Here is a 72,089-nt window from a genome sequence, read left to right on the forward strand (position 1 = left end):
AACCTGTTTGAATCATAGCAGAAGGTGATCTGAATCTGCTAAGATGTCAAACATGATACGATCTCAACAATACAGTGATCCTAATATACAAGACAAAGTTTCATTGGTTCGTGTCAGAGTGATTTCCAAAGGGACCATCCTCACATGATCATCATGAGGACATTGTAGCTACTGGAGATCGGGGAAATGACGTCGCATCTCGAATTCCCTGCAGGTGCGCATGCCTCCGCTGATGACGCAGGTGAAGTAGTTGCCGATGGCGACCAGAGCCTTGACCAGATCGTTGTCGGGGCTACCAGGCAACAGCTCAGGCAGCTCCACCCGTTCACTCCTGCAGGTGGTCAGCACCTCTGTCATGGCTTTCTTCAGCCCCGCTTCAATACGTGCCCCTCGCAGCAGGTCCTCCACCATGGCGAAATCCACCTTGTCGTTATCCTTCAACTGCAGATTGGTTAAAAATGATTAGTTGAACGAATTTCTAGTTGACACACACACACACACACACACACACACACACACACACACACACACACACATGAAAATAGGGCAAAGCGGAAGAAGGCCTCACTGTGATTATCAGCGAGTGAGGAATAGATTACAGGAATCTGCAGACAAAAGAGATTTAGGAATCGACGTTGTGCTTAATTTACCGCCTAAGCTACACATGAAGAGAACTGTGAAAGAGGCAGACTATCGTCTGCTAGCACGTGTAAGTCTAGCATTCATATATATGAACAAAGACATGTTCATTGCATCACTCACTACAACACATCGGACCAAAAATGGATTATACCTCGCAGTTCTGGTCACCACATCTGAAGAAACACAAAGATCTGATTGAGAAGGTACAGAAGAGAGATGTTGTTACCTGATTAAAGAGAGCTGAGCTACAGTGAGGGGTTGAGAGCTACACAGCCGTCCAGGATGGAGGAGAGAAGAGAAATGGTGACCTGATACCAGCCAACAACTTTCTATATCATGTGCATGATACTGACTGGCAACAGGTCTTCAGGAGACGGACCACCACACTAACCATATATCATGTACATGATACTGACTGGCAACAGGTCTTCAGGAGACGGACCACCACACTAACCATATATCATGTACATGATACTGACTGGCAACAGGTCTTCAAGGGACGGACCATCACAGTAACCAGAGACCATGGCACAAAAAGCTGAGTCAAAAGTTTGTTATGTAGAATGTGTGCAAGTGTTGGTTTAGGGCTCGGCTGGTGCACGGCTGGAATATACTTATCAGTGTTCAGGGGACAGGCTCCATAAGTGATGAACTCACTTCCCAACACTTACCAGGCCCAACTTCCGAAGGTTGCAGACGACCAGATTTGGTGGAGGGTCTTGTGGCAGCTTTACCAGGGCCTGTAAATTATCAGATTTCCTTAATGTGTTTACTGACAGACACCAGGAGACAGTGTCTTGACTGCCAGACACCAGGAGACAGTGTCTTGACTGCCAGACACCAGGAGACAGTGTCTTGACTGCCAGACACCAGGAGGAGACACAGTATAACCGACAATACAATATGTTATGTATAACATCTCTCATACATGCTATTGCTTCACGTCATATATAAGACCAGGTATATATAGTACTCCACCATTATAAACTTGTGGCATTACTCCTGCTATATACAACTTATATTCAAACATGACTCTGGTCAACAGCTAGCCAACTTACCCTCTTCTTCCTGTCGCTTGTGAATTCCACAGGGATGCTGTTTCCAGACGTCTGTGGATCAAGAACAGGAAAAAGATTAGTTTTCTCCGTCGATACAAACAGGTTTGGTTTAAGGTCCTGCATTAAATCGCTTTCGTGCGATTAAATTGTCAAGACTACATACAGTTAGAGAGAACCTGGATATAACACACCAGCCGCCACTGGTCGGGGTCGGCAAATGAATTAAGAGACAGATGAAGGGATTAAGGTACAGGTCACCCTTGACGACCTCACCTCTCCCTACTTGCAAACTCAGGTTAACCTACGTTATGGGAAACATAAATTCATATATATTTTTCTTCACTTATGAAGGCATCCAGTTCATATAAACCAACATTTTGATGTTTAATAAGAGACGGATAAACAATATTTCCATTCATTAGTGAGTTATCATATGATAGCCATATTACCGCTTCATCAATTTGATAACCAAAGCTCTAAGGTGAACAAATATTGCATTCGTGTCTTTATCCATACCTAACACTAGTTTTGTGTAGTTTAACCCTAACTCTACAAACATTACCAGTCTGACCAATGTAGAATTGTACACACGCTTTACAGTTACAGAACTTCTGATTAGCCAGTACAAACATTGCTGACGACTACACATCAATATTAAAAGTTTTTAGTTAAAGCAGGAACTTTTGAATCTTTGATACTCTCCTTAAATTTCACTTTCTCAGCACACTGGAATCCCATCCTCTTCTTTGTGATCACCAGGAAAGACGTCACTGGGCTAGTCCTACTAGTGATTTCTTGTGTGTGACTCAACGCTGGTTCTCCTCTCTTGAGGAATTTTGGTGAAACTTTTGTCCAGGCGCTCGACACCTCTAAAGCATCTGACACTGTGTGGCATAAGTCTCTGCTTTTGTACACTCCCTTCCTTTGTCTTCACTGCTTCTCTCTGTTCTATAGTTGGTAGTTTCCTCTCAGGTCGTTCCATCGCAGTCGTCGTCGATGGAGCGACTTCCCCCTCCTAGCCTATCACCAGCGGCGTTCCTCAGGGTGCTGTCCTGTCACCTGTCTTCTTTCTTCCCTCAGGAAATCATCTTCACTCTGCTTCTAATCCCTATTCCTTCTTAGGCTAATGATTCCACTTTAAATACTTCAACTCGTTTTCCTCTTCTCCTCCTCCTCCTTCTAAAACTCGTTCTCTTTCTCGTACTGTACATATTCCCTCTTTTGTTTCGGGCCTTTGCAGCATCTCAGAATGAAGAAGCATTGACCCAATTAAATATGACAGAGCTGAAAAGCAACATCTTCTAACTTGTCGATGTCAAAATCATTATTTTGTCTCTGATCAACCTCAAAACACCGCCATTCAACCTCATGATACCATAAACATGTTCAACATAACCATATCCTCCACTCTCTCCTGGATAACCCCCATGTTATCAACTTCACAAAGTCTGCTTCCCAAAAGCTGGGGCGTTGTACAGCTGCCGTGATTCATGTTTTTGTGGACAGCTGTCTCAAATCTACCACGGGGGTTTTACCTGCCCTCGCATGGCATTCTGCTCACACATTTGGGGTGACACCCTCCGCCTCTCTGATACCTGCAGCAGAACAAGAGAAGCCTTCCGTCTCACTCAGTCTCCTGGCATCATCATCATCATCATATCTCTCTCTCTCTCTCTCTCTCTCTCTCTCTCTCTCTCTCTCTCTCTCTCTCTCTCTCTCTCTCTCTCTCTCCTACAGGAATTACTGAGGTCACTGTTCTATATATCCTTGCCTCCCGAAGGCTCCAACCCTCGACACGTCTAGAGCTACTGCGTCCTTCTGTTTCTCTGTGGAGATCGGCCACTCGAGGTGTGACTGTCATGATACCTCTGTCTTCCCCCGAACAGCTAAACCTTCGAATTCTCTACGTTCTTTCCTTTTTGTCCCAATTCCCATAACCTTTCTACCTTCGAGAGTCAGCTTTACAAACACCTGCAGAACCGCCATTAATTTCTCTATTAATAATTTCTTTTTTTCTTTTCCTCATTCACCCAAGATTGTCTTTGATGGGGCCATCTTTTGCTTGTACCGCGTTGGTCATTATAAAAAAATGAAAAATCAAAAAGTATGTTCACGTGGTAATCATGAGAAATCTGGTAATACATGAAGGAGCCTAGCTAGCATCTCGTCACCAGCCTAGTTCTGGTGGGCGACGAGAACAGGAGACAGCAGCACATCGAGCTAAGTGTGTCAGACCTCTGCAGGAGATGGTCATGAGCAACACCATCTGGACACAGACCACAATAGCCGAGCCACTCACCTCCTTAAGCCCCTCACAGAACTGACCAACACTGTAGGCGAACCTCTCCAACGGAACAGCCACCTCCTCCCCGAAGCAACTCTTCATGATCTGGAAAAATAAAAGATGTATGTAGGAGGTTTGTTGGGAATCATGTCTGACGTTAACACAGAAATAATTTTGACGACACAAAGGATGTATCAGTTGCATGATACAAGAGGGTGAAACTGGACGGTCACTCACCGCAAAGTCCATATAGTCAGTGTCCTTACGCCAGAGTTTTACCCCCTGGGATGGTAGGATGGTAGCCATCAACAAGCACAACACTGCCCGCACCATCATCATCTGTTGGGAAGAACGAAATGATATATACGTATAATATACTCACTATTTCCCGCGTTTGCTAGGTAGCGTTCAAGAACAGGTGACTGAGCCTTAGAGGGAAAACCCCTCACTTGGTCCTTCATCTCTGTTCCTTATTTTGGAAAAGTAAAACTGGAGGGAAGGGTTTCCAGGCCACCACTCCCATCCCTTTTAGTCGCCTTCTACGACACGCAGGGAATACGTTGGCAGGAGTGGCGACAGAATGGATGAAGGCAGCATGTATGAATATGCACATGTGTATATATGTATATGTCTGTGCATGTATATGTAGGTGTGATGAACATCAAGCATAAGGCTTAAATGAATATCAGGTACAAGATGACGAGACTACACCCCGTACCTCTGCTGCTGACAGCAACTTGGACAAGGCTTTTATTGGTTGCTCCGTCAGCGACTGAGTTCGTCCGTACCAGGGAACGTCGCCAGCTGTGTGGATGGCGCTTACCTGGCGGCCTTTTTATTAGTGGCCACCAACCCGGCAGTCACTGCCTGCTCAGTTGCCAGCAAGCATAGACTCAGTTCTGAAGGACACCGAACAATTAAATCATCCTTTACAGACTATTCATCACACACACACACACACACACCTCGTAATCCTCATATTAGTCAGTACAGGATGAATCGCAGCGGACCTCCACCTTGAACACAGCATCATAAAGATGAAAAGATGAATCCTTGGCGTTAAGCTCTCAAGGTCCATGCTCCTCTGCATCATAATGGTTTTTGGTCGTCTTACCCGGGTAGTTCAACGGTGTCCACGGGAACTACCATGGAAAGGACTTAACTATCTTGTGCTCTCAAGTTTCCCCCAGGAGGAACAGATTAATGGTCTTGTGATGGACGCTGATCAAATCAGATAACTCATGGACTAGAAACAGCGGAGCAAAGTAACGAAGCCTAGCTCTACAAAACAAAGGAACGAAGCCTAGTCGTACTACAGGAGGATCCAGCCCGTGACAACATTGTTGTTACTGACAAAAGATTATATTTCCCAATTACTTCCCGGGTCCTCTGTCTTGTAGATCAGTTGATAAAATTGGTGTTTTACGTATCAAATGTCATCAATGCTGTTTTGGATATAGATATCAAAGGTGAGATATAAAAGGTTCTTGATTTGGTACATTGGCAGATCCGAACATAAAATTAGGCTTTAGCTTTTTGGCTTACGAGCAAATAACGTAACATTGGATTTCTTATTGGGGTTGAAAGACAGGAAACGTTAACTAACGTCTGTTGTTCCATTCTTAACCGATGCATTAGCTAACAGGGATAAGAACTTCAGATGTGTACAGTACAGGAGACGGGAGCGAACTTACGTCAGCCTTGAAGATTGTATGGGCTCTCGCCTAGAGCTGGTCTGTGTTGCACAAAACGAATACACAATTACAAGGGGAAACAGAATTCGTTATAGTTCAACTCTGATTTTAAGGGATAAATATGCTACATTATTTGATATGTATTTATCTGTATTTGCTCATGATATTTATCTGTATGAATCTTTTTATATCTTTTTATTTCTGTTTATATCTGTGTTTATTCATAAGAGTTATGATTGTAGGAATAGGTTATAACCGCTTTAACTTTCTACTTCAGGAGCTCTTTCTATCGTCTTTGCCAGTGCTTCATTCACTGATACAGTCAGTTCCCAAGTAGTTCAATTCATTCTATTCGCAAAATCAAAAGAAAAGGGCAATAAAGCATGAGTCATTTTATTTATAAATTCTAACCAACAGAAGTTAAAAATGACCATGTTAACGTCTTCGAAATGAAGAAAAGCACGAATTTCAAGTTTTTTTTCACATTTTTTCTGGAGTTACAAATGAATGTTAAGATATACTTAAAGTCTGATATTGTAAAAAAAGATTCCTATGTGAACCATGCAATGTTCATATGAGAATAGAATCCCGGTTTATGTGTGTGGAACCAAGCAGCCTCACCTACGTAACTCCTCCTGATTCACGGGTCTCGCTGATGCGTCCCATCGTATGAGGTAGATGTAGTGCCGCTCACGTTCACGACAGGTAAGGGAGGCTTTTTGATCAACTAAAAATCCATGACCAAACTACCTACGCCGAGGCTATGCTAAGACATCTCTGGACCTGATGGATTGTCTCGGAGGGTCGACAGGTTTCCCTGACAGGACACATCAGTGATCTTCGATGTGATAAAGTCGTCATGTCTCGGTCATGACTCATGGTCCTGAAATTAATTGATATTAGGTCATTCACATGATACCCTCCTTCACTCCAGTTCGGACTAATTCTGTGCACATTAACCTAAAATTTTCATGAGGAATACAGAGTACAAATCAAACCATATATATATATATACAAAAAAGATGCTTAGTTTCTGGGAACAAGCACGAATTATATCATTTCACCATTATGAACAAGTTATATGCACTGTAATCTTAGATAGTGCTCTTGTCGATGGAAGATATTAGCGTGTTATTTGCACTACGAAATACAGCCGTGCTCCCAGGCAGCCTGGAATACGAGGCAAGAAGCAAAACAATCACAAGACGTTGACCGTGTCTAGTACGCGAGACGTGTGTGAAGCGCGACCCGCAGCCGGACGGAACTAACCTCACTCGGAAACTATTGCCAGTAGGTAAAGTTTGTCAGTTCGAGGCAGTTCTATTGCATGCATTTATCTATTTTTTATAAATCTGAAAACATATCACTTATTGACAGAAAAAAAGTAAGCAAAGTGTTCCTATTCACTTAGGTTATCTGCATCATATAAAATAACCGAAATTCATTAGGTATTATGTTTAAGATAGTCAACATTACAAAGATAACTAGTATAAAGGATTTAAATGTATAAGATAATGCTGTTGGGTCCAGGAAGTCTTGGCCTTGGACGTCAGGAGAGCAACTCCTGACCCATGTAATCTTTACATGGAATTTTTGGAACAAAATTACTAAGGGACACCTTACCCTCTCAGGTAATCTGGTTTAGGTATGTTGATGATGTTCTTTGTGTTTGACCCACGAGCGAAAACATGCAAACATTTGTCCCTTTACTGAGCAATCTAGTACCTTCTATCAAATTTACTGTGGAAAAGGAAAATGATTGTACGTTACCATTTTTAGATTGCATGATCCATAGGGTTGGAAAATGTTCAAGTTTAGCATATACCGAAAACCCACCAATGTTTGTAGTTATATTCATTATTACTCACTTCAACATGACACTTAAGCTATCATCATTCCAGTCGATGTTCCTCAGGGCATTACGTATATGCAGTCCAGAATTTATTGATGAGTTTGGGAAGATATATTTTATCGGATCCAAGTTAAAGTACCCCAGATCTTTCGCTGATAAATCTCAATTTGGCAAAGAAATCATTTTATAGAATTAACCCCAAACCTCCCCTTGATACCAAGAACCTTTTTGATTCTCCCATTTAATGATGATTATATGTTACTCACCAAGTTGCTTAGATTTCTTTAATGCGAATGTAGACTTCAGCAATGACAATACTATTAAGAATATCTCACTCAAAAACTCACCATAAAATTCTGCTGGCTTTGTTTACAGAATACCATTTTAAAGCTGTAATGAGTTTTATACTGGGCAGACTGGTAAGGATCTTTATGTTAGAATGTATAATATAGTATAATAACAGGACAAAAATCAAATGCTTTGTTTAATCATGTTAAGAATTATGACCATTTTACTGCCTGGAGTGAAGCTATTTCATTTATCAACTGTAACTCCTTGACCAAGAGAAAAATCCTTGAATCTTCTCTTATCAAATACACAAAGAATTGTAGCATAAATATTAATGAAGGTCTATAGAATCTGGATAGCTCTGTCGTAGGCAAAATTTGTAAACGGTTCCCTGTCTTTTCCACATGAAGAAATTTTATGACCAGCATTGTGCCAGACCCCGAACACCAACCGGAAACACTTGTGTACCAACGGCGTCTTAGCTCCGCATCCATTTTGTATATAAGCTGACTGTTCTACGTCTATCTCATTCTTGTATCTCCTCTGACGATGTAATCATTACACGAAAGTGCACTTGGGAACTTATTGTGTTTCACTTTCCTCGTGGTTATAGCGGCTCCGATGGTATGACAAATATGTCGATGGATAGACAAGGGTATACACAGGCGCTCTACCCACTGTTCTGATTTGACCATGATACAGTGTTGATGTACCGGCATGATACATTGGTGATCCACCACCACCACTGTCATACAGTGATGACCTATGACCATGATACAGTGATAATCTACCACCATGATAACATGATAACATGATACAGTGTTGATCTACCGTGATACAATGATTGGCTATGACCATGGTATAGCAATGATCTACCACCATGATACAGAGATGGTCTACCACTGTGTCGCATTGATGATCTACCACCATGATACAGTGATGATCTACCACCATGATACAGCGACGAGCTATAACCAAGGTACGGTGATGATATACCACCATGATACAGCGATCTACCACCATGATACAGCGATGATCTACCACCATGATACAGTGATGATCTACCACCATGATACAGTGAAGACTTGCCGTCATGATACAGTGATGAGCTATCAACATGATACATCCATTACAAGGTCGACACAGTCTGTCATTTTCTAAGACCAGGATAAAAAGTAATTACCGACCAAAATCATGCAGCAGACTTCCGTTTTCAAGCCTATTATTTACTCAGTCACCGTTGTAGGAAGTCGTATTTAATCACAGTTGGGCATTGTCAAAATAAATTTCTATTTGCTTTTATGGCACAAGACAGTATTGTTCTGTGTGTTACCTATGATTCATATGTATATGATACTGTTGTCTGTTGCATCTGCTCAAGTATGGGTCAGGCGCCAACATAGCCTAGATCTCGTGTGTGTCGGTGCGGTAAGAAATGCTGCTCGACTCGCAGTTTACTTGGAAGACATTCCCATTTCTACTACCACACATTTCTCTTACCCTTTCATTACTTACTTGATCAAACCACCTCACACCCCATATTGTCCTCAAACATCCCAGTTCCAGCATATCCACCCTCCTCCGCACAACTCTATCTATAGCCCACGCCTAGCAATCATATAACATTGTTGGAACCACTATTCCTTCAAACATACCCATTTTTGCTTTCCGAGATAATGTTCTCGACCTCCACACATTTTTCAACGCTCCCAGAACTTTCGCCCCCGCCCCCACCCTGTGACTCACTTCCGCTTCCATCCGCTGCCAAATCCACTCCCAGATATCTCAAACACTTCACTTCCTCCAGTTTCTCTCCATTCAAACTCACCTCCCAGTTGACGTGTCCCTCAACCCCACTGTACTTAATAACCTTGCTCTTATTCACATTTACTCTCAGGTTTCTTCTTTCACACACTTTACCAAACTCAGTCACCAGCTTCTGCAGTTTCTCACCCGAAACATCCACCAGCGCTGTATTATCAGCGAACAACAACTGACTCACTTCCCAAGCCCTCTCATCCACAACAGACTGCATACTTGCCCCTTTCTCTAAAACTCTTGCATTCACCTCCCTGACAACCCCATCCATAAACAAATTAAACAACCATGGAGACATCACGCACCCCTGATGCAAACCGACATTCACTGAGAACCAATCACTTTCCTCTCTTCCTATTCGTGCACATGCCTTACATCTTTGATAAAAACTTTTCACTGCTTCTAACAACTTGCCTCCCACACCATATATTCTTAATACCTTCCACAGAGCATCTCTATCAACTCTATCATATGCCTTCTCCAGATCCATAAATTTTTTTTTTTTTTTTTTTTTTTATACTTTGTCGCTGTCTCCCGCGTTTGCGAGGTAGCGCAAGGAAACAGACGAAAGAAATGGCCCAACCCCCCCCATACACATGTACATACACACGTCCACACACGCAAATATACATACCTACACAGCTTTCCATGGTTTACCCCAGACGCTTCACATGCCTTGATTCAATCCACTGACAGCACGTCAACCCCTGTATACCACATCGCTCCAATTCACTCTATTCCTTGCCCTCCTTTCACCCTCCTGCATGTTCAGGCCCCGATCACACAAAATCCTTTTCACTCCATCTTTCCACCTCCAATTTGGTCTCCCTCTTCTCCTCGTTCCCTCCACCTCCGACACATATATCCTCTTGGTCAATCTTTCCTCACTCATTCTCTCCATGTGCCCAAACCATTTCAAAACACCCTCTTCTGCTCTCTCAACCACGCTCTTTTTATTTCCACACATCTCTCTTACCCTTACGTTACTTACTCGATCAAACCACCTCACACCACACATTGTCCTCAAACATCTCATTTCCAGCACATCCATCCTCCTGCGCACAACTCTATCCATAGCCCACGCCTCGCAACCATACAACATTGTTGGAACTACTATTCCTTCAAACATACCCATTTTTGCTTTCCGGGATAATGTTCTCGACTTCCACACATTTTTCAAGGCTCCCAAAATTTTCGCCCCCTCCCCCACCCTATGATCCACTTCCGCTTCCATGGTTCCATCCGCTGACAGATCCACTCCCAGATATCTAAAACACTTCACTTCCTCCAGCCTCTCACCATTCATAAATGCTACATACAAATCCATTTGCTTTTCTAAGTATCTCTCACATACATTCTTCAAAGCAAACACCTGATCCATACATTCTCTACCACTTCTGAAGCCACACTGCTCTTCCCCAATCTGATGCTCTGTACATGCCTTCACCCTCTCAGTCAATACCCTCCTATATAATTTCCCAGGAATACTCAGCAAATTTGTACCTCTGTAATTTGAGCACTCACCTTTATTCCCTTTGCCTTTGTACAATGGCACTATGCATGCATTCCGCCAATCCTCAGGCACCTCATCATGAGTTATACATACATTAAATAACCTTACCAACCAGTAAACAACACAGTCACCCCCTTTTTTCATAAATTCCACTGCAATGCCATCCAAACCCGCTGCCTTGCCTGCTTTCATCTTCCGCTAAGCTTTTACTACCTCTTCTCTGTTTACCAAATCATTCTCCCTAACCCTCTCACTTCACACACCACCTCGACCAAAACACCCTATAGCTGCCATTCTGTCATCTAACACATTCCACAAACCTTCAAAATACTCACTCCATCTCCTTCTCACATCACCACTACTTGTTATTACCTCCCAATTAGCCCCCTTCACCGATGTTCCCATTTGTTCTCTTATCTAACGCACTATATTTACCTTCTTCCAAAACATCTTTTTATTCTCCCTAAAGTTTAATGATACTCTCTCACCCCAACTCTCATTTGCCCTCTTTTTCACCTCTTGCACCTTTCTCTTGACCTCCTGCCTCTTTCTTTTATACATCTCCCAGTCATAAGAGATGGGTAAAAACTGTCTTGGAGAAGTTAAACTAAACCAGAATTCGTCTACCCCACTAAGGGATCCAAGTCTGAATTTACTGGAGACGTTGTGTCAAGACGAGATGCAGATCGAGTGAGAGAAGGAGTGGAATTCAAGGATGTGGAGGAATGCGCTGTACATTCAATCATAAGTGGAAGAATGGAAATTGTTGATAGAAAAGAGAAATAATGTAAGAAACAAGACAGATCTTGAGGGACGCCGCTGTTGATGGGGAAAGGGGAAGAGGTTGATCCATCAACAACCACTAAGATATATCGGCCTGCGATGAAGCTAAATATAAGGGAACAAAATGAGGAAGGGAAACCAGAAGAAGGGAGCTTAGAGACAAGACCCCGGTGCCACAACCTGTCTAAAGTTTTGGATATATCAAGGGCAACGACATAGGATTCCCTGAAATCTTTCAGAGACGATGACGAGACGTTATTGAGATAGAAAAGAATATCACCAGTGTACCTCGCCTTACGGAAGCCCATTTTGGTGATCAGAGAGAAGACTGAAATTCAAGATTTCTGAGGATAGGGGAGTTAAGGAAGGATTTAGATACCTATGAAAATGGTAAATGTCAAATTTGGCAACAGGACGATAGTTACAGGGGTCAGAACAGTCACTTTTCTTAGGAATGGGATGTACCAACCCATATTCCCAAGGAGGAAAAGTTTTGGTTTTTAAACAGAAATGGATCAGACGAGCAAGCTTCGGTGCAAGTCCAGAGCCATACTTTTTCAGTACACGGGGATGAATGCCATCAAGACCATAAGCCTTGTTTGTATCCAGAGAAAGAAGCGCTTTTCGGAAAGTCCGAAAAGATATTACGGGGAGGGGCATAGGATTAGTAAGAGGAGCATCAGGGAGTGAAGGAATGCTAGCCATCCAAGGTGGAGCTAGAGGAGAAACGGGAACCAGAGTTGCTTTGTCTACGGGAACGGAAAAGTTAAGGAAAGGTAGAGCGACAGAAATTGTTAGCAATGTAATTTGCTAAAGATTAGAAAGACTTATCAGTGGATGACGAGGAGAGGTTATCGCACTTCCTTTGAATAAAGGAACGCTTCGCCTCACGGATAACGTGCTTGCAGCGATTACGGGACGTGATAAATGCTGAATGGGAGTCGGAGGAAGGAGAATTTTTCCAAGCCCGATATGCATGATCTCTTCTTGCATGAATGGACTCAGAGCAGGACCAGTTGAACCATGGGTTGGATGAAGAGGTCATCTTGGAGAAAGAGGGCATAAACGCTTCCATTCCCGCAACAATAACCTCTGCTATGCGTTTGGCGGAAGCAAAAGCATCACTACGTAAAAGAAAGTAATTTAGCCAAGGGAAGTCAGAAGGAATTTTCGTCATTCTTTCCTATCAGCTTTATTGAGGTGCCAGTATCTATAGGAAAGAAATTGTTGCTCATTTCAAAGAAAATAAACTTGTGTCTAATTGCAAAACATGCCTATGATTTATGGATCTCCTTCATCCAGATATGTACAAATAGATCCCACGTGTTTCGTTTGTTCGAACTGATGATAACTTATTGTGGCAAGAACGTATGGTGTATTGTCTGCCTACTGCACAAGCATGATGCACAAGACTGAGAGACAGATATGTCATTCCTTTAGTGATACAACTTGTACAACTGTGAGGCATTAGAATGATAAAGGCATGAAGCACACATATCTCATTTTGTTGTTGTCTCGTTCCCTCTCTGCGACGAGGCCAAAAAAAAAAAAAAAAACTCATCGGGACGAACACGCACTCAAGTTGGTGCTAAGCTGCCACCGACCAGCTACCAGGTATCGGTACTACCCCGCCTGGGTAACACGACTGTTAGCGACGACTAACACAGTGACTGTCAGGTTTCATTCCTCTGGCACAGGTTGCTGTTATTCATTTCTGCCTCGCCTTCACGTGAGCTGTTGGCACTCAGCCCTTTCAGTCCACAAACATACGCTCTCTCTCTCCGTCTCACAAGAACTACTCGACAGCACACAACTCGCTCTTCATAACTACGTTTCCTGAGGTGAGCGCTTCCTGCTAGCCTTAACCTTGCCGTTATGGCGGCTCTAATTCTACTCTCTCGTAAGTAGGTACAACTCTACATCTACCTTTCTGTCCATCATCTGTCTGTCTATCTATTTATCTATCTATCTTTCTATCTGTCTTTTTATCTATCTATCTCTCTATCTGTCTGTCTATATCTATTTATATACGTATAGATATACATTTCTTTCAGTCTATCATATTTGTTCACCAGTTCCTGCGTTAGCGAGACAGCGCCAGGAATAGACGAATAAAAAAGGCCTCATTCGCTCACATCCATTCTCTAGCTGTCATGTGTAATGCACCGAAACCATGGCTCTCTGTCCACAACCAAGTCCCAAAGACCTTATGTCCTGGTACACCTCATTGACAGCATGTCTCCCCCTGTATACCACATCGCTACAGTCCACTTCATCCCGTACACACCTTGCACCATCCTGCACATTCAGGCCCCGGTGACACAAAGTATTTTTCACTCCATCCTTCTACACAGAATAACACTGTCTTATGCCATAAACGTAATAGGAAATTTGAGATATTTTGAGAATTGACCAACTGTGATCACACATGACTTCCTACAACACTGACTGAGTAAATGATAAGCTTAAAAACGGAAGTCTGCTGCATGATTTTGGTCGGAAATTACATTTTATCCTGGTCTCAGAAAAAGACAAACTGTGTCGACCTTGTAATGGATGTATCATGTTGATAGCTCCTCACTGTATCATGACGGTAGATCATCACTGGATCATGGTAGTAGATCATCACTGTATCATGGCGATAGATCTTCACTGTATCATGGTGGTAGATCATCACTGTATCATGGCGATAGATCTTCACTGTATCATGGTAGTAGATTATACCTGTATCACGAAGGTAGATCTTCACTGTATCATGCTGGTAGATCATCACTGTATCATGGCGGTAGATCATCGCTGTATCATCGTGGTAGATCATCACTATATCATTGTGTCATACATATGCACAAGGTTAAGAGACAGGGCAACACGAATGTAAAACTCTTTCCCCATAACACACACACACACACACACACGCACACACACACACACACACACACACACACACACACACACATACACACACACACACAATCGACTTGTTCCCATCAGAGCTCGTACAGATAAGAACTGTAATTACCATTGTGAGCCATACACAATCTATGAACAAGTTCATAGCTCAGCAAATACACATCTCAGTTTTCTATCAATTAGGGTTCGAATCCTGGTTGTGGCAGTCAATCCACGGTCAACCCAGCTGTTCATCCACCCCTAGGAGTTAGTCGATAAAATGGGTACCTGGCGTTAATGGGATTGCCTTGATTAAGGCCTCAGCTGCCCGTATCGTCTCAACTAACATAAAAAAAAAAAAGATATGTGGTATGTCAGTCACTGTATTACCATTCATCGCTTAATGTTCATCCAAGTGCATTATGTGTAAGCCACAGTAATCACTCTGTAAACATTCCTGCATATCTGCCACCATGACGATCTAGATGTACCTCACTCTCGTGCTTCTCCAGTGTGTGGAGATGTCCCAGCCTCAGCTTGGTCTTATTATATTGCTATTCTATAATTAGTGAACTAGGAACCATCATGATGACCTGCCAATTCTGTATTATCTGTAGTTCCTCAGTTGAGTCTCTTCTGTTTAATATGCTGTGTTTCTGTAATGGAAGATAAACCAGTTAGGCGCAGTTCTGTTTGCTCAGTGTAGCAATGTTAATGATTCTGGTCCTGTAGCGCTGTTTTCTGTCAACATGGACCAAGGTCTGTGGGGTTTCTTGTTGTCCGAGACTACGTATCTGTCAGTGTTGCCATTTACCATGACATCTAGGAATGGTATCTTTTTTTTCTGAAGCTCAGTTCATTGGGTGAATTGCAAAACTGAGTTCTCTCTCACTGCTGAGGGAGTCTCTGGGTCAGTCCTGGAATGACATCGGGGCACATAGTAGCGTTTTCCCGTCATAAGGACCTGAAATATTTGCCTTGCCCAGAAAATACGGAGAAGAGACATCCAGAATCATCCCGGTGAGTCCTGCACTGTGTCGTCAAGCGAAGAACCTGCCTGGTGAAGTAAGACTCATTCCTCTGTACGGGTAGCGAGTGGGTAGTGTGTCAACAGGAATACTGATGGCCTGTATCTTAACAGGGTTTTAGATATGGTATAACGTAGAAGGTGATGGCGTTCAAGAATGTGAGTCGTATCAATAACGTCCTTAGGGCGCGCCTGACCTTGCAGACCGCACGTGCGCAGCTGTGAGCAGAGGCGGTGCGGGGCGCCCTGTGGATCGGCGTGACCTGGCGAGCGTAGTCCGTTGCCAGGGAAAGACACGCGCTACATGAATGACATGGACACACCTGGCCCATCCTGCATATCTGTTGTCGGCTAAGGATCTGCATGTTTAATGACATGGTTGTATTGGGCGATGGTGACGCCACCAGATGAACACTGGGACACGGGGGCACACAATCCAGGCACGGTTGTAGATGAGTTAATGGCGTGCAACGAAGCTATACGCCGGAAAGTGACCTCTAACTCCAGAAGACTGTAGTTGATCCACCAACATCCATAGAGATAATTCAGCCAGAGAGGAAGCTAAGTATGAGGGAGCAAAGTGAGGGAGGAAAGCCAAAAGAATGTTGCTTAAGAGATATGACCCCAATGTCAAACTTAGACAAAAGCTTTGGATATGTCAGGGGCAGCTACATAAGATTCTCCAGAATCTTTCAGAGAAAGAATATTACCAATGGATCTCGCCTCACGGAAGCCATACTGATGATTAGTACGAAGACTGCGAGATTCAAAGATATCCTAGGATGAGGAAGTTGAGGAGGAATTCAAAGACTTAGAACAACAGGACAATATTTCGAGAGCTAGAACGGTCACCCTTCTTAGGGATGGGACGTACCAACACATGCTTCCAAGAGGGAAAAAGTGTGGATTTTAAACAGAAACGGAACAGACGAGCAAGCACGAGTGCAAGTTCAGAGTCACACTCAGTATACGGGGATGGATGCCATCAGGACCAAAAACGGCCTGTGTCCAGACAAAGAAGCTCTTTTTAGAGCCAGAGAAGATTACTGGGAGGAGCATAGGATTAATGGGAGGAGCTTTAGGAGTTAAGGAATGTTAAGAGTCCTTCAAGGCGGAGTTAGAGGATAAACGGGAACCATAGACAGTTGCTTTGTTTACGGGAGAGACAGCCATAGTACCGTCAGAACAGAAAAGTGAAGGAAAGGTAGAGTAACAGAGGTTGTTAGCAATCTCCTTTGCCAAAGACCAGAAAGACTTATCATTGGACGACTAGGTGACTATCACACTTCCATTGAATAAAGGTACGCTTCGCCTCACGGAGGATGTGCTTGCAGCGATTTTGTTATACCTCTTGGTTATGTCCTACTGTTTCTCTGCTCTAATACAGTAAAAAAAAAAAATCTCCCTATAGAAAGAAGGTATAACTTTCAATTCTTTCCAGTCTTTCATTTTAGCGGAATGTTTCAGTTGGGCATTGTCCCTTTTCAAAATGTCAGCTGACAGGGTAGGAGCTTGACAGGATGTAACTTGGTCTAGTGCCTCCTACAAACTTATTTCTTCATTGAACAGCTTTTTTACGATAAAATTATACTGGAATTACTCGATCATGTAACTGCAAGACAGATGGGAAGGAGCAGTTCGATTCGCACCCATGAATGCTGATGTAGAGGTTAGGCTAGACTGCAAGTGGAGAACGTTTCCGTTCAGGTCCTTAGGTGTTTACCAAATTTCTGCACCTATAATGAAAAGAAGGTAAAGAAAAAAAATCATCGACGCATCATTACAAATTGGAAGCTTCGCATGAAACAGTAAGACAAACTCACTATCCAGTGTTTAGTTTCGATTTCTAGTAACCTTTAAAAGGTTAAGGCTCACTCGGTTATCCTGCTCAGTGTTTGTTGTGCAAGAGAAACAGTCTATTACCAATGACTAGTGTGCACATAAAAAAAATCTAGCTAAAGTTGCCGTGTTTCTATTCTTAATCTTACCCTAAAAAAAAAAAACCATTTCATTATGTGACATTCACCAGGAGAGGGATGCCAGGTTCCTTGTCGAGGTAGAGGCCTCTATCGATTATAACTTAATAATCTGGAGATTAAATAGGCTTGAAACAACTCAAAATCGTGAAATAAATTGGTGTTAATCACCAACTTCGATTAGACACCTCAAAATTATCCGTGGCCGTCAACTCCATCCTCAACAGAACAGCTGTTACCAGACCGAGGCACCGAGGTTCATTCAACCACACGAACTCGAGACCCGTGAGCTCGCCAACGAACCCTCAAGACTCGTCAGCGACACTGACTGTATAAGTAACGTTGTGACTAAAGTGGTTACAGTTCTTTTGACAAAACAGCCTGCGATTGAAAGCTTACCAATAATTTTACTATAGTGTTATTGAAACATTGCCAATTTGAGTTATTATTTCAGAACTGTGCTTATGGAAAACAACAGGCCCGTAGTGGTTGAGGAAACATTGTTCCTATAATGGAAGCAGTGATCATTGGCAGGTAGCAAGGGTGGCAAACACCAATCCATGGACAGCCAGTATGTGTGATGACTGTAGTGTGTATCGACGTGTCATGTGCTATTAATGTGGTGAGTGAAGTGGTCAGTGTTGACAAAAAGTAGCTTACGTTCAAAAACTTAACCATAATTGTATTGTAATGCTATCGAAACATTACCAATTCGAGTTAGAGAAATGTATTTCCGGAAAACAAGAAGCCTGTAGCCACTGAGGAAACAGTGCTCCTTTGGGAAAGTGAGGCTGATGTGCACCACTTCACAGAAAGTTCCGCTAAAGTACGACTGTATTTTAGCTTCAGTACAAGACCTATATTAACTTTGTGTTCTCCCTTCAGCCACACCGTGATAAAAATGGCATCTTAAAAGTGTTTGTAACAAGTGTTGAGGTTTTGGTTAATGACCTTGAACCAGTGGGACCACTAGCAGATGTAATCTTTGGTTGACTGTCCACGTTTACCCATGCAGTTGAGGAAAGTCTTGCATTTTCAACATAATACAGGTAAGATATGGTTTGTTTCATTCATATAGTCATTAAAATGTGTATTTAATTTACAACTGTATTAAGCAACGTTTCTGTTGAATGACACGCACTAACCTCAATGAACTGGAGATGAGGGATAATGTATTATATGTGAACGTTTCAAGTAACATAATTTACAAACTGTTGTAAGTGGTTTAATCTCGTGTCTGAGTTTTAACAGCAAGCATCTCCCTTAGTAACTTCAGCTTTCTGGGTCCTCTAGAAAACTAAAGTCAACTGTTATATGAGATACATGATAAATGTAGAATATTTTGGCCAAAAATCTTGGGTCACCAGTTACTTCAGATTGCTGGTTGCTCAAGAATATATGATTTATAAGTATACATGGGTAGGTAAGAAGGATGGTACTCGGGCATTATTGAATTACATACTAATTGTTAGGTGTCCAAGAAAGAGACTCTTGGAGGTGAATGCACTGATAAGGCAGCTGTTGAGATGTCTGATCACTACCAGGTGGATGCAGTGGTGTAGATTTAGACAGATTGCTGGAAACTAGGAAATTGTATAGGTGATAAGAGTGTGGTGAAAGTAAATAAGCTAGGAAAAGAGACAAGTACCAAGATAGATTGAATGATAAATGGCAATAGGTGGGAGTAAACAAAGCCATGGGAGTGGGTGAAGAATGGGAAGTATTTAGAGAAGCAGTGTCCAAGAGAAGTGTATGGCATGCAGAAATAAGGTGGGTAGATAAGGATTGGTAGTGAGTGCTGGGATGACATTGCAAAGTTGCTAGTGAAAGAGAAAATAGGTGAATGGGCGGTACTTACAGCAAAGGAGTACAAATGATTAGGACCTGTACAAAAATGGTGGGAGGTCAAGAAGATGATTAAGGGGTTGAAAAAGGTTAATGAGAGTTGGGTTAGTGTGGGCCAACAGACATTAGGGAGGATAAAATGTTTCGGAAATTGGTCGATAGTGTGAGAAAAACAGGAAAACGTGTGGGAACATCGGTGAAAGGGAATATGGGAAGTGATAGGCTGTGATGAGTACAGGAGATAAAATGAGTACTTTAAAGGACTGTTTAATGTGTACAGTGATAGGGTGGAAGAAGTACGGTGATTGGGTTGGGAAGGTATGCATAAAGAGTCATGGCAAGTGGTTTGGCTGAGAGAGAAAAGGTGATGAAAGCCTTACGTAAGATAAAATGTTGCAAGGCAACTGGGTTGGATGTTATTAGTTTAATTTTTTTTAGAAAGTGGTGACTGCTGTTGACTGGTTAGTTAGGATTTTTAACATATGTATGGATCAAGGTAAGGTGTCTGAGGATTGATGGAATGCATGTGCAGAACCACTACACAAAAGCAAGGGGTATAAAAGTGAGTGTTCAGAGTACAGAGGTACAAATCTGTTTACCTGGAAAACTGTATGGAAGGGTGTTGATTAAGAAGCTGTTGTCATGTATAGAGCATCAGAATGGGGAGGAACAGTGTGGTTTTAGGAGTGATACAGGATGTGTGGTGAGAAAGGAAAGCTATTAGAAGCTGTGAGGATTTTTATGAAAAGGGTGAGGCGTGTGTGTGAGTAGGTAGAGAGAAGGGTGAGTGGTTCCAGGTAAAGGTGGGTCTGCAGCAAGGGTGTGTGATGTCACCATGGCAATTTAAATTGTGGATGGATGGGGCAGTAAAGGAGGTAAAGAGAAGGGTCTTGGGAGAGAGTGGTAGGTATGCAGTCTATAATGAGTGAGAAGTGAATAATTTGTTTTTTTTGCTAATGGCACAACAGTGGTGGCAGATTCAAATGAGAGACTGCAAAAGTTGGTGTCTGAGTTTGGGAGCATGTATGAAAGGAGAAAATTGGGAGTCATGTGAATAAAGGCAAGGTTAATAGGTTTAGTAGTGCAAAGAATTGGGGGTGTGAGTGTGAATGGAGAAAAGTGAAGTGTTTTGGATACCTGGGAGTGGACATGGCAGTGAATGGAACCATGGAAGCAGAAAGCGAGTCACAGGGTGGTGAAGGAGCAAAGGTTGTGGGTGCATTGAAGAGTGTGGGGAAAGAGAGGTCACTATTTAGGAGGGCAAGAATGGGTGTGTTTGAAGGCGCAGTTGCTCCAACAATGTTGGATGGTTTTGAAACATGGACTTGACAGTGTGTGGTGGAGGGTGCACATGTTAGAAACTAAATGTTTTAGAACAGTAAGTGGTGTGAAGGGGATTGACTGAGTATGTAATGATAGGATAAGAGAGAGGTGTGATAATAAGAAGAGTATGTTGAGCTGAAGAGGTTATGATAAAATGGTTTGTTTATTTGGAGAAAATAAATGAAGACAGGTTAATAAAGAGGATTTATGTATCAGAAGTGGAGGGAACAATGAGACCAAATTGGAGATGAAATGATGGAATAAAAAAGATTTTGAGTCCTCAGGGCGAGAAATTGCACGAAGGTGAAGGGTGTATGGAACAGAGAGAATTAGGGCAATGTAGTTTACAGGGGGGGTGACATACAATCAGTGGATTGAACAGCACATATGAAGCATTCAGGGAACCCATAGAAAAGTCTGTGGGGCCTGGTCGTTGATAGAGAGCTGTGGTTTCAGTGCATTAGACATGATGGCTAAAGTGTGAATGTGAATGCATAAGGCCTTGTTCTCCTGTTTCTAGCACTATTTTGTTCATGTGGAAAGTGGTGAACAAGTATGGAAGAAAACAAGAACTTTTTTTTACACTTCCTCATCATAAGTATTTTGCAATATTGTATACAACAAACAGTAGCTACGTATTATGAAAACTCCATTATTGCACAATAATTACACTGAAGTAACTGCTGTCACCACAGCATAAATCTATATAATATTCATCAATTTTTCACTGTTTTTGGTCTCACTTTTTTATTTACATGCATATGTTCATCCAAGATTGCTCTGAAATATTGTATACACCAAATAAGTCATATTACAACATAACACTTACAAAACAATTACAAAGAGGTATTTGCTCCTACCATTGTGTAAATGTTTAGGATATCTATCAAGCTATGATGTTTTTGTCCTTATACTGTTTTTCAATAAGATTCTGTTCATAAAGGATGGCTCTATGATATTGTGCACACTAAATTGTAAACATTATAACAACTTCACTATTGGGATAAATACTACTGCCAAAGCATAAGTGTTTACTATATTTATCAATTTGTGATGCTACTCTGAAGCAGTTTTTTTTACAAGCATTTGTTCATATGTATTTGCAGTATATTACTGTATACATTAATAATATAAAACGTATATCAGCAATATGAATCAGTACAGTGTATAAATAATATGCATTACAATATATTATACATCTTGCAATATGAAAATTTATTTTTTATACATGATCACCGCTTCCTGGATCAGCGAGGTAGCACCAGGAACAGAAAAAGAAAGACCGCATCTGGTTACATCCATTCTCTAGCTCATGTAAGTATTGCACTAAATCCACAGCTCCCTATCCACAACCAGGCCTCACAGACCTTTCCATAGTTTATCATGGATGCTTCACATTCCCTGTTTCAGTCCATTACATGGTTTATCATGGATGCTTCACATTCCCTGTTTCAGTCGATTACAACAAACTGACACCAGTGTACCACATTGTTCTTATTCACTTTATCCTGTGCTACCTTTCACCCTCCTTTACATTCAGGCTCTGATCACTCAAAATCTTTTTCACTTCATCCTCCCACATCCCACCATCTTTTTAACTCCACCCTTCCATCTCCAGTCTAGTTTCCCCATTTTCCTTGTTTACTCCATTACTGACATATATTTTCTTTGTCAACCCTTCCTCGCTTATTTTCTCATGTCCAAACCATTTCAGCACACCCTCTTCAGCTCTCTCAACCACACTTTTTATTATCACACCTCTCTTTTACCTTTTGAGTACTTACTTTATCAATCCACTTCACACCACTTATTGTCCTCAAACATTTTATTTCCAACATATCCACCTTCCTCTGCAGAGCCTTATTTATAGCCCATCCCTCGCATCCTAATATTATTGTAGGAACTGCTGTACCTTCAATCAGATAATATTCTGTCTTTCCACACATTCTTCAGCACTACCACAACTTTTGCCACCTCATCCATCCTATGAGTACTTCCTCTTCCATGGTTCCATTCACTGCCATGTTTATTCCCAGGTTCCTAAAAACTTCATTCATTCCAAGATTTTTCCATTCAGACTCTACCTTGACTGACCTGTCCCTCAACCCTTTTAACCTTGCTTTTATTCACATTTACTCTCAGCTTCTTTCACACACTCTTCCAAAACTCAGTTACCAATTTCTGCAGTTTCTCACTCAAATCTGCCACCAGTTCTGTATTATCAGCAAAAACAACTGACTCACTTCCCAGGTCATCCCATCCTCCACTGACTGCATACTTATCCCATTTTCCAAGACTCACATTTACCTTCCCTACCATCCCATCCATAATCAAATTAAACATCATCCCATCCTCCGCTGACTGCATACTTAACCCGTTTTCCAAGACTCACATTTACCTTCCTTACCATCCCACCTATAATCAAATTAAACAAGTATGGCAACATCACACACCCATCACAGAACAACCTTCACTAGAAACCATTCAGTCTCCTCTCTTCTTAATCATACACAAGCCTTACACCCTTGATAAAACCTTTTCACTGCTTCTAGCAACTACTTTTCCACATTGTATATTCTTAACACCTTCCACAAGACATGCATTCTCCAGATCCATAAATGCCCCATACAAATCCTTCTGTTTCTCTAAGTATTTCTCTCTCACAATCTTTAAAGCAAACACCTAATCCACACATCCTCTGCTACTTCAAAAAACACACTGCTCCTTCCCAGTCTGATGCTCTCTGCAAGCCTTCACCCTCTCAGTCAGTAACCTTCAATACAACTCACCAGGTACACTCAACAAACACATAGCTCTGTAGTCTGGACACTTACCTTTAACCCCCTTGCCTTTATACAATGGCACTATACAAGCCTTCCCCCAGACTACAGGCCCTTCACCATGATCCATATATACAGTCCTTACTAACCAGTCAACAAGTCACCCCCTTTCCAAATAAACTGAACTCCAGTATCATCTACACCACATGTCAGCTTACATACTTTCACCATCTCTTCTCTCTTCAACAAGCCACTCTCCATAATTCTCTAACTTTGCATACCACTCAAACCAAAACACCCTACAACTGCCACCCTGTCATCAAACACATTTAATGGTCCTTCAAAACACTCACTCCATCACCTCACTTCACCACTACCTGTTATCACTTCCACTCTTGCCCCCTTCACTGATGCTCCCATTTGTTCCCTTGTCTTTTTGCATATTATTAACTTACTTCCAAATTATCTTTTTATTCTCCCAAAAGTTTACTGATACTCCCACACTCCAACTCTCATTTGTCCTCTTTTTCAAACCCTGCTCCTTCTTCATGACCTCCTGTTACTTTCTCTCATATATCCCAGTCATTTGCACTCCTTCCCTGTAAGCACTGCCCAAATGCCTCTCTTTTTTTTTTTTTCATATGCAACTTCCGTGATCCTACTACTCACTACCTTTTCCAATCTGCCCATCTCCCGCCTTTCACTTGCCAAATGCTTCTCTTGCACATGCCAGCACTGCTTCCCAAAATACATCCCATTCCTAACCCACCTCTTTCACTTCATTTACTCTCACCTTCTGCCATTCTACATTCAATCTCTCCTTGTATTTCTTCACACAAGTATCTTTTCCAAGCTCATTTACTCCCACCACTCTCTTTTCACCAACATTGTTTCCTCTTCTGAAAACCTCTATAAATCTTAACCTTCATGTCCACAAGATAGTGATTAGACATCCCACCAGCTGCCCATCTCAGCACAACTACATCCAGAAGTCTCTGTTTCATGCCTATCAATGAATATGTATACCAATAATGTCCACTGACCATCTTTCCTACTCACTATGTATATTTGAGAATGTCCCTCTCTTTAAACCAGATATTCCTCATCATCAGTCCTTTTCAGTACACAACTCCACAGACTTTTCACCATTTCCATTTATAACATTCCCAAATAATGCATCCAAATTATACACTCAAATGCCACATTGCTCACCTTCCATCAAAACTGCTGACACACTCAGCTGTACCCACTTTCATTTTTACCCCCATCAATCTACGTCTCACACCACCCACTTTCATTTTTACCCACATCAATCTAGTATTTACTTCAGAAATTTGCTTCCTAACATTCTTTCACAGACTCACACAACTCCCACTTCAGAAGTAGCACTACTCCTTCCTTGACTTTACTTCTAAGGCATTTTCAAACCATTCTTCATGTTTATCCTTGACCTTTGTTTCATTCAGAGCTATCCTTGACCTTTGTTTCATTCAGAGCCAGAAAATCCAAGATTCCTTCCTCAAACATACTACCTATCTCTCCTTTCCTCGCACCCTCATTAAATCTAAACGCATTTAGACATCCCACCCTAAGCCTTCGAGGAGGATGAACACTCCCTGCCTAGCTCCTTCTTCTGTTCCTTCTCTTAGAAACTGAAATACAAGGGAGTTTCCAGCCCCATGCTGTTGCCCCCTTTAGTTTCCTTCCAAGGCATGTAGGAATATGGAGCTTTGGTTGAGAATGTGTTTTCCTGGACAACAAAAATCTAAGCAAGGAATGATAGTCAAAAAAAAAAAAGATAGGTGGAAATACATTATAAATGCCATCATCCAGGAATAATAGCATGGGTTAACTAAGAGGAAGTGATCATATGTAATGCAAACACCCCTAATAGAAAGTGTTTATTATAGTAAATAAAAAGTAAAATACAGGAAATAAGTGATGCAAGAAAAACTATAAAAATAAGTACTATAATGATCAAAGTATAAAAAGTTAACAGTGTAGACTGAAAGTAATAGACCACAAACATTTCCTCTCACAGGTATCGGTGAATTAAAGTGAAACTTTGTATTCATTTGTTACACATTGAAATATGTTCATATGAAATTATGGTGGCCATTATTTGATACACATTGAAAAATGTTCATATGACATTATGTTGGCCATAAATAAGTTTTCCCAAAATTTATTTCATGTTGAACTTGTCATTTTTGTAGTTGTATAATATAGGACAGTATCTGCTTTGTATATAAATAACATATGCCTCTGATATTATGTGGCCATAAATTCAATTCTACATACACTGTCATGTGTTGAACTTTCTGAATTCATTTCTTTTAGCTGTATCACTAATTACAGTACCATATATAATTTGTGTAACCAGCTCTGTTATATATAGATCGATTAAACTGAAACTGTACATATTTGTTGCACACTGTATTAATAATGAATACTTTCATGTAGTAAGCTTACCTGTCACTGTTATGTTGGAAAGGTTTAATCTAAAATATTTGATAATTAGAATTATAAATTAAGCTAATTTGTAATTAGGCACTTTATTCTTATATAGTCTATTCTGCTGTATATGGCAATTCATTATCATATTTAACTAGTTTGAATTCATAAAATTATAGCTGTTTAGAACTAATATTGTTTATTATGTTTATGTTCTGTATATCTTTGCCTCTAGGAAACACTGCAATGGAGTTGCCCTCTGAGTGGCCTGTCAAAGGTGAGGCACTAAAGACTAAGTGGCTCTGGAGTTCACCAGTTATGCCAGTGAGTAGATAGATGAGCAATTGAGGGAGATGATTCTGAATGTTAATGGGATGACTGGTGAGAGTAAATAGAGGAAACTTTTAGAGAATATTAAAATTTTTAGTTTGGATAAGCTGGGAATTGGGGAAACTCATATAACAAGGTAGGGTGTATGGAGCGAAATGGAAATGATGAATGGAAGTTGTGGGAGGGCATGGAAAGAGAAATGGTACGGAAAATGGTAATGGGCGATATGAATGCAAATAAGGGATATGATGAAATTGTTGAGATAGTTGGTAAGTGGGGAGTACCTGGAGTAAATGAGAATGGACTTAATCTTGTGGATGTCTGTCCTGGGAGGGGTTTATTCCTTGCAAATACCTTTTATTAACACAAGATGATTCGCAGATGTACATAGATGAGAAATGATGGAAGAAAAGAACAAATGGCTTGACTGCCTGTGTGGTGTGTGCAGTGGATGAAAGGTTGTGCTGGAACTGGATGCTAGAGTTGTAAAGGATTCTTTGAAGATTCTGAGTTTTGCAGCCCTTCTGAATCTTAAAATCAGGGAGAAGTGGAGGTATGGTATAAGGAAGAATGGAAAGGTAAAAGTGTTGGCAAGGGAGAAGATGAATCAATAAGAATGCACAGAGAAACATGAAAGTGGAGTGGCAAAAAGTTTAGATGAAAGTGTAGTGAATGTTGGGATGTAGTCGTGTGTGAATGAGGTGTTTGAAGTGAATGGAGAAAGATTATTAATCACTGTAGAATTAGCATTTGGACACAAGATCGTGAAATAAAAGAATAACAGTGGAAGTGCATGGTGGGTGAATGAGATTAGAAATGCTGTTGAGGAGAAGAAAAAGGCATATTGTAGATTGCTTAAAATGAATGTCTATCTATGTATCTATCTATATCTCTGATGTCCATTCCTTTTGGGAACTCCCTCAAGGGGGTGGTCACCTTAGTCTCCATAACTGGTAAACTCATGTGTTGCTTCTTAGCCTTTAATGCCTCACCCTTGATAGGTAACTGGCAGAGGGCAACTCTAAGTCAAAGTTTCCTTCCTTATGTTCCTGCTGGATATTTCTACAGTATCATTAGTGTTTTTATCAAAATTTCCTTTACTTTATTTTTTTTTAGCTACACCTTGAATTAATTGTGGTAAATGATGCATTTTTGGTATACTCGTGGATATGCAAGTAATCCCTAACCAGTGACACCAACACCTACAAGAATAATAAGTAGCAGACTAGCAGAAAAAAAAAGAATAGTGTTGTGCATGGCCAACACTAATGTGAGGATCAAAAACAGTGAATGGATTAATAACATGAAATGTCTTTCCTCCAGAGATATATGAGTATGAGCAATCTCAGATGTTTGGAAAATACATCTCCAAAGAGTATATCAGGCTGAGAGATGAAATCATCACAAGACTCCAAACGTTCATAGGCTTTCAGGGGCCATCCCACATGATTACTAAAGCTCTGCATCTGATAGCTATAAATATGAGCTTCCTGGTCCCCAAAATTTCTTAAAAGAACCAAGTTTACTAAATCTGATGTTGAAGTTTTTTACATCCAAAGATGAATTGTGTTGCTTTACATCTGTTCCACAGTCACAATAAGGTGATTTGCTATCCAGTAACCTGTTGGTTTATACCTGTTCCATCATTACAAGGTGATCTATACAAACATCTCTAATTTACATTTCACAACCCACTTGTTGTACTCCTCTTCAGTTATTGCCCATCACCTAAAATATGAGTCACTTATGTCTCTTCAGCTCGTTAATGCCTTAAGAGCTGACAGTTACACAGAGAAATGCAAGGAATTTTTTGAAATAGCTCTATAGATACTCGTTACCACATAAATTTGGTCCCTCTTTCACACATTACTTCCCTAATGCTATTACCACAAGTTCTTTATCCAAACATCACATATCTTGACATGAAGAATCTTTAAAGACATAAGTCTCGCATCAAATGTAGGCTGCCACTACGATATCCTCCCCCAAAGTGATTCCTGTGGATGTAAACATGGGATATTATATTCTTTTTTTACTGTCTCTATAAATCATGTTATAGTAGTACTTAATAAAACATGGAAACAATTGGGTAAAGAGTTACATAAATATTCACTGTCTGAATGCTGTGCATTTTGCCAAGTCATCATTTATACTCCAGGCCTTAGCCTGTTTCACAAGCATGCTGACGGAAACATTTTCATAAATTTGGTCTTCGATCCATGTGCTCAACATTCATTACATTCTGTTTTGGAACATGAGTTTTTAGATGCAATAATTGATGTTCCACTCTTGGCATTCTCCTTGACCTTCTCTCCACTATCATGAATAGTTTGGAAAGTAGATTTACTGAGTCCAAGGGCATGCTTAATATAAGCTGTTTATTCACCTCTCTCTCATAACATTTGAACACATCCATTTTAACCTTGGCCTTGTCCTTCTTTGCACCACTCATACCAGGAGATCTTAAAAGATGCTTTAGTGGCATGATGTAGAGAGCAAAACATGTGCAATATACAAAATAATACAGTACAGAATACTCTGTGACTACAGACTGCATTCACATCATGCATACATGTGCTTCTTTATGGCACTTGCAACACCACATTGTGCTTCTTGCATGGCACCGGTATCACCACACCAACGTGCTTCTTACATGTCACTAGTAAAGCTTCATCACCACTTTGCTAGCCCAATGATGATTGCATTATTCCAAATTTAAGCCAACATAAATTATCCCTGGGGATAGGGGATTAAGAATACTTCCCACGTATTCCCTGCATGTCGTAGAAGGCGACTAAAAGGGGAGGGAGCAGGGGGCTGGAAATCCTCCCCTCTCGTTTTTTTTTTTAATTTTCCAAAAGAAGGAACAGAGTGGGGCCAGGTGAGGATATTCCAAAAAAGGCCCAGTCCTCTGTTCTTAACGCTACCTCGCTAATGCGGGAAATGGCGAATAGTTAAAAAAAAAAAAAAAAAATTAAGTAGGAGTAAATGGACCATGCACTTTATTCTTAAAATGGCATAAATCAACTTCACATAAGTTGAGAGATCCCTGTACTGAAATAACCTAGCCTATCCAATTAAAACTTCTAAAATTTGAATATAAAGCAGAGACTACCTTTAAGAAACAAAAATGCCAGAGTAAAACTACTACAGAGTCATAAAGACTGCCACACCAGTACAATCAATTGATCTACCTATGTCTCTGACATGTGTTCCTTTTGGGAACTTCAAAGTGATAGCCACAGCAAAATTGTCTCCATAACTGGTGAACCCCAGTGCAGCTTCTTAACTTTTAATACTTTACCCTCACCAGGCCACTGGCAGAGGGCAACTCTAGCACAGTGCTTTCAGAAGCTCCTACCTAATGTTCCTACCAATTATAATTACCTAATGTTCTAACCTACTACTTCTACCTACTGCTCTTAGCTAATGTTCCTACATACTACTACTACCTAATGCTCCTGTCTAATGTTCCAACTACTACTTCTATCTACTGCTACCACCATTTTGCTAAGAGAAGGGCTCACACATAGTGGTCACTGCAGAAAAATCTAGTATTAGGAAAAATGAGTTGAGTGAGTAAAGTGTTGTCAAGTGTTATGTGTGAAAAGGAGAGATTGTATGTTTATGAACAGAATGCCAACAGTCCACATGTAGGTGAGGCAGAAGGAAAAGTCAGCTACCTGGGTCAAAGGAATGCAACTTGACCATCTCTGTAGTGCAGGCTCACTACACAGCCATCACTGACCCTCCTGATAACCTGGCAGGTAGTACTGGTAATATAACTCCCTCATTGGTGGCTGCCTACCAGCTACTACTATCTATCTTTATCACTGACGCCTGTTCTAACTGGAACTCCTTCAAAGGGGTCGCTACAGCAACAGTCTCCATAACCAAATAACTCCAGCGCTGCTTCTCGGCCTTTCGTGCCAAACCCTTAACAGGCCTCTAGCAGAGGGCAAGTCTAGAGCAGTGTTTGCAGAGACTCTTACCTAATTTTCCTAATGACTACTTCTATATAATACTTCTACCAACTACTTCTGTCTAATACTCCTACCAACTACTTCTATCTGATACTCCTACCAACTACTACTACCTAATTTTTCTATCTAATGCTCCTAACTAAATGTTCCTATTTAATAATTCTATCTACCGCTTGTAACATTGTGCGAAAAGGCAAGGCTAGCGCATAGTGCTCACCACAGGAAAATCTAGAGCTGCACGAGTTAAGTGTTATCAAGTGTTACATATGACAAGGAGAGATTGTATGTCTGGACAGAATGCCAGTAATCTACATGTTATAAAGGCAGAAAGAAAAAAAAGCTACCTCCTACCAGTATGATGAACTCACAAATACATGACTAGCCAGGTATACCAACTGCATCAAGCACTGCAGGGTCCAAAAGATGACCTCTTCCCCCCAAAAAAGTAACGTTTTTTCAGTTCATATTTTTAAACAAAGACATCAGAAAATTATATAAAACTGACATCCCTGATGGTTAAGAATGATGGTCATGAGGTAAAAACATAATAGGGTAATGAAAGCAGACACCGTGGTCAACAAATCCAGGGTGCTGAAGTGTAAACAAGTCAGTGACGTGGGTTGGTGTTACTTGTACCATCATGCCAATGTCATAACAAGACTGGGCAGAGAGCAACATGGAACATAATGCCAATGACATTACAAGACTGGGCAGAAATCTACATGGTTGTCTAATCTCCAAGAATGAGCAGCAACTGACCTCATAAACACATATAGGTGAAATCAAGGGAGCAGTGGCTCAATCAGAGGTTGAAATACAATAAACAATTATGGTGACAGTACACAACCTTGACCAACTACTTCATTTCAAACCACTATATACTTTCACATAAGCATTACTTTCATTACAGAAGCTCTTAACAAATTAATCACTTTTATGTAAGCTATGTAAAGTCAAAGTTTCCCCAATAATTTCATCATATGCCTTTTTTAAGTCATAAATGATGCATGAATGTTCTTTTACTCCCTAAATTTCTCCATTACCCATCTAAGTGCATACAGATGTTCTATACACATCACTTCCCTACTCAGTTCACCTTTTTCTTCACCTATTAGGTGTTTAACAATTCTCTTTACCATGATCAATCACAAAAACCTACTATACACTTTTTCTCCATTCAAACTTACATCCCAATTAACTTGTCCCTCAACCCTACTAAACCTAAAAAGTTTCCCCAATAATTTCATCATATGCCTTTTTTAAGTCATAAATGATGCATGAATGTTCTTTTACTCCCTAAATTTCTCCATTACCCATCTAAGTGCATACAGATGTTCTATACACATCACTTCCCTACTCAGTTCACCTTTTTCTTCACCTATTAGGTGTTTAACAATTCTCTTTACCATGATCAATCACAAAAACCTACTATACACTTTTTCTCCATTCAAACTTACATCCCAATTAACTTGTCCCTCAACCCTACTAAACCTAAAAACCTTGCTATCATTCACATTTACTCTCAACTTTCTCCTACATACTTTCCAAACTCAGTCACTACCATCTGCAGTTTCTCACTAGAATCAGCCACCAGAGCTGTATCATTAGCGAACAACTGACTCACTTCCCAGGCCTTCTCATCCCAAACAGACTGCTTACTCACCCCTCTCTCTAAACTCTTGCATTTACCTCCCTAACCATCCCATCCATAAACAAATATTCATATATATTATACTTACTGGCTGTTTCCCGTGTCAACGAGGTAGTACCAGGAAACAGAAGAATGGCCCCATCCACTCATATAAACATATACATATATAAATGCCCATGCATACACATATACATATCAACATACACAGACGTATACATATATAAACATGTACATATTCGTACTTGCTTGCCTTCATCCATTCCTGTTGCTACCCCACCACACAGGAAATAGCATTGCTATTATTATTATTATAAAGGTGAGTGTTCAAACTACAGAGGTATAAATCTGTTGAGCAATCCTGGAAAACTGTATGGGAGGGTGTTGACTGAGAGGGTGAAGGCATGTACGGAGTATCAGATTGGGGAGGAGCAGTGTGCATTTTAGAGGTGGTGGAGGATGTGTAGATCAAGTGTTTACTTCGAAAGATATATGTGAGAAATACTTAGAAAAACACATGGATTTGTGTGAAGCCTTTGTGGATATGGAGAAGGCTTATGATAAGGGTGACAGAGATGCTTTGTGGGAGTCTTGAGAATATATGGTGTGGGAGGTAAGCTGCTAGAAGCAGAGAGTTTTTATCAAGGGTGTAAGGCATATGTATGAGTAGGAAGAGTGACTGGTTCCCAGTATAGGTTGGTCTGTGGCAGGGGTGTGTGATATCCCCATGGTCGCTTAATTTGTTTATGGATGGGGTGGTTAAGAAGGTAAATGCAAGAGTTTTGGAGAAAGGGGCAAGTATGCAGTCTGCTGGGGATGAAAGGGCCTGGGAAGTGAGTCAATTGTTGTTCACCAATGATACAGCACTGGTGGCTGATTCAAGTGAGAAACTGCAGAAGTTGGTGACTGAGTTTGGAAAAGTGTGTGAAAGGAGAAAGTTGTGAGTAAATGTGAATAAGGGCAAGGTTATTAGGTTCAGCAGGGTTGAGGGACAAGTGTGTTTTAGATATCTGGGAGTGGACTTGGCAGCGAATGGAACCATGGAAGCAGAAGTGAGTCATAGGGTGGAGGAGGGGGGGAAGGTTCTGGGAGCGATGAAGAATGTGTGGAAAGAGAGCAAATTATCTTGGAGCAAAAATGGGTATGTTTGAAGGAATAGTATTTCCAACAATACTATATGGTTGTAAGGCATGAGTATGGAGGAGGGTGGATGTGTGGGAAATTAAATGTTTGAGGACAATATGTGGTGTGAGGTGGTTTAATCTAGTAAGTAATGAAAGGGTAAGAGGGACATGGTAATAAAATGAGTGTGGTTGAGACAGCTGAATGTGTGCTGAAATGGTTTGGACACATGGAAAGAATTAGTAAGGAAAGGTTAACGAAGAGGATATATGTGTCAAAAGTGGAGAGAACAAGGAGAATGTTGAGACCAAATTGGAGATGGAAGGATGAAGTGAAAAAGATTTTGAGCCATCTGAGTCTGAGCGTGTAGGAGGGTGAAAGGTGTCCATGGGAAAGAGTGAATTGGAATGATGTGGTATACAGGGGTCAGCATGCTGTCAGTGGCCTGAACCAGGGTATATGTGAAGCATTTGGGATAAAACATGGAAAGATCTGTGAGGCCTATTTATGGATAGGGAGCTGTGGTTTCAGCTGCAGCTCAATGCCAGTTTTCCTACCATTTTACTAGAGGATTTTTGAGTGACAGCTATACTAGAGAGGGGCAGTTACTTTGTTTTGGAATTATGATATGTGTGCATTGGTATCTAGCTGCAAGAACTTCTGAGAAATCTTCAGGAAAAGGTAATCATAACTTGTGTTGAATACAGAATAGAACCATTAATATACTAGTTTATCACCCTGTTAACTCAAAATGTCAAGGGTAAATGTGCTTAGTTTTCTCTTACCAGTGATTGATATTGTGGAAGAGTTTATACAGTTTATGCCTATTGTTCCAACCAGGAGCCTTGGGAATGATGCTGTGATATTCATCCCAAAACCGTCGACTGAAGCCCCCAAACATTGCAGCAATTGCTAGGTCAAATTCATGGTGACCATAGAAAGATGCTGGATCAAAAATCACTGTAAATAAAGCCATGGAAAAGTTTCAGGTTAATCAAGAAAAGTTTAAGTAATACTTTACCCGTCAACATTATTTCATTGCTTCACTAAGCATTAACTACAGTAAGTAATATTTCTGGAAAATGGAGAAAAATGTAGGTTTTAAAAACTGAAAAACCATTTCTCTCTAAGGCCGTCACTTGCAGCTTGCAAAGATGAGACATACACTGGGAATAAATAGATCAAGATCCTACTCCATCTCAATAATGTCTGTAACCCCTTAGTGGACAAAAAGCTCAGTGTTTCTTCCAACTCATTATGTCATGTTCCAGTGTTGCATGAGGGAAACACAGGTATGACAGGTGCATTTACTTGGAGGGTATGTACAGTAGTGCTGCACGATACATTCCAACCCATCATAGGGTAATACTCCAACAGGAAACTTCATGCCACATCATTCATACACAATCATTCACACAAGCTACTGATATTGTAGAGTTGCAATACTTACTCACTCCAGTAGAGACCAGCACTCACATACACTCTGATTCACACCACAAGAGGGCTGCACTATCAGGTTTGCATTTCACATCTGTAAACATTACACCAATTTACACCAACTTGTTACTTTACTTGTCCAGTCTGTGACCAGATGGTCTGTGCCTCTTGTTTAAAATAAATTTCATTCAAGGCAGCAGCACACAATTCATAATCATGAATTGTAATCATTGGAATTAATTCCACAGTTTTGAGGAATTATAAAAAAAAAGTTTATTACATTGTCTTTAGAGACCAAAGAATCCTCATCATAACGAATTCCAAGGCAATCACACTCAGGATTACATTTCATGATCACTACAAATGAAATTAACATTATGGAAATCAGAGGTGGGTGGGGCAAGACACAGAGAACTGGGAAACAGTGATGAAACTTCTATTCATGAGCTGGATTTGTCAAGTTACAGGCACTAGAGGCTCAGTGGTCGTGTCACCAATGTGTTATTTTACTTTTCCAGTAAGTGGTCTGATGGTATGTGTCATTGTCCAACGTGTACTCAGATGGTCTGTATTGCTTGTCCAATGTGTATTTATATGGTCTGTGCCACTTGTCTAGTATGTGGTCAGATGGTCTATATCACTTGTCCAGTCTATATCAGATGGTCTATGTCGCTTGTCCAGTATGTGGTCAGTTGGTCTAAGGAAAATGTTATGTATGTGTTCAGGTCTGTCACCTATCCTTTATGTGGTCAGATCATCGTATCACTTCAGTTCTGGGGGAATTCAGTTCAAGATGGCAGCAGACATGTAATCGTAATCAGAATTCATAATCATATGAATTCCACATTTTTTGAGGAATCGTATGTGATTCCACTGTCTTGGGAAGCAAAGGAATTGTAAAAGAAATCATACTCTTAATTACATTTTATGATTACTACATGTCAAATTGACAGGGTGGTGATGAAGAGAGGCATGGGAGAAGCTGAGATAGCATGTTAGCAGTCTTGATGAAAGTGACTGAGTACAGTATTATTGAAGGATGATTCAAATGCAAAAGGAGTAATGTAGGAGCTGATGGTATAAATGGGGGCTTAGAGTACTCGCTTAGGTACACAGAAATGGTGAACAGCTTGTGGAACTGTGTACTGAGAAGATGACTAATGATGGGGATACCTGGTTTAAAGAGAGGGGCATACATAAATGTGTGTTGAGTAGGAAAGATGGTCACCAATTATTACTGGATTATGCACTAACTGACAGGAATGTAAAAGAGACTTGGATGTGAATCTGCCAAGAGAGGAAGATGGTGGGATGTCTTATATTACCTAGTAGAGGCAATGGTGAAGACTGCAGAGGTTATTGGAAAAAGAGGAAATGATTCAGGTGAGAAAAGAGTGGTGAAGGAAACTAAGAAAGAAAAGTAAGTGGACAAGAGCCTTGTGAAAAGAAATATCGGGAGAAAATAATTGGAGACTGGCAAAAGGTGAGAGTAAAGGAAGGTAGAAGAATGGGAGGTATTAAGGGAAGCAATGCTGGCATATGTAAGAGAAGTGAGTGGAATGCTGACGTTGGAAGATGGGCAGGTGAGAAAGGGTAGTAAACAGTGGGATGACCAAGAAATGTTGCCAGTGAAAGACAATAAAGAGGTGTATGGTAAGGAATGCATGTGATTGGAAGATGTACAAGAGAAAGCAGTAGAAGGTCAAGAGGAGGACACAGGGGCTGAAAAAGAGGGAAAATGAGAGTTGGAGTGAGCAAGAATCAGTAAACTTCAGGGAGAATAGGATGTCTTGGAAGGAGTTTGACTATGAGAAAAAACAAGAGAACAAATAGAAACATCTGAAAGGATCAAATGAGGTGGTAGTAACTGGCAATAATGACGTGAAGAAGAGAAAGGAAAAATATTTTGAAAATCTGATGAATGTGTTCGATGTCAGAGTGGCAGATGTAAGGTACTTAGGTGTGGGATGTATACAATGTGAGAGAGTTATGGAAAGTGGTTTGGTGAAGAGCAAAGAAATGGTGAAAGCCTTGGATAAGATGACATGTGGCAAGGTGGCTAAAGTGGATGGTATTGCAGTTGAATTTCTTAACCCATTAAAGGAGGGCGGAGTTTTACATACATCCGTGTAAGGCAGCATATATTAAGAATAATTAAGTATCAAGGAATAAGCCAATACATACATAAATATATAAAATTGGATGAAAAACAAAGGTACGAGGAGTTACTTATGAGATACTGCATCATAGCTGACTGTGGGAGGAGGGGAGGAGTGCTAAGCAGTGAAGAGCATGACCTATCCTCACCTTCCATTGTCTCAGCTAATACTGACGTTGACCCCAGCTGGGCAAGCATGGGTGGCTGTTTACAGGCATGTCCAAACAGAGGGCATGATAGTACATGTTAAGAGATGCAACATCACCCAATTTCACCGTGCAGTCATGATGCAAAAGTTCCCAACGTTATATAACATTGCCCACCTACTACTGTACGAACATTACATAACAGCTAATACTGGTGCTGACTGTGGATGGGCGAGAGAGAGAGTAGCTGTTTACATGAATGGGCAAAACAAAGGTCATGACAGTGATGCCACAATGCCAAAATTCAAACATTAGGTAACAACTTTTAATAGGGTAAAATTGGGGGTGACTACATTGTTTATTAGTAAATAAGGAATTTCACTGTATGTATGGATCATGGTGAGGTGCCTGAGGATTGGCAGAATGCACGTATACAAAATGTGATTGCATATAGGCAAAAGGGACAAAGGAGAGTATTTGAATTACAGATGTATAAGCTTACGAAGTGTACATGGTAAGTTGTATGAAAGAATGATGATGGAGAGGGTGGTGGCATGCACAGAGCATTTGACAAGGGAGGAACATGGTGATGGAGAGGGTGGTGGCATGCACAGAGCATCTGACAAGGGAGGAACTATGTGGTTTCAGGAATGTTAAAAGATGTGTATATTAGGTTTTGCTCTGGAGGAAATGTGAGAAATACTTAGAAAACAGAAGGATTTTCATATGGCACTTACGGATCTGAAGAAAGCATATGATAGGGTTAATAGAGATGCTTTGTAGAAGGTGTTATGAATATATGGAGTGGAAGGAGTTTTCATTAAGAGAGTAAAGCATGTGAGCAAGTAAGTAGAGAGGAGGATGAATGGTTCCAGATGAAGGTGGGTGTGCAGCAGGAATGTGTGTGTGTTGCCATCATGGCTGTTTAATTTGGTTATGGATGGGTTGTGAGGAAGATAAATGCAAGGGTCTTGGTAGGAAGGGCAGGTATGCAATCAGTAGTGGGTGTTGGGGCCTGGGAAATGAGTCAGTTGTTGTTTGCTAATGACAGGATACAGATAACAGATTCAAGTGAGGAACTGCAAGATGATGTCTGAATTTGGTAGAGTGTGTGAAAGGAGGTTGAAAGTAAATGTGAATAAAATCAAAGTTATTAGATTTAGTAGTATAAAGAGACAAGTTAGCTGGGGTATGAATCTGAATGGAGAAAACTCGGAGGAAGTGGGGTGCTTTAGATACCTAGAAGCAAACATAGCTGCAAATGGAATCACGTAAGAGCAGTTGAGTCATAGGGCTGGTGAGGGGGTGAGGGTTCCTGGAACACTGAGAAATGTGTGGAAAGAGAGGACAGCATCTGGAAAGGCAAAAATGGGTATGTTTAGAAGTAAAGTAGTCCCAGCGATGTTGTATGGATATGAGGAATAGAGTATAGATGAGGATGTGTGGAAGTGGGTGGGTGTGTTGGAGATTAAATGTTGTCTTATAGATGTTGCATCCTAAATGATATAATTTTCATCATACACCAAATTGTGTATCTGTATGTGGTTTGAGGTGGCTTGATCGAGCAAGGGTAAAGACAGGTGTGGTAATAAAAAGAGTGTGGTTGAGAGAGCTGAAGAGGGTGTGCTGAAATGGTTTGCACATAATGGAGAGAATGAGTGAGTAGAGGATGACAAAGAGGATATATGTGTAAGAAGTGGAGGGGAAAAAGAAAAAAGAGGGAGACCAATTTGGAGATGGAAGGATAGAGTGAATAAGATGTCAGTGCACAGGACCTGAACATATAAGAAGGTGAAAGGTATATATGGGATAGAATGACCTGGAGTACTGTGGTATACAGAAGGCAACGTGCTGTCAATGGAAAACAGTTGAAGGAAGCCATGGAAATGTATGTGGGGCCTGGTTGTGGTGCTGTTGTGTTGGTGCATTACACATGACAGCTAGAAGGTGGATGGAAGTGAATGAGATTATATTTTTCTGGTGCAACAGGGAAACAGGAAGCAAGTATAAAAGAAAATGAAAGATGAAAGCATTCATTCTGAAGGGGGTTAACCATATCTTCTGCCCTTGGGGTGGCCCTTATCTCCCATTACAGTACAGCAATGGTGTGGGTCTGCTAGACTACAAGTCAAATTATTCCAAATTACCCAAGGTAACAAGGGGTGATCATTATCGAAAAGTTGCTTCCAATGCTCCTAACCCTGTGAAAAATCGTTTCTACCAAAAAGAACTTTCCCTTGCCTCCAGAATTGAGACATGAGTGCCCCTTGTGTACTGAAACATCATTCAAGGTCAACAGGCCAAAACATGTAAAAGAAAAGCTTGAATGACTGATGTCTGACCCTGGTCAGCACAATCCAGAGCAGAGGTTTGAACCAGTTCTGTCACACTAGAATAATACCTCTCTAGTCCTCTATATAGAACTCATACACTGAAAGCTTCCAAATAAGAAGAAAACATCCCTCATCCAAGTGAGAAGTAAATGGGGGAATGTATGAAAGAGACATCAGCCACTCAGAAACAGTTAAAAACATAACTCTTAAGCTTTGGGTAACATCCTCTGTTTCCATCTTGAAATGGGAAAAAAATAGTGTCTGCATTTTTTTGTTTTCCTTTATAAAATGAGTACAATGCATGTAAGAGCAGTGAGATGGAAATGGAGAAAACGAGGGGAGGTATGATAGAGGATAAGCCTTATAATGCGAATTCACTAAACGATATATTACTATCTATGGTTACTGTTTAATGTTATCTACTTAATTTTTCTTTTATCTATTTATAATTACTCAAGAACAACTTCTATGTAAAAGTCCTTGTGTATCCCAGGTCCAAGGCTGTGCAACTTCCAGTGGAAGCGAAATGTAGACTTCCTTGAAATGAGAAGTTCTTTGACCAAACTGTACTGCCAGTGATAAAGCCTTCCTAATGATAACGTTTCATTCATGATGTAACCTCTTGCAGGCAGAAACCAGCAATGCCAATACTAGTGATTTTAAACAAATATGTTCACACTTGTGCATATATTCATACGTATTTACATTTACTTATATAGGAAAAATTTTTTTCCAGAGACTGATATTCTCTCAAATGTCAGAATATTGGCAAGGATATTAAACAAAACTGCAAAACATAGTGCTTAATGTGGAGACTATTGGTGTTGCATAAGAAGTCTTCATATGAAGACTCTTAACATTTAAGGATTTATATGTAATAAGATCAATACATATATATAATAATTCAACTTCATAAATAACCACACTCTCAATTAGAAAAAGATACTTGTCCATGGTAGGGCAGAAGAAGCCAGAAGAAAAATGAAAGCTAAAGAACAATGTCTATACACATCCAGGATCCTGAAAAATGTGCAGAAGGTTGGTACTAACATGACATATGCAGAACAATGACGTCACTGACAATTGGAAGTTGCTGACTGATCAATGGGCAGATCTGGGCTGAGCCAGAAAGTTCCAAGCAGCCTGTGATCAGTAAGGGGTGAGAAGCATTTACCTCATTAGAAGACAGGAGTTTAGAGGTTTCTAAATTCTGAGGAGCCAAAAGATTATCTCAAAGCTTCCAAGACAATGCAACCATGGAGCAAATAAAATAAAAAATATTCTTATACATACCAGGGCAGTCTGTTGTTTCTGCAACATTACCACTCCACAGATCACCATGGAGAAGAGATGGCTTAACTTCTATATCTTTAAAATACTGAGGAATCTTCAACTGCAGATGAGACCACAGTTCTCGAGCTTCACGATCTCCATACTGCAATACATATGAAGAAACAAGAATGTTATTATTATTATTATCATTATAGTTATCATTTTGCTTTGTCGCTGTCTCCCACGTTAGCGAGGTAGCGCAAAACGAAACAGACGAAAGAATGGCCCAACCCACCCACATACACATGTATATACATACACGTCCACACATGCATATATACATACCTATACATCTCAATGTATACATATATATACACACCCAGACATATACATATATACACATGTACATAATTCATACTGTCTCCCTTTATTCATTCCCATCGCCACCTCGCCACACATGGAATAACAACCCCCTTCCCCCTCACGTGTGCGAGGTAGCGCTAGGAAAAGACAACAAAGGCCCCATTCGTTCACACTCAGTCTCTAGCTGTCATGTAATAATGCACCGAAACCACAGCTCCCTTTCTACATCCAGGCCCCGCACAACTTTCCATGGTTTACCCCAGACGCTTCACATGCCCTGGTTCAATCCATTGACAGCACATTGACCCCGGTATCCCACATCGTTCCAATTCACTCTATTCCTTACACGCCTTTCACCCTCCTGCATGTTCAGGCCCTGATCACTCAAAATCTTTTTCACTCCATCTTTCCACCTCCAATTTGGTCTCCCACTTCTCCTCGTTCCCTCCACCTCCGACACATATATCCTCTTGGTCAATCTTTCCTCACTCATTCTCTCCATGTGACCAAACCATTTCAAAACACCCTCTTCTGCTCTCTCAACCACACTCTTTTTATTACCAAACATCTCTCTTACTGTATTATTACTTACTCGATCAAACCACCTCACACCACATATTGTCCTCAAACATCTCATTTCCAGCACATCCACCCTCCTCCGCACAACTCTATCCATAGCCCACGCCTCGCAACCATACAACATTGTTGGAACCACTATTCCTTCAAACATACCCATTTTCGCTTTCAGAGATAATGCTCTCGACTTCCACACATTCTTCAAGGCTCCCAGAATTTTCGCCCCCTCCCCCACCCTATGATTCACTTCCGCTTCCATGGTTCCATCCGCTGCCAAATCCACTCCCAGATATCTAAAACACTTCACTTCCTCCAGTTTTTCTCCATTCAAACTTACCTCCCAATATATTATATTTAATTATACTTGATCACTGTTTCCCATGCCAGCAAGGTAGTGCCAGGAAACAAATGAAGGATGGCCCATCCACTCATATACACATATATATATACTTAAATGCCCATACAAGCACATATACATATATATACATATCAACATATACACATATACATACATGTACACAAACATATCCATATATACACAAGTACATATTCATACTTGCTTGCCTTCATCCATTCCTGGTGCTTCCCAGCCCAACACAAGAAATAGTATCACTACCCCCTGTTTCAGCAAGGTAGCACCAGGAAAACAGACAAAAAAGTCCACATTCATTCACCCTCAGTCTCTAGCTGTCATGTGTAATGCACTGAAACCAAGCATCCTATCCACATCCAGGCCCCACAGACCTTTTCATGTTTACCCTGGACATTTCACATGCCATGGTTCAGTCCACTGACAGTACGTTGACCCCAGTATTCCAATTCACTCTATTCCTTGTACACCTCTCACCCTCCTGTATGTTCAGGCCTCATTTGCTCAAAATCTTTTTCACTCCATCCTTCCACCTCCAATTTGGTCTCCTGCTTCTCCTTCTTTCCTCCATATCTGACATATATCCTCTATGTCAATCTTTCCTCACTCATTCTCTCCATGTGTCCAAACCATTTCAACACACCCTCTTCTGCTCTCAACCACACCCTTTTTATTACCACACATCTCTCTTACCCTTTCATCACATAAATCAAACCACCTCACACCACATCTTGTCCTCAAAGGATCAGATACAGCACTATTTGATATTTCAAATACTGAGCAAAAAATAATAAAATACAATTAAGAGGAATTTACTGAGGGCCTGCTTCTACCACTCCTTCTCTTTGTTCATAGTATCAATTTATGTTACGTACCTCTTTCTCAATTAATGTCAACTGTTGCTGTAGTTTTCTTGTGTATAATACCTGAAAAAGAAGATAAGTACAGATGTTATACTTGTCTTCGGGTAAATTGTGGTTTGAATAAGTGGTTTACAATAAATGTGGAAAAGTGTTATCAATGTAAAACACTCTTGCAGGTGGATGCCTCAAATACTTGTCCTAAAAACATATGCTGGCATCTAAGTGATAATATCCACTAAAAAGTTTAAAAATCATCAAAAATACAATTTTGGGATTATGAGTAGGTTTTATGGTCTGAAATGCACTTTGAACTTTCCTAAAAATCATCTGACTATATCATTCAAAAACAAATATTCTATATTACCAGAAAGTGAATATAAAAATGTTTAAATCTATACCAGTGACTGACAAACCAGTTTCATTATGGTGACATTGGTATACTATTTGGTGACTATCATATTACCATACAATTGCATGTAAAAAAGACATTAAACAGTGCAACAAATCCATAATCACTGATACAGGTACACCATTAAATTTCCAGCAAGTGATGGATCAGTACCTCCTTTAGTCCAGACAAAATTACGTGAGGGAACCGAACCAACAAAAAGGTTTCACATGCTCAACTCTGATAATCTCATGGTATTCTCTGGGATATTCGCTAGACATAAGAAGTTCTTCAAAAGTAGTCTTCTGAGTACCAAACATCTGAAGCTTACTATGTTAACCTAAGCCTTAACCCCAGTGGGAAAATTCTTAACCTAAGACACTGTCATCAAAATTACAGGAGATTCTTACAACTAGATATTCAAAAAAAACCTTGATTGTAACAACACCAAGACCTTTGCCAACCCCAACTTAGGTTGCATGTTGGTGAGACTATACGTCTCTTCAAGAAAAGCAACCTGAGAAGCTATCCCACGTAGATCTAAACCAGATTAATCCCAAAGCTACTGACAGTGGGACCCAAAAGTGCTGTTGCAAGAGTTATCAGTATTACCTGAAAAAGCTGTTTTTTAGGGGTAAAATTCTAATGAGATCCAGGGATCTTACAGGAATCTGAAACTTAAAGGGCAATTCAAAAGGTTCCACAACTGACTGTTACTGCCAGAGGTATACACGAATAATAAGAAGCAAGTTGGTGTCACACATCCCCAAATTTTAGGCTGCAAAAGGGTTTGAGAAAATACATGCATGTAAGTTCCAAAACCCATTGTTTTGATGCTGCGCTCCTGACCCCAGCCAGATTGAAGCAGTCTAGGAATACTTGCAGAATTAGCCAAGGGGAACTGCACAACTGAAAAAGTACTAACACCAATAATGTCTTTCCCATTTGAGGCTACCAGTTGCAAAACCCTGAAAAAAAAGCCAATTATTCAACAACTTTAGTGGAGAGGTGCAGTACATCTGGTTCCAACAGTTCCATAATGCAATCAGGGCACCCATTGTCCCTTGTCAATCATTTAAGAGACATGAGCTGGTAAAAGGGCATTCACTTATTTTGTTGATTACTAACCTAGTAAGTTTAAAAAATATGAACAAAGGATGTGAATACACTGAGTAGCCTGTAAAATTTTTCTTCATTCACTACTCTGCCATTTGATGCACCAAGAATTTTTAAATGACACACTCTGTATACAGCACACTTGCAGTCAAATACCAGAGGCATCCTATACCATATATGACACATCCCTACTAACTTTTCCTCTTCCCTTTTAATTACATTATGAGCATACAGCAAACTAAGTCATTTCATATATCGGTAATTTCACTTCTTATCTGGCATGCCAAAAGCCATTACTTATGTTAGTCAAACATTAGATACCCTTGGTAAGCACTACAAGGAGCAGAGATATACTGAGCAAAGCACTTGGGAAATCTCTTGTCCGAAATACCTGATGCTAAGTAGGGAAAGGTTAACTTTGTAGATATAAACTATTGGCTGGGTGACTTTAGCAGGATGGATACTCTGCCATGTTTACTCTATCAGTACTTATAAATATAGTAATGAACATCAACTCTATTCAATTAATATACCCTTTACGACATTTTACCACATATTTGAATATCAACATCCATTTTTTTCTGATGCCAAAAATTCAGATTAAAAACAACTGCATTGCCTAAATGTATCAGGCCAATCTTTTTCACAAATACATTATATCTAACCAGCCAGTCATCACACCAGGTGTTGTCTTGAGGTATGAAGCCACAGCAAGTAGCAACAGGGAAACCAAACTGGGACACATATACTGGGCTGTCCCCTCCTTGTTGACCCACTCGACTCTCATCACTTTGGAACTTCTCTGCTTCAATGTTGTGTAGGTGCAGTCTAAAAAGAAATGATATTAGCTGTTATAAAAAGATGGCTTAGATGAGAATGACTGAAAAATAATACTTAAAGAATTCATTCTGTTGTTGAGTAAATATCACACTGCCTCAGTAACCCTCCACCCATCATATGAACTGAGATTACCTGAAGACAATATTCTGGATAGGAATGTGGACAACTAGACATGAGGGTACTGAAATCCTTCACAGGACATATCATGTTCAGTTGCCCTCCACACGAGTGAGGAAAGTGTTACAGAATTTGTAAAAATGTTTAAAGCCATATCCAGAATTCCCCTACTCCTGCATATACGTAAATATGATATCTTTACAAATATTACTCATAATGATATGTTTGCATCATGGTAACAGTGACAGAATAAAAGAAAAATGATAATCATTCCATCGATATATAAGATAGTAAAAGTAATCCTAAAATCCTTTTGTTTGCATTGGCAACACTGTCATTTGTTATCTATTACATTCATGGCAATGCAACTTATTGTGAACTTTACAAGGCAGATTTACTTTCAATACAATCTGGGAAAAAGTCATAAAGGAATAGACAAAACTATCGTGCGGTTAAAGGGTTAACAAATGTCCTTTTATTTTTATTCAGTTCTTACAATGCAGAATAATGTAATTAACTCTTGAATCATATGTCAATGATTCCTTTAATAAATCATATAAAAACTCTGGAACACAATGGGTATTGTACATACACAATCAGGGATCTGAAACAGTTTGTTAACAAAGAACATGCCTTTGTCCAAAAGTATATCCGTCATTTACAACAGCATGTGTATTTTGTCCTCATTACGCAAATTATAGGTTGTACCTCTCAAATCCAGTACTCTGTGGTCTGTGAAATCCCATGGTCCGGCACGTTTTGATTCTGCTACCATCAGTGTGCGAATCTGCCACCAGGGCCACGGTTAGCACTGCTAAGGAGCCAAAATCTGTTTACACTGCAGCTGAGCTAATTAACAGTCCTGTTAATTTCAATATTCAATTTTTTTCTCAAAATGAAAAAAATGGGTGTGAGGCATAGACTATAGGTAGGGTTGTGCAGAGAAGAGTGGATGTGTTGGAAATGAAATGTATGAGGACAATAAGTGGTGCCTCACAACCATATAATATTGTTGGAACTACTATTCCTTCAAACATACCCATTTTTGCTCTCTGAGATAAGGTTCTCTTCTTCCACACATTCTTCATTGCTCCCAGAACCTTTACCCCTACCCTACCCAGCGACTCACTTTCGCTTCCATGGTTTCATTTACTGCCGAATCCACTCCCAGATATCTAAAACACTTCACTTCCTCCAACCTTTTTCCATTCAAATCTACATCCCAATCAACTTATCCCTCAACCCTGCTGAGCCTAATAACCTTGCTCCTATTCACAAATACTCTCACCTTTCTTCAGTGAAGGTTGGTCTGGGCAGGGGTGCATGATGTCCCCATGGTTGTTAAATTTGTTTATGGATTGTATGGTTAGGGAGGTAAATGCAAGAGTTTTGGAGAGAGGGGTGAGTATGCAGTCTGTTGGGGATGAGAGGGCCTATGAAGTGACTCAGTTGTTGTTCACTGATGATACAGCACCAGTGGCTGATTCAAGTGAGAAACTGCAGAGACCTAAGTGGAAGGATGGAGTGATAAAGATTTTGAGCAATCAGGGCCTAAACATACAGGAGGGTGAGAGGCATGCAAGGAATAGAGTGAAATAGAACAATGTGGTATACCACAGTCGATGTTCTGTCAATGGATTGAACCAGGGCATGTGAAGCATATGGGGCATGGATGTGGTTAGGGAGCTGTGGTTTCAGTGCATTATACATGACAGCTATAGACTGAGTGTGAATGAATGTCGTCTTTTTGTCTGTTTTCTTGGCACTACCTCACTGAAGTGGGGGTAGCAATGCTATATCCTGTGGGCAGGGTAGCAACAGAAATGGATGAAGGCAAGCAAGTATATGTACGTGTGTATATATGTATATGTCTGTGTATGAGTATGTATATGTTGAAATGTATATGTGCGTGTATGGGCATTTATGAATATACTGTACATGAGCGGAGGGGCTATACTTCGTCTGTTTCCTGGCACTACCTTGCTGACGCGGGAAACAGTGATTATGTATAATGAATAATGAATATATAAATATATTTCGTCTGTTTCCTTGCCCTACCTCGCTAATGCGGGAGACAGTGACAAAGTATAATAAAATGAATAATATATAGATGAATATCATTTTATTATTATACTTAATCGCCATCTTCCGCGTTAGCGAGGTAGCGCAAGGAAACAGACAAAAGAATGGCCCAACCCACCCACATACACATGTACATACATAAATGCCTACACACGCACATATTCATATCTATACATTTCAGCGTATACTTACATATGCATATGCAGATATATAAATATGTACACATGTACATATTCATACTTGCTACCTTCATCTATTCCCATTGCCACCATGCCACACATGAAATAGCACACACACACACACAAACCCTGCATGAGGTAACGCTAGGAAAAGACAAAAAAGGCCACATTTGTTCATGCTTGGTCTCTAGCTGTCATGTGTAATGCATCCAAACCACAGCTCCCTTTCCACATCCAGGCCACACAAAACTTTCAATGGTTTACCCCAGACACTTCACATGCCCTGGTTCAATCCATTGACAGCAAATCCACCCTGGTATACCACATTGTTCCAATTCACTCTATTCCTTGCATGCCTTTCTTCCTTCTGTATGTTCAGGCCCCAGTTGCTCAAATCTTTTTCACTCCATCCTTCCACCTCCAATTTGGACTCCCCCTTCTCCTTCTTCCCTCCACCTCTGACACATATATCCTCTTTGTCAATCTTTCCTCACTCATTCTCTCAGTGTCCAAACCATTTCAACACACCCTTTTCTGCTCTCTCAACCACACTCTTTTTCTTAGCACACATCTCTCTTACCCTTTCATTACTTACTCGATCAAACCACCTCACACCACATATTGTCCTCAAACATTTCATTTCCAACACATCCACCCTCCTCTGCACAACCCTATCTATAGCCCATGCCTTGCAACCATATAACATTCTTGGAACCACTATTCCTTCAAACATACCCATTTTTGCTCTACAAGATAACGTTCTTGCTTTCCGCACATTCTTCAACGCTCCCAGAACCTTCGCCCCCTCCCCCACCCTGTGACTCACTTCCACTTCCATGGTTCCATCCACTGCTAAGTCCACTACCAGATACCTAATAAACTTCACTTCCTAAATCTTCCCTTTATGTAATCTGTGAAGGATGGAGGACTAGTAGCAGAATACATGTATATGTAAAGATAACTTCTGAGCGTGAAATGAAGGTAAAATATGAAACTTCAAAATAATGATAGAAACATATCTTTCAATATACTTTCCACCCAATATCCCTGTTACTGATTTTCAGCATGAAGAGTGTTGTTTACCAACAATGTTGGGCCTGTTTATAAGAGTATAGTCTGAAAAGTAGCAAAACATAAATAAATAAAAACACCATCTTCACATTTCTTATTAGCAGCTGTCAGCCACATTATCCACATTTTTTAGAGCAGCAGCAAACTATCCCAACAAAAAGAAAAAAATTTGACTTTTTGTGTACTTTATGTTGCTACTGAACTACTGAATGTTATTCTATAGTTTCAAGGAAGATTTCTTTTTTTTACAAATCCTGATGGACTCTCCAGACCAAGTATATTGTACAAGGGTTAGATAAGCACTTGGCATGCATGTTAAGATCATGCAGAAATACAATTTTCCAGTTCAAGTATCTATTTTGTCTCTCCATCATCAGTTATGGTGAGTTATATATCATAGTTGTAGCAAATTTTGGAATGAGCATACTTAAATTCTTTTCCATTGCTTCACTGTGATCCAGTGTTGAATTAAATTATTTATTTTTATTCATTTTGCTTTGTCGCTGTCTCCCGCGTTGAATTAAATGTGACAACAAAAACATTTTGAGATTATTTTTTTCTTACATTCATGAAAGTATCTGCATTGTGGTCTTTGACATTTGCATGTAATAATGTACAGTAAACTCGTGTATCCATCTTTTTTTATTTGTTATTCTTGTTTGCTCTTCACTTATTTCCTGTGCATTTTCTTCAAAAATTTCTTGCTTATTTCCATCGTGATGTCAAGAGAGAGTCCCTACCTACCTATGAGTACCTACAACATCTTGCCAACAGACAGCACTACCACATAGCACACATTGTTTCTCTCAACTGCTATGTGCATTACATATTATCAGTCCTAAGGGAGAGAGAGCGAGAGAGAGAGAGAGAGGGGGGCGGGGGATATCTCATCATGTTTAGGGTGAATGTTACTTATGGTAAGACTGTAAATTATATTAGGAAAAAAAAAAAGCTTGATTTTGAAAAAATTACTTATCTAGTATTCAAGTAAGAAGAAATTATTTTTTACCTCTAGGACTGTAAGATCACTGAAATGTGGGTATGATAACCTTACTTTGCTAACTGCTTTCCAAGAGTCCCTGCATGGCGATTCAATCCGTGCATTTCCAAGCATTCCATAACAAGTACAGCACCACCAGCTGGATTATCTACTACCACATAAGGCTTGGGGACTTTAATTACTCCTGTAGCTAATATTGCTTTCAGGCTCTCATATTCTCCTTCAAACATCTCTCGGGCCTGGAAGCAAAACCAAGATATGTGATTTTGCTTGATACTCCTGAAAACATAACCAAGATAAACTCCAAAGATTTCTATGTACTGCACACTTAGTCACACTTTAACAATGGAATTTCTTCCTGTCTAGCACCTTCCATAATGAAATTCCTATCATATATCCATACTGAAGCAATAATTTTTAGATAATAATGAGATACAATTATCTCACCAACAAGTTAAAAGGAAATTTTTTACCAAATGGAGACCCTCCTATTGAAACTTCAGCATTACAAAAGAAACCTTATGGGCTTCTTCCACTGTCTACTGGGATAAAGTATAATAATGAAACATAAAAAAACCTAAAGTATTAACTGGATGACAGTGATATAAGGATATGAACAATGCACACTTACAATGAATTGCTTAAAATAACTTTAAAAATGTGCTATAGGTAAGTTATGGATATTTCTTTTCTTGTATATAAGTATGACTAAATGGTAACATTTAAACAGTTGCAGCAACAGTATTCACTGTATTTAAAAATGATGTCATAATCTAATCAATACATCCAATTCATTGCCTATGTAACCTTGAAATTAAGATTGTTAACCCTAATCTTTAAAATTCCCTGTACACGAACTCATGTTTTATATCCTGACCTTGTTTTTTGAGTTTCTCTTTATGAAGACTTTCCCCGTATCAGTCTTGTATATTTCACCTTCACTGATGCAACCACCACCTCCCTGACCTGTGCTTTCAAGGCGGGAAGTGCCAAGAGCCTCTTTAATTGCAGAATACATCGTTGAATGCCAACCTTTAAAGGAAGAGAATATATCACACAGTCGATCCAAAATTCTTCAATATTTTTTCCAAAAAATTTCAAAATATAGAATGAGGCACTAAAGATGAGTTCTGAATATCTGAGAGGCTATTTCTTTCTAAGAAGAAGGATAATGTAATGTGGTAAAATTTTTATTACAAGCTGTAGGCTAAAACCATAATCTACCCATAAGGAAAGGACCTCTTTACACAACCACTGCTCAATGCTATTCCCTCTATAAAGAGGAAACAGAAGTTGCAGTCTCAAACCTGGATGTACAAGAACATACCTAATTCAATCCCCCAAAATTTTAAACTACATTACAAGGTACATGAATACACAGTAGAAGATAAGGTGGGTTGAGAAGTAAATGAAAGCTATCTCACTAGCTTCCTCTTGAGGATGGAATAGCTTTCCATAAGCACAAAGCTCATATTCTTTTTAACTGGAGTCAGCCAGTGGGCAGAGGAAATAAACACATAACCAAAGCTGGGTTGTGAGAAACAAACTTTCCAGTGAAGCTAAGTGGTGAACAGGGGCTTCGGGAGAAACGACCAGGAGACCTGGCTTAGCCTTGGTGTGTGTGTGTGTGTGTGTGTGTGCATACATAGGAGAAAAGACAAGTTACATATATACAAGGTAAAGAGACAAAGCATCACAAGCATCAAACTCTCTCCCCATGACACACAAATAGTAAAGCAGCAGATCAAGACTCAGGGTAGTGGTGAAAAAAGGTTGCTGGTAAAGTTCCAGAGCCCTCTTTAACCGATGTCATCCAGCAAAAGTTTCCTCAGATAGGCTAAAGAGGAAGCCACTTCCCAGATTACGGAGTATGGGTGTTTGGGAAAGACTAAAACTTCAGATTGAGATGTTAGATAAGGGTGCAAGTGTTTTGCTGACAGAGGATGCTTTGGGGGTAGGACATGAAATCCACAAAAAGGTAATGGTAATGTATGTCATGTTTCCAGTTGGAAAACACAAATAAAAAAAGAATGCCCTTAGTAGTCAGGGCCCTAATCTCTGAGCATAAAGGAAGGTCCAGCCCTGATTCTGTGATATAATGTAATACCATGCTAGTAATTTATGCTTTATTATTAATATCTTTGTCATCATTCCTTTTCCAGGAAATTTGCAAGTATTTTCTACAAAGAATTTTGCTGTGAAGTTATGTATTTTGCATTTTTTTTTACCAATTATGATCAGGTAATTCTACAAATATCTTTGGAGCATAGTAAAGGGTCATACCTTAGCAAGCTTTTACTTGTTAAAATGAAGCCACATTGCAAGTCAATATCAATTTATATAAAAACAATATTCCTCTTGAAATTGCTTCTCCCAGCAATGCAACCATAGATCAAAGATTGCCATTTGGTGTTGATGGTATCCTTTAAGTAGGACACTTGTATTTTATATTGAATCTGATTCAACACCATTTTTCCCTTGCTATAAGCAGCAGTCTAAAGGAGAGCAGGAGCAAAGGAATCATTTTCCTTTTTTTGTAATATTTTTATTTTGGTGTCCTAACTGATGGTTCAAAGGCTGCATCCATATGATTTGTAACTCCAACCCCAGGATGTGCTTCTTTAGGATACTCGGTTTGACAATAATTCTGGCAAACCTTCCATTTGGAATGATGGGCCAGCTTCTAGTTGTGATGATGGACCAACTATGGGAAGTGTTGCGAGGTTAGAGATGCTCTTAGTGACTGTGCCAGTCTGAACCTGTAAAGAAATATTTTTTAAAATCATACCAAAATAAATCTCACAAAATATCAATTATCAAATAAAACTGACTGAAAGATAGACTGGTAAACAGGTAGACATAGTGATAAATAAATATATAGATGCAGAAATGAACAGATAGACAGATACCTCTAAAGATATATACAGATACTACAATTTTTTCCCAAACACGGAACTTCAACTAAAGTTGAACAAGATTGTCTAGTATCTGACTTACATAGTAGTATCTGAATTACAAAGAAGTTACAGAATTAAAAAATTTTCTTATCAATGAATTGCAGGCTCACCATTCTCGGTGATAACATTACCAGTTAGGAGTCCAGCATCACAGTCCCAGGGATTGTCTAATGGCTCTAATTCTCTTTCAGGCATTGGGATTACTTGCTTAATTTAATCCACTGGTTCTAGTAGGGGCCTATGCTCCATTTTCTTCTGAAGTTTATAAGCAGGGGTAACTGTTCTCTACACTGTGGTTGTATACAAAGATGCACATTTTACCATTAAAGATCACTTTATTTGTTCACATAATATTTGCTTCCCAAAGGTACATCACAGAATTAGTCACATAATTCAACTATATCATTTCAGAAAGGCATTTACCCTAATATTCAATTCTTTTCTATATTCAAAACAGTAAATATTATGGGATACTTACAATTACGATTTTCCCGAAGCTCATGTACTTGCATGTATCTCCATTATCCGTAAGTCGAGACAAAGAAATGTTCAAACCGACGAATGTTATTTCGTTTCGGTAGGAAACTTTCCAATATCCGAAACATTTTTAAAATTTAAAAACCATTTCAAATCGTTCGCGTACACAGCGATTAGTGTACTCAGCATAGGTGTTTTGTGGCACTGGTGATTTTTGTATCATTTCCCATGTGCTTTCTGGTGGTGTGCCGGTCTCGCATAATTGTGTTTTGAGCACCATGACTAACATTGTGGGCAATGGCTCCTTTGAAGCACTGTCGCCAATTGCTTAGCAGCTCCTTGAAGCCGTGTACCGTCACATACGAAGCGCAAGGGGATCGTCTTAAGCCTAAAAAATGAAAAAAAAAAAAAAATGGAGTGTACAAGAGGCTGACAAGGGACGAGTCCAAGGCAGCACTTATGAAGTACTTCACTGTCGAAATGACAACTACATAACTGAGCAGCAGAAGACCGGGGCATTTAGTATTGATCATCTACTTACATATACATTTGTATATCCTGTATATAAAGTATTTATAAACAGGCAAAACAGTTCAAATTGTGTTTGGTAGAAAGTGCGCCAAAACGTCTGTGAAGGTTGGTGGGTGAAGCGAACATTTGTCTCGCAGTTGTAAGTGCTGATCTGTGCTACTTTTGCGATCTGGGTATCCCTGCTAATGTCATTGTCAAACAACCCACTGTGTTTGATAATATGGCTACCCGAGAAAGAACAATTAGATACAGGAAAACCTCTATGACCTTAGAAAAGAAGCTAGAATTCTTGCATGCTGATGCTGGTGGAAGCGTTACCGCGGTAGAGAGAGAGCTTCAGTGAGGGGGTAATAAGCACAGATTGTGTGTGGGTGGTGCATGCCATGTTCCCGCCAGCGGGTTAGTTTAGTAGCTCCCACCTCTGAGTGTACATCTGTGCGATTTGGGTATAACTACTAATGTGATTTTCCTGCAGCCTGCCGTGTTTGCGTTTGTTTCTGAAATCTCGCAACGCGTTGATGCTGTTGAGGGAACGTTAGAGCTTGGGCATCTTACGTCGTGGAAGAATCTATAATCTGCAACAAAAAAAAAAAAAATGCAGAGGAAATTTAAGTATAGTCCCTCGTACTCCACTGCCTCCAAGGATGGATAGATCATTTTTGCGATATCCGAAGCTATATAATGCGAAGAATGTCAGTGCTGACCACAGAGCTTGCTGCACACATCACATTTGTCTGTGTATATCTCTAATGGTTCGCTATATCCTAGCTTTCCACGTGCCAGGTTTTCATAATACAACTCCCGCATAAATCGATGAATGGGCAATGTCTGAATTATTTAATATTTTAAAAAATCGAATAACAGATTTTTATCCGAAACGGCTGATTCCCCTAAGCATTTCGGATGACATTAGATTTACTGTAGTATTTTTTCACATCCTGTTTTGGCATTAAATTTCTTGGCTATCTCCTGCCATTACTGTGGTTACCTTGGCTATCTCCTGCCATCACTGCGGTTACCTTCGAATTTTGTCCAATCCCGTTGTCCTGTCATTCACTACATTCATGAATTCTTAATTAAATCAAACAAATTTTCTCTTTCAGACTCCCCGACTGGTGACCGCATCGACAAGGCTGACACTTCCAAGATAAATTCAAGAAATGTCAAACTTTCGCATCAATGTAATCGCGAATTCACTTAATCTAGTGATTCTGGACCTACCTGTTTGTACTCGCGCATGGATGACGCCACTGTGGGCGATCGCTAAGGTTGGTGCACCAGCGTCTATAAGAGTAAGAATTTGCGATAATCTTTACCGACAATATATATAGTAGAATTTATGATAATCTTTACCGACGGTATAGAGAAAGAATTTATTAACATCTCATCGACAGTTGCACGTTCGCCCACATTCAACTGTCAAGCTTGGAGGTTTAGTAAGGACATCTCTCAACATAGGAAGCTACAGCCATTGTATGACTGTAATCACCAAGCTGTTAAGTTTAGCGCTTACCGCTATCTTTTTAATACACACTCTCCTATTCTTTTTAGTGTCTCCCTGAATATACAAAGACTATCTGTAGTCTTTGTTGAATATATGAGGGCCGATTTCACTTGTTTCTTATATTGCTTATCATTTTTAAATGTTATTTCATTTTTTTTCTTTTTCTGCAATTTCGGTATGTTTGGAAAACCGACCTGATGTGGCGTAAAAAATAAATTTTGCAGGGACAGCAAGTCTCTTCTTTTGTGTATATTGTTCTTCTAGCTCATGTGAACACGTAAGCATCTCGATGACAAGCACTGTTGTTCCGCTATATTCCATTATCCAACGTTTTCTCATACCGCAGAAATAACCACTTGCCTTCCCCAAGAGGACTCTACACATGTAAATGTGCTCAGTTGTTAACACATGAGAAATTAAGTATTTGGTGGAGCCAGCAGATGGATCCTCCTTTATGGATATTCTGCTTGGTTTAATAGGCTTTGCAGAGACCTATTTTATACCAGTTCGAGACACTAAATAAGCTACGGGAAGTTCAAAAGTGGTTCGATACCCCAATCGCCTTTCCTTAAAATTCTTTAAAATGATAAGCAAGTATATATCATCGCAATAGTTATCTTCTGAAATTGATCTGGTTATTCTCAGAGAGAAACTAGCTTCATATATTAAACATGATTTCATTCTGCATTGCAGTGTTTCGAGAATACAACAGGTAAAGTTGAAGTTTAAGGGCACCACCAAAATAAGGCAAGGATTTGAGGAAAAAGCATATTAAGCTCGTTATAGGTCGTAAATGTAATTTAGACCAGTGAAGCATAATTTTTTTTATTCATTTCCCCTTGAAAAAAAAATGCTGTAAGTGTTATACATGAGACTGGTATAAATCAATAGAACTTAGGGGAACCTTTCCTAATAGCCGATACTAGCCTATATTATATGGTTTCATACTTGATTATACACCAAATGCTTTATCATCAACTGACTTCAGTCATGCTAATTGTATACGAATATAGGAAATAATCGCGCACAACGAAGCCTAAATATATACCCAACCCATCAATGCAAGTAACATCATAACATTCACATTTAATATAAAAAATATCGTACATTTAGGCTGCTTGGGGAAGTAAAGCAACGTATTTATTCCAAGGGTCTGCAAATGTTTTTCTCGGAATTGTTCCTCTTACTTTTACTCCAGATTTTCCAAGATCATCATAGCACCACTTACCCCACTATCATTATTATCATAGCATAAAATGACATACCCCATATCACGTTCACCCATTCTAAATCACTCCTAACGTCTATTAAATATATGTTCACTGTCTTGCAGGTCTAAAATTCATGTCTTTTCTGTGGTGTCCATAAACTGCATCTTTACCTAAAAAACAGTTGCGCAGCTTAATTTGGAGTCTTTTTCAGCAGTACCAAATAAGATAGTTTAGAGGTTTATGTGTTTTAGGGAAAATCTAATGATACTGTATAAGTTCATAAAACACGAAAAAATTTAATGATTTTAGGAAATCTTAGGCCAAGGTATAATTGTTCAAATTACGCTCCGCAACTCTTTACTGTATCATATGTACCCTACAATAATAATGCAGTATAAAATCAGTCAGTATCCGTAGCCACTTGATAAATTATTTACATGAAAAACAGTAGCAAACTGTTTCTAGCAAGACACAGTAAAGATACACAGTCATGCTGCACTCACGTCGACACATTTTATATGACAATCCCGAGTTCTCTACACATGTCATGTAACCACTCATTCATAATATTATACACATTAAAAATAAGATTATGTGTATCTAATAGGAAAAGAGCTCATTCACTTACAGATAGGAAGAAAGTAAAATATACAAGACAAGACCACTGCAGTGACGCTGCTTTGCTGAGCACATCAAAACAGAAACTAGTTCTGTGCATTGCATTTTGCTTTGTGCAAGAAACATCTGTATATTATAGATATCCTGCTTTGTTTGGTATCCACTGTGTTATACTTTTGTTGCACAGATATTCACCAGATTGGTGAGTGTACCTTAACATTCATTCTAAATTGTTATATACTTTCTTGATTAATAGTATATAATGAATGTCAACTTCGCCATGAGCACCGTTGATAATTTTGTGTATTAGTATATGTGTCTTGACTTGTGACACTTGTATTGCTGACTGATATTGTTGCTGCTACAATTTACCGCGAAATTCTTCATGGACAATGAATATGTGGTCTTTAAATCAATACTATTCTGCGTTGACGTTTAGTGCACTTTATTTGTGGTAAACAATTTCCTGGTAGCAGGTTCAGCTGCAAGAATACAACCCTTTCATATATCATACCTTTGAAACACTTTAATCGCACTTTAGATCTACCAAAGACTTTGAAAGATGAATTGATCGAAGCAGTTTTCGAAAGAATGCGGTGTTCAGGGAGGGAGGAATTAAAAAAAAAAAAAATGGCATTCACCTTGTTACTCAAATATAGCCCAACGTTATTGAATTATAATTGAAGATTTCCCAGCTCCGCTTTATAGTTGTAGAATGCAAGGATATTTCCAAAAGAATATATGGAAGAGACTTTATCTATCTATCTATGTATATGTTTTTACTTTGTCGCTGTCTCCCGCGTCAGCGAGGTAGAGCAAGGAAACAGACGAAAGAATGGCCCAACCCACCCACATACTCATGTATATACATATACGTCCACACACGTACCTATACATATACCTATACATATATACACATGTACATGATTCATACTTGCTGCCTTTATTAATTCCCTTCGCCACCCCGCCACATATGAAACAACCCCCCCCCCTCCCTCGCACGCGCGCGAGGTAGCGCTAGGAAAATGACAACAAAGGCCACATTCGTTCACACTCAGTCGTTAGCTGTCATGTATAATGCACCGAAACCACAGCTCCCTTTCCACATCCAGGCCCCACAAAACCTTCCATGGTTTACCCCAGACGCTTCACATGCCCTGGTTCAATCCATTGACAGAACGTCGACCCCGGTATACCACATCGTTCCAATTCACTCTGTTCCTTGCACGCCTTTCACCCTCCTGCATTTTCAGGCCCCGATCGCTCAAAATCTTTTTCACTCCATCTTTCCACTTCCAATTTGGTCTCCCACTTCTCGTTCCCTCCACCTCTGACACATATATCCTCTTTGTCAATCTTTCCTCACTCATTCTCTCCATGTGACCAAATCATTTCTAAACACCCTCTTCTGCTCTCTCAACCACACTCTTTTTATTACTACACATCTCTCTTACCCTTTCATTGCTTACTCGATCAAACCACCTCACACCACATATTGTCCTCAAACATCTCATTTCCAACACATCCACCCTCCTCCGCATAACTCTATCTATAGCCCACGCCTCGCAACCATACAACATTGTTGGAACCACTATTCCTTTAAACATACCCATTTTTGCTCTCCGAGATAATGTTCTCGCCTACCACACATTTTTGAACGCTCCCAGAACTTTCGCGCCCTCCCCCACCCTGTGACTCACTTCCGCTTCCAAATCCACTCCCAGATATATAAAACACTTCACTTCCTCCAGTTTTTCTTCATTCAAACTTACCTCCCAATTGACTTGTCCCTCAACCCTACTGTACCTAATCACCTTGCTCTTATTCACATTTACTCTTAGATTTCTTCTTTCACACAGTTTACCAAACTCGGTCACCAGCTTCTGCAGTTTCTCACCCGAATCAGCCACCAGCGCTGTGTCATCAGCGAACAACAACTGACTCACTTCCCAGGCCCTCTCATCCACAACAGACTGCATACTTGCCCCTCTCTCCAAAACTCTTGCATTCACCTCCCTAAAAAGAACTTCCATAAAGCTGCCGTAAACCAACATTCACTGAGAGCCAATCACTCTCCTCTCTTCCTGCTCGCACACATGCCTTAAATCCTCGATAAAAACTTTTCACTGCTTCTACCAACTTTACTCCCACACCATATATTCTTAATAACTTCCGCAGAGCATTTCTATTAGCTCTGTCATATGCCTTCTCCAGATCCATAAATGCTACATCCTCTACCACTTCTGAAACCACACTGCTCTTCCCCAATCTGATACTCTGTACATGATTTCACGCTCTCAATCAATACCATTCCATATAATTTCCCAGGAATACTCAACAAGCTTATACCTCTGTAATTTGAGCACTCACCTTTATCCCCTTTGCCTTTGCACAATGGCACTATGCATGCATTCCGCCAATCCTCAGGCACCTCACCATGAGTCAACAACACAGTCACCCTATTTTATAATAAATTCCACTGCAATACCATCTAAACCCGCTGCCTTGCCGGCTTTCATCTTCCGCAAAGCTTTTACTACCTCTTCTCTGTTTACCAAATCATTCTCCCTAACCCTCTCACATCGCACACCACCTCGACCAAAACACCCTTTATCTGCCACTCTATCATCTAGCACATTTAACAAACCTTCAAAATACTCATTCCATCTCCTTCTCACATTACTACTACTTGTTATACGTCCCCATTAGCCCCCTTCACCGATATTCCCATTTGTTCTCTTGTCTTACGCACTTTATTTACCTCCTTCCAAAACATCTTTTTATTCTCCCTAAAATTTAATGATACTCTCTCACCCCAACTCCCATTTGACCTCTTTTTCTCAAACTCTTGCACCTTTCTGTTGACCTCTTGCCTCTTTCTTTTATACATCTCCCAGTCATCTGCACTATTTCCCTGCAAAACTCGTCAACCTTCAAAATACTCACTCTATCTCCTTCTCACATTACCACTACTTGTTATTACCTCCCCATTAGCCACCTTCACAGATGTTCCCATTTGTTCTCTTGTCTTAAGCACTTCATTTACCTCCTTTCAAAACATCTTTTTATTCTCCCTAAAATCTAATGATACTCTCTCACCCCAACTCTCATTTGCCCTCTTTTTCACCTCTTGCACCTTTCTCTTGACCTCCTGCCTCTTTCTTTTATACATCTCCCACTCATTTGCACTATTTCCCTGCAAAACTCGTCCACATGCATCTCTTCTCTTTCACTAATAATCTTACTTCTTCATCCCACCACTCACTACTCTTTCTAATCTGTCCACCTCCCACGCTTCTCATGCCACAAGCATCTTTTGCGCAAGCCATCATTGCTTCCCTAAATGCATCCCATTCCTCCCCCACTCCCCTTACGTCCTTTGCTCTCACCTTTTTCCTTTTTGTACTCAGTCTCTCCTGTTACTTCCTCACACAAGTCTCCTTACTAAGCTCACTTACTCTCACCACTCTCTTCGCCCCAGCATTCCCTCTTCTTTTCTGAAAACCTCTACAAATCTTCACCTTCGCCTCCACAAGATAATGATCAGACATCCCTTCAGTTGCGCCTCTCAGCAATTTAACATCCAGAAGTCTCACATACGTATACTTATGTATCTCTCTTTTTAAACCAGTTATTCCCAATCACCAGTCCTTTTCCAGCACACAAATCTACAAGCTCTTCTCCATTTCCATTTACAACACTGAACACCCCATGTACACCACTTATTCCCTCAACTGCCACATTGCTCACCTTTACATTCAAATCACCCATCACTATAACCTGGTCTCGTGCATCAAAACTACTAACACACTCACTCAGCTGCTCCCAAAACACTTGCCTCTCATGATCTTTCTTCTCATGCCCAGGTGCGTAAGCGCCAATAATCACCCATCTCTCTCCATCCTCTTTCAGTTTTACCTTTATCAATCTAGAGTTTACTTTCTTATACTCTATCAAATACTCCCACCACTCCTGTTTCAGGAGTGGTGCTACTCCTTCCCTTGCTCTTGTCCTCTCACCAACCCCTGACTTTACTCCCAAAACATTCCCAAACCACTCTTCCCCTTTACCCTTGAGCTTCGTTTCACTCAGAGCCAAAACATCCAGGTTCCTTTCCTCAAACATGCTACCTATCTCTCCTTTTTTCTCATCTTAGTTACATCCGCACACGCTTAGACACCCCAATCTGAGCCTACGAGAAGGATGAGCACTCCCCGCGTGACTCCTTCTGTTTCCCCTTTTAGAAAGTTAAAATACAAGGAGGGAAGGGTTTCTAGCCCTCCGCTTCCGTCCCCTTTAGTCGTCTTCTACGACACGTGAGGAATGCGTGTTAATATTTTTTCTCCCCTTTCCCCAGGGATAATATATATATATATATATATATATATATATATATATATATTTTTTTTTTTTTTTCTTTTCATACTATTCGCCATTTCTCGCATTAGCGAGGTAGCGTTGAGGACAGAGGACTGGACCTTTGAGGGAATATCCTCACCTGGCCCCCTTCTCTGTTCCCTCTTTTGGAAAATTAAAAAAAAAATATATATATATATATATATATATATATATATATATATATATATATATATATATATATATATTGGTTAGGGAAAATGATTTGGTAAACAGAGAAGAGGTAGTAAAAGCTTTGCGGAAGATGAAAGCCGGCAAGGCAGCAGGTTTGGATGGTATTGCTGTGGAATTTATTAAAAAAGGGGGTGACTGTATTGTTGACTGGTTGGTAAGGTTATTTAATGTATGTATGACTCATGGTGAGGTGCCTGAGGATTGGCGGAATGCGTGCATAGTGCCATTGTACAAAGGCAAAGGGGATAAGAGTGAGTGCTCAAATTACAGAGGTATAAGTTTGTTGAGTATTCCTGGTAAATTATATGGGAGGGTATTGATTGAGAGGGTGAAGGCATGTACAGAGCATCAGATTGGGGAAGAGCAGTGTGGTTTCAGAAGTGGTAGAGGATGTGTGGATCAGGTGTTTGCTTTGAAGAATGTATGTGAGAAATACTTAGAAAAGCAAATGGATTTGTATGTAGCATTTATGGATCTGGAGAAGGCATATGATAGAGTTGATAGAGATGCTCTGTGGAAGGTATTAAGAATATATGGTGTGGGAGGCAAGTTGTTAGAAGCAGTGAAAAGTTTTTATCGAGGATGTAAGGCATGTGTACGTGTAGGAAGAGAGGAAAGTGATTGGTTCTCAGTGAATGTAGGTTTGCGGCAGGGGTGTGTGATGTCTCCATGGTTGTTTAATTTGTTTATGGATGGGGTTGTTAGGGAGGTAAATGCAAGAGTCTTGGAAAGAGGGGCAAGTATGAAGTCTGTTGGGGATGAGAGAGCTTGGGAAGTGAGTCAGTTGTTGTTCGCTGATGATACAGCGCTGGTGGCGGATTCATGTGAGAAACTGCAGAAGCTGGTGACGGAGTTTGGTAAAGTGTGTGGAAGAAGAAAGTTAAGAGTAAATGTGAATAAGAGCAAGGTTATTAGGTACAGTAGGGTTGAGGGTCAAGTCAATTGGGAGGTGAGTTTGAATGGTGAAAAACTGGAGGAAGTGAAGTGTTTTAGATATCTTGGAGTGGATCTGTCAGCGGATGGAACCATGGAAGCGGAAGTGGATCATAGGGTGGGGGAGGGGGCGAAAATTTTGGGAGCCTTGAAAAATGTGTGGAAGTCGAGAACATTATCCCGGAAAGCAAAAATGGGTATGTTTGAAGGAATAGTAGTTCCAACAATGTTGTATGGTTGCGAGGCGTGGGCTATGGATAGAGTTGTGCGCAGGAGGATGGATGTGCTGGAAATGAGATGTTTGAGGACAATGTGTGGTGTGAGGTGGTTTGATCGAGTAAGTAACGTAAGGGTAAGAGAGATGTGTGGAAATAAAAAGAGCGTGGTTGAGAGAGCAGAAGAGGGTGTTTTAAAATGGTTTGGGCACATGGAGAGAATGAGTGAGGAAAGATTGACCAAGAGGATATATGTGTCGGAGGTGGAGGGAACGAGGAGAAGAGGGAGACCAAATTGGAGGTGGAAAGATGGAGTGAAAAAGATTTTGTGTGATCGGGGCCTGAACATGCAGGAGGGTGAAAGGAGGGCAAGGAATAGAGTGAATTGGAGCGATGTGGTATACAGGGGTTGACGTGCTGTCAGTGGATTGAATCAAGGCATGTGAAGCGTCCGGGGTAAACCATGGAAAGCTGTGTAGGTATGTATATTTGTGTGTGTGGACGTGTGTATGTACATGTGTATGGGGGGGGTTGGGCCATTTCTTTCGTCTGTTTCCTTGCGCTACCTCGCAAACGCGGGAGACAGCGACAAAGTATAAAAAAAAAAAAAAAAAAAAAAAAAAAAAAAAATATATATATATATATATATATATATATATATATATATATATATATTTATATATATATATTGTATATGCGTGTGTTTAGTGAATGAAGTTAGCTGGTTGAGGTTGGCAGGCCTGATGCGTTTGATTAACGGGGTGCTTGTCTGGCGGGTTGGTGGCCTTGGGCATGCGCATGGCGACTGTAACATCCCTTACGTGTGGTGGAAATTTTGCTGTTATCTATGCAGAAATCAGAATGCTGGCGACTAGGTGTCGTCTGAGGTACGCTGGGCCGTGAGTGGACGTAGCACAACACCCTGAATTGGTGAACTGGCCATACTGAGGCGAGGGGATATCCTAGGGAGGGGATGTGTCCGAAGTGACATCTACCTGGTTCTGTGGAGTGGCATAGAATTTCACAAGGTGTAGCAAGACCGCGTCTGTACGGGCGCTGAGGTGGGGGACCAAGCGGTTACGACCAAGGATCGGTTTGAATAAGTACTTAGGTTGGGTTCCAAAGAAGAATTACACTCGAGTGGTGAGGCAGATTGACATGTTGTGGAGTTAGATATGGAGCAGTACTAAAAGAGTGTGACAAAGTAGTAGTGGTGTTAAAGGTTGCTGTGTAGAGAAGTCTACGGACGGAGGCGATTAGGGTAAAAGTGCGTGAAATGTTGAACTGATTGGCATGGTAAGGTTTGGCCACATTGACCTGTGTTGTGATTCAGAAGTAAGAAAGTTATCAGGCATTGTGCTAACAGTGAACACCTTGGATGTGAACAATTTGTGAAATTTTGAAAATTTTTCATTTAATGTTGTGAATAAGGTTTTATTTAGGTTTGAACGGAAATGACCTGTGTTTTTATTGTTTTCGATTTGGCAGAGATTATTCTTGTAATATTTGTTTTGTAATTCATTAAATACATTTTTGTTGTTTCAGTGACGTATGTAGGAGGTCTTCATGTGCTTTACATTTTCTCTAAGTGGGATGAGGCGAGCCCTGTGTACTCTGCTACTGGTGTTATATCTGTGAGGGCAGTTTCTTATCATTACGATATATATATATACATATATATATATATATATATATATATATATATATATATATATATATATATATATATAGATAGATAGATAGATAGATAGATAGATAGATAGAATGATAGATATCCTCTTCCTCTAAGACGAGCACAGAATCACGTCCCTTCAAAAGACGAAGGATGCTACTCAGTCTGTAGCCTCTGCTTGTGTTTAGCGAAAAAAGTTATATCTGGGGTGTGCGACGAGACCATGGGGAGGGCCTTAGCATTAGCAAAATGTGCTACAGTGGTCTAGGAATGTTATTCATCCACGGTGGACTTCCAGGAGAAAAGAACACCAGAACGAATTGATTTGTCATTAGGAGTAACATCTCTTTTGTCGTCTGGACAGAGAAGGGAAGTAGAGGTTAGTGGGAGAAAAGTTGTTGAGAGATAATTTTTACTACAGAGGCCTCTCACGAGAAGAGGAGAGTGTATCGCACTTCTTTAGGATAAAGGAAATCTTTTTCTCACGAATAACATATCTGTAATGGTTTCACACAGAGAGGGAATCTATATGCTGGTCGGAAGAAGAAAAGCTTTCCCAGGACTGATATAATACCACGTCCTTTTCCTGAATGGGCTCTGAACAGGAATTAAATAAACACATTAGGAGAAAGCGTGCGAGGTAAAAGGGATATATGTTTCCAGTCTTGCAATGATAATCTCTGCTATACGCTCAGCAAAAATAGAATCACCTCCCGAGATGATAATAAAGATATTAAGGAATTTTCGTAAGTCCATTCATCAGTCGAAGAAGTTTAGTGAGTAAAGAGACATTTGTAGGAGTGCGGATACATGAGCCAACTGAGGGCGGGATTGCATAGCTATAACGCGTACGACTGAAGATAAGAACAGACCCAGGATGTTGGGAGAGTCATCATGGAGGTATGGAATATGGACAGAGTGCCTGATGATTCGATCCAGACCATTAGGAATAGAAGACCCTGAAAGACCTCACCTTGAAGAAGGGCGAGAGGAGGACACATCCGAAGGGCAGGTATTTAGATTGTCGAAACAAATTAGGATGTTTTTATAAAGTAGGAGAAAAATGAGCAAAACCGAGGAAAATTTTAGTAGTTAAGAGACGACTCTTGAACCGGATGACCTCAAAGTTTGGAGATTCAAGGCTCATTGGTGTTCGAGTAAACACGGAACCTTTAAAATGAAACTGTGAGTGAAGGTAACAGATGAAAGAATGAGTTTCTAAAACAAGTGAATTAGAAAATGGTGTTCAGGAGAAGGAATATCAGTTGGAAGACTGCGACTGATAGTGAAACGAATGGAAAAAAAAAAAAGAATCGTGTCCATGAAAGGGACATGGGTCTTGGAATGGGCTTGGACCCTTCCTCCTCGGTGATAACAGAGACTGGCGGAAACCAAGTGAAAAAGCTTGCTGGACTTATCCATGTTTCTCTTCAAAGGTTTTGATGAGAAAGAGTAGTGTAGGGAAGAATGTGAAGCGTGGAGACAGTTAATGAGTTAGATGTATATGTGGTGCACGGAAGGATAACAGTTTGAAAGTGGCCAGGTAGTTTAGTTTTGATGAAACAGAAAGCGAGAGGAGCGACCCTGAAAAAGAAAATAGATTTTGAAATGGAAGTAGTATCGTCTGTGGTGAATGAGGTTCCATCCACATAGCGGTTGGGAGACGAAACAAATGGTTACTCTCAGGGAAGGAGAGTCCGTTAGGGAACCAGAAATGTACGCTCGTGGGAGTTCGAAGTTGAGGTGAGGCGACAGAATTTATGAAGGACGAGTGAGTCTATGTGGAGGTTGGCTGGCAGATGCTGAGTCTGTAGGGGACGACTGTGCTATCATGGAGGTCAGTAGTCAGGGAGGCAGAGTCCAGAGTAAACTAGAAACATCCACATGAAAGGTGCTGGAAGAGGCAAGTGCAGGTGTTGGAAGAGGCAGGTGCAGGTGTTGGAAGAGGCAGGTGCAGGAAGAGGCAGTCTGTGAGGCACGAGACTTCCTCATCATCTCTGGTGGGCACCGTACTATGGAATACCAAGTGATATGAGTCATTGATAATCGGGCCAGTGTACCTACTCTCCACGTATACTGCTGTACTTCCTCCCTCATCTTCAAGAACCAACACTGATTCATGTACCACATAGCCAATGAATACAAGAATACAATGTCAAAATATCACACCACAGAAATCCACCTTGCAGCCGTGCAGCGAATCATAAAGAGATTGGTATCTCTGTTCTATATCCCGAGTGGCTATAGATTGGTAACTCTGTTTTATATCCCGAGTGGCTATATGATACTCTAGCCAGCCGGTCTGGGAGGTGGAGCAACGCTTGAAGCGCAGGAAGAGTGGAGGGATATCCCCACAGATAAACTGAGCAAGTTAGCTAATAATAACACACACACACACACAAATAACTATCTCTGTACATCAGAGCCGTGTTGTGGTACGGTGCACTAGCGAGCTATTGTTAAAGCTGCGGTGGTGTGGTGATGCAAGGGTGACGTGAACAGCGTCTGGCGTCAGCGTTGAGCACACGTGAAGGGTCTGCCAGGCCTCACCCACTACACGAGTTCCCCCACCAGCGCCACCATGGACGGCACCGCCCCGCTCACATTGTGGGCTCTGGTCAACAAACTCGACCAAAAAAGTAAGTCTAGATTTACAAATATTCGCACACGAAATCAAACAAGTAACTTGATATCACTCTAAGTGTATATTGATGTAACACACAGTGTCATGGTAATTATTTGAGTGAGGCCATTGTAACGGGTAATATTGATCGATCAGTTTATTAACTTGACATCCGTTTTCTGTGATAAAAGTTTACAGTAACTATCCTAAAAGTTTGGTGAATAAGCAAAAAGATAAAAAATTAGTGAAATATATTTTGCAGAAATAGTGGCGATGTTTGGTGTTTTATAGTGAAGCTCATATGCAGAAGTTCGGTTTTGTAATCACATATTCAGATGAGGAGGAGACTGAGGAAGATAATGGCAAGAAGAGACTAATATCTTTGACCATCTGGCCACATTGGAAGGCGCGGGAAGTTCAAGTCGCCCTGCTGGAGGCACTCGGCCATACCGACCCTTCCTCGTCCACCCAGAGAATCGTGAAACTACGGGACGCCCATGGCGCCCTCATACCTCTCACGCCCACAACCCTCAAATCCACGCCCGTCGAGCCTCTTCTTCTGGAGATATGCACCATCAACGGTAACACCATAGAATTAGTCATGTCTTAGTAACCGTGGGACTTCTTATCAGTTCTTAATACCCACAGAATATGTCTAGAAATCTAAGTACCGTATTACGTTGCATTTTTCAATACACAGTGACTCTGATTTGCGCTTGAGATGTTACATTTGATCCAAACCTTCGCGTGTAAAGTGTGATTCTAACAGTAGATTCTAGTCTCATATTTAGGATGACCCAAACCTTTAATTTTGATGTGATTTCATCTTTTATGATTCGTAAGATAATGTTCAAGACAAAGCTAACAAGAAGCAGTCTTATGACGTGTCACTGAGTTGTATTAGTAAACGTTTCTTTATTGTGAATGTTTTCGTATGATAACAACGTTTCCATATCATGTAAACGTTTTATTATGTGAATGTTCCCATATCATTTGAACATTTCCACATGCTTTTGCCTTGTCTCTAGACACATGCGTACTTTGTTTGTTTGTGCATGTGTTAGGGAGTGTCCTTGTGCGTTTGTGCGTAATAGGGAGTGAACTTAGGGAAAGGAGAGGAGTGACCATCACCCGAGGGTTGATGCTACACAGAACCAGCTGTTGAGTGTGAAGTAAGTGAGGTGGGCGGGCTGAACTCCGCCGTGTTGTAATGGACAGGTAGGTGGCGTCGCGAGCGGAGGGTGAAGTTCTTCATTCATTACCCACCAGGGGTCTTCAGAAGTCGTTAGTCATTGTAAATGGAAGACATAGCTTCGAATTTCTGTCGAGGATAGAGAGATATGCAGGGGACGACCTCAGTGTGAACACTGAGGCCACACCGCGCGAAAGCTTGGTGCGATCGTGTGGTTCTCTGAACACCTCTTATTGTAAATCATATCATGTTTCTCTAGGATAGGTTCAAGTGCGTCCTCCTCATGGGTATAAAGGTTTCCACTTGAAGTGTGGAGTTGAATTTCAGGTACACTGAAAAAGATGGAAGGTTTTGGAATGTTTCCCTTTTGATATTCCGGTTATTTTAAAGCGTTTGTTCACATTCCTGTATACGACGAAACTGTACAGCTTGAGGTGAGATGCAGAAAACGGAACAAACCCCCGGCCCCGGCCCCCCCTTTTTTTTTTCACCGCTACCTAAGCCTGTGTTGGTGGTGTACGATACTTGCGTTTGGCAAGCACTTACCACCGCATTCATTTCAAATCCTCTATGACTGTGTTTGAAACATAGATTATTACTCATTTCTTCTTAATGCTCGAATATTTTTTTTTAGTTAATCCAATACCAGTGCGTTGTAGCATTTGTACAAGGTTTGTATAGAAACAAGCTGAATATGTCTCTTCGTTGTATATCACCTGATATATTTCTTTCTTAGATCTTTCCCCGATAAAGGAATATATATATATATATATATATATATATATATATATATATATATATATATATATATATATATATATATATACATATATTTTTTTTTTCATACTATTCGCCATTTCCCGCGATAGCGAGGTAGACTTAAGAACAGAGGACTGGGCCTTTGAGGGAATATCCTCACCTGGCCCCCTTCTCTGTTCCTTCTTTTGGAAAATTAAAAAAAAACGAGAGGGGAGGATTTCCAGCCCCCCGCTCCCTTCCCTTTTAGTCGCCTTCTACGACACGCAGGGAATACGTGGGAAGTATTCTTTCTCCCCTATCCCCAGGGATAGGGGAGAAATTATCCACCAGATAATGATATATATATATATATATATATATATATATATATATATATATATATATATAGATAGATAGATAGATAGATAGATAGATAGATATTGGAAAGGATCACAATTTTGCACGTGATCAAGTATATTCCTATGAGTCCACGGGGAAAATGAAACACAATAAGTTCCCAAGTGCACCTTCGCGTAATAATCTCATCATCAGGGGAGGAATAAGAAAGAAATATGTCAGTTGATATACAACGAAGAGACGGAGCTAGGACGCCATTTGTTTACCAAATGGCGTCCTAGCTACGTATCTTTGTATCTTTTGCACAAGCCATCACTGCATCCCTAAATACATCCCATTCCTCCCCCACTCCTCTTACGTCATTTGCTCTCACCTTTTTCCATTCTGCACTCAATCTCCTGGTATTTCCTCACACAAGTCTCCTTTCCACGCTCACTTACTCTCACCACTCTTTTCACCCCAACATTCTCTCTTCTTTTCTGAAAACCTATACATATCTTCACCTTCACCTCCACCAGATAATGATCAGACATCCCTTCATTTGCACCTGCCAGCACATCAACATCCAAAAGTCTCTCTTTCAAGCGCCTATCAATTAACACGTAATCCAATAACGCTCTCTGGCCATCACTCCTACTTACATACGTGTACGTATGTATATCTCTCTTTTCAAACCAGGTATTCCCAATCACCACTCCTTTTTCAGCACACAAATCTACAAGCTCTTCACCATTTCCATTTACAACACTGAACACTCCATGTACACCAATTATGCCCTCAACTGCCACATTACTCACCTTTGCGTTCAAATCACCCATCACTATAACCCGGTCTCGTGCATCAAAGCTGCTAACACACTCACTCAGCTGCTCCCAAAACACTTGCCTCTCATGATCTTTCTTCACATGACCAGGTGCATAGGCATCAATAATCACCCATCTCTCTCCATCTACTTTATTTTACCCATATCAGTCTAGTTTACTTTCTTACACTCTGTCACATACTCTCACGACTCCTGCTTCAGGAGTAGTGCTACTCCTTCCTTTGCTCATGTCCTCTCACCAACCCCAGACTTTACTCCCAAGACTTTCCCAAACCATTCTTCCCCTTTACCCTTGAGCTTCGTTTCACTCATAACCAAAACATCCAGGTTCCTTTCCTCAAACATACTACCTATCTCTCTTTTTTTCTCTCAACTTGGTTACATCCACACACATTTAGACATCCCAATCTGAGCCCTCGAGGAGGATGGGCACTCCCCGCGTGCCTCCTTCTTCTATTTCCCCTTATAGAGAGTTATATATATATGTGTGTGTGTGTGTGTGTGTGTGTGTGTGTGTGTGTGTGTGTGTGTGTGTGCAGATAGATAGATAGATGATGATATAAATACGGTAACCAAAAGTTTATCATAACTATACCATACACTTATTTACCTAGACTGATTCAAAGTGCACTTGTACCTTAGTTAGATAATGTACGGGCTCGAGTACCACACTAACAAGTCATCTCCTACAGGGCCTGAGGGGGACCTGCCGATGCTGCCTCCCTCCCTCAGGAGCAGCGTCCAGGCCATCACAGCTCGTCTGGAGAAGAGGGTGAGTTGCCACTTGTCCCTCGGGCTGAATGAACCTCAGGAACGCGATGACCCAATAAGATAAAGACTTGTGGATCAGTACGTTAGGCTTCTCCCATATCCTCATCTCCTTGTTCTCACACTAGTTAGGGAAACATTATGAATGTCAGCCTTTCTCTCTTGTGTCCTATCCTCCCTTCTCTTTCATTATGATTTCTCTTTTCTAGTTTTGCGAAAAAAAAAGAAGTGTTACTTTGTGATTCTTCATTTTCCACTGATTTTTGCTTTTGCCTTTTAATTCCTTTTCCACTTTTTCTTATACAGTAGACTGTTCGTTACGTTTGCTTGCACTGTAATTTCAATATCGGTTCTTTGTCTTCTTAATTTTCTTTGAAAAATTCAGTCCCTCTCTCTTAGCCTCTTCTTTTTACCCCTCTGCTCTTTGTTCACAACTCTCCACACACCAGAACATCTCACAGTCTAGCGGTGTTGTGTTTACGAAAAGAGGCCCCTCATCTGAGTGCGTTGCTGAAGTGTAGAAGTGGAAGTGAGGTGTTTATGGTATAGTATATACAATCAGCGAACAGGCATCTAGTGGTCTGTGGGTAGCGTGTCTCTTTGTATGAGGTTCGACCTTGTGAGAGATAACAGTCTGTACTTACCTTTTTGATTTAGTTTGCTCAGATGTTGGATTGGTACTCCATACAAGGGCGAATTAAACCCCCTGTAAGCATAAACATCTGCTAACAAGAAAACTAATTATGGCGTTTATACATTATCCCGGTTGTTGGGGTACGAACTTTGTGGTGCTGATTGTGTGAGGTGTCCAGGATATAGTGGATGACATGCTTAAATGCCAAACGTGTCAGTTTTATTGAAGGGTTGTATTATGGTGTTTTGGAACTGAACGGAGGATAACAAGTGACTGATAAAGGCATAAAAGGGAAATTATGTTTCACTACTGTCGAAATTAACTTCGTCGTTCCTTCCCCATTTTGAGATGTCGCACAGGTACGAATTAAGGAAGATCACACATATGTTCAGTAAAAGAAAGAGAACGAAGAATAGGAGACAGAGGAAAAAGGGAAAGTGATGTGGTGTGTGAACTAGAATCATCAGCATAAGGGTTGAGTAGGGTTAGAAATAGAGGAGAGAAGATTATGTACAGAGTGAACCAAACTTTAGCAAGCAGCAATAAATAGGTCAGAACCGTGAGGAACTCCACTGTTGATAGGACAGTGGGAAGAAGTCGCTCTGTCAGAAACCCAATACAAGGGA

At 40.4% G+C, this 72,089-nt stretch overlaps 3 protein-coding genes across 7 annotated transcripts in view; 1 reads left to right on the forward strand and 2 right to left on the reverse strand.

Moving 5' to 3' along the window:
- LOC139761865 (uncharacterized) overlaps positions 1-4,790 on the reverse strand; it is a 4,975-nt gene extending 185 nt beyond the window's left edge. Inside the window, exons 1-6 of the mRNA XM_071686471.1 lie at positions 4,694-4,790; positions 4,222-4,323; positions 4,000-4,089; positions 1,701-1,751; positions 1,314-1,382; positions 1-441 (exon numbers count right to left, since the gene is read on the reverse strand). The exon at positions 1-441 is cut by the window's left edge and continues 185 nt beyond it. Coding sequence (XP_071542572.1) covers positions 169-441; positions 1,314-1,382; positions 1,701-1,751; positions 4,000-4,089; positions 4,222-4,323 — 585 coding nt within the window. The 5' untranslated portion in view covers positions 4,694-4,790 and the 3' untranslated portion in view covers positions 1-168. The remainder of the gene's footprint in view (positions 442-1,313; positions 1,383-1,700; positions 1,752-3,999; positions 4,090-4,221; positions 4,324-4,693) is intronic.
- A 20,870-nt stretch (positions 4,791-25,660) lies between these two features.
- On the reverse strand, positions 25,661-57,055 carry LOC139762085 (ketosamine-3-kinase-like). 5 transcript variants are annotated; one of them, XM_071686828.1, is made up of 10 exons: positions 53,056-53,410; positions 52,709-52,867; positions 52,277-52,379; positions 50,498-50,652; positions 49,675-49,859; positions 44,997-45,159; positions 42,840-42,890; positions 40,677-40,818; positions 34,095-34,269; positions 25,661-28,553 (listed from the first exon to the last, which is right to left on the reverse strand). In XM_071686828.1, exons 3-10 carry the CDS (start codon positions 52,281-52,283, stop codon positions 28,490-28,492), a joined length of 942 nt encoding a protein of 313 aa, XP_071542929.1. In that variant the 5' UTR covers positions 52,284-52,379; positions 52,709-52,867; positions 53,056-53,410; the 3' UTR covers positions 25,661-28,489. The 5 variants fall into 5 exon arrangements, with proteins under 5 accessions (XP_071542929.1, XP_071542998.1, XP_071543189.1 ...); XM_071686897.1 differs by having other exon boundaries at positions 51,904-52,379; positions 53,056-53,409; XM_071687088.1 differs by lacking the exons at positions 52,709-52,867; positions 53,056-53,410 and adding an exon at positions 56,929-56,991 and having other exon boundaries at positions 51,904-52,379.
- A 7,390-nt stretch (positions 57,056-64,445) lies between these two features.
- Positions 64,446-72,089, forward strand: part of LOC139763075 (uncharacterized) — a 10,013-nt gene continuing 2,369 nt past the window's right edge. Inside the window, exons 1-3 of the mRNA XM_071689125.1 lie at positions 64,446-66,967; positions 67,287-67,532; positions 70,754-70,833. Coding sequence (XP_071545226.1) covers positions 66,910-66,967; positions 67,287-67,532; positions 70,754-70,833 — 384 coding nt within the window. The 5' untranslated portion in view covers positions 64,446-66,909. The remainder of the gene's footprint in view (positions 66,968-67,286; positions 67,533-70,753; positions 70,834-72,089) is intronic.

Source organism: Panulirus ornatus, chromosome 1 (assembly GCF_036320965.1).
Source record: "Panulirus ornatus isolate Po-2019 chromosome 1, ASM3632096v1, whole genome shotgun sequence".
Lineage (NCBI taxonomy): Eukaryota > Metazoa > Arthropoda > Malacostraca > Decapoda > Palinuridae > Panulirus > Panulirus ornatus.

Excerpts from the sequence above, each read along its gene's own strand:
- LOC139762085 (XM_071686837.1), bottom strand. Across the intron at positions 45,160-49,674 it reads CTTGGAAAGCAGTTAGCAAA|ACTGCACCTACACAACATTG; the intron begins GTAAGGTTATCA and ends ATTTCTTTTTAG. Across the intron at positions 28,554-34,094 it reads TTCCACAATATCAATCACTG|GAATCACTTTGGGGGAGGAT; the intron begins GTAAGAGAAAAC and ends TTACATCCACAG.